Below are 72,089 nucleotides of genomic sequence, written 5' to 3'. Positions count from 1 at the left end.
GTTACAAAAATCTGAGTTTTCATGCCAAGAGTTCAAAACATATGGGCTTAAGTACCCATTCAAGAAGGTCATGCAAGAACAAACACAAAGACATGGTTTTCGTTCCAAACTCTTCGATCAAAATGAGACTTTGTTCAAGAACACATGAAAAACCATTTTCTCTTTCCAAACCAACTTCAAAACGATGCATGACATGCAAAACAGATCCGATCATGCAATGCAGCTAGATATTCAGCAAGAACAACCAAAGGAGATCAAGATTCTAACCTCAAAATTCGGATCTAACGGCTCATGCCACAAAGATCGAGCTTGGAAGACAACTCTCACTCAAGAACTCTTCTTCCTCCTTTCTAGAGCTTCTCTCTCTAAAACAAAGATTTGAGACAAGAAATGATTTGTTTCAAGGTCTGTCGGCTGCCTTAACAAACAGCTCGGACACGTGGCATTATCGGGTTGGTTCAGCTCCAAAAAGGTGATTGATAGACAAGACAAGTCTCTGACAAATCGTATGCAGCAAGCTCGGGTAAGACACATCGGCAAAGAGATGACATCGGCTCAAAACAAGGATCCAGCAACGGGATAGAAAAACATCGGCTAGGGAGGACGACACTTGACTAAGCTGTGCCACACCTTGGCCGGGGTGCACCACATCTCGGCCTAGGCCATACCTGCCTGCGGACAAGGTTCAAGTACGAAACATCTCGGCAAAGAATGCCCGAGGTGAAGATGGGGTTAAACAAGACCTCAAGATAGTTCTAAGTACAAAGGGTCAAAGGCGGACTAAGCCCAAGATGACCTCGGCTATACACACACACTAAGCAAGGAACAAAATCATGCAAACAACTATAGCGAACCAAGGCAATGTAAAACCTTCAAATTAACATAACAAGCAAGACCATGCAAGAATGTACACAAATATGGCAAGAGTAAGGTGAGGGTTGTTACATCCTACCCTCCTTAAAGAAGTTTGGTCCCCAAACTTAGATTACCTTGTTCCCAGAACAACTCCGGATAACGGGCTCTCATGTCCTCTTCCTTTTCCCACGTGGCTTCCGTGCCATAATGCTCCTTCCATTCGACCTTTACCATCGGTATCGACCTGTTCCTCAATTGTCTCACTTGTCGATCAACAATCCTCATTGGTTTCTCCTCGTAGCCCAAATCTTCATTAACTGTGATCTCGGAATGATCAATTACATGTAGTGGATCTCGGATGTACTTCCTCAACATCGAAACATGAAACACATTGTGGACTTGGCTCAAATCTGGCGGCAAAGCAAGTCTGTAGGCAACGGGGTTAATTCTCTCAAGAATTTCAAATGGCCCAATATAACGAGGTGCTAACTTACCTTTCTTTCCAAATCTGGAAACTCCTTTCATTGGTGAAACCTTCAGGAATACATGATTCCTAACTTCGAACTCTAACTCATTTCTCCTCTGATCGGCGTAGCTCTTTTGTCGGCTCTGGGCAGTTCTAATCCTCTGTTGGATAAGTTTAATCTTTTCCGTTGTCACTTGAATCAATTCGGGACCAAGCAGAGCTCTGTCTCCGACTTCGGTCCAACATATCGGCGATCTACATTTTCTTCCGTACAAGGCCTCATACGGCGCCATGCCAATGCTAGCTTGATAACTGTTATTGTAAGCGAATTCCACTAAGGGTAGATGTGTTCCCCAACTTCCTTGGAAGTCCAACACACAAAGTCTAAGCATATCTTCAAGCGTCTGAATTGTCCTCTCAGTCTGCCCATCTGTCTGGGGATGAAAGGCTGTACTAAATCTCAGCTCGGCTCCGAAGGCCCTCTGTAGACTCTGCCAAAATCTAGAAACAAATTTAGGATCTCGGTCTGAAACAATTGACATCGGCACTCCATGAAGTCTGACAATCTCGTTCACATATAGCAAGGCAAGTTGATTGGCGTTGAAAGTAGTCTTAACGGGTAGAAAGTGCGCTGACTTAGTTAACCTATCCACAACAACCCAAATTGAATCCATACCCTTTGGTGTCTTCGGCAATCCAATCGCAAAATCCATGGAGATGTGCTCCCATTTCCACTCAGGAATCGGCAAAGGTTGAAGAAGTCCTGCTGGTCTTTGATGTTCTGCTTTCACTTGCTGACAATGTAAACACTGGGACACGAATTCGGCTATTTCTCTCTTCATATTTGGCCACCAGAAGGTCTGCTTCACATCTTGATACATTTTGGTGTTCCCTGGATGGACAGCAAACTTGGAACCATGAGCTTCCTGCAAAATCTTTTTCTTCAGCTCTGGGATGTCGGCCACACATAACCTTCCTTCAAACTTGAGTACTTGGTTTTCGATGGTATACCCTGGTCTCGGCTTCGTGTCAATCTCCTCGGCAATTTTCTTGAGGAAGCTATCCTCCATCTGTCTTGTCTTTACTTCATTAACAATAGTCGGCTCTGCTGATATCACGGTTAAACACGCCAAATTTCCATCTGACTTCCTGCTCAAAGCGTCGGCTACACTGTTAGCTTTTCCGGGGTGATATTGAATCTGCATATCGTAGTCTTTCAACAGCTCAAGCCACCGTCTCTGCCTCAAATTCAATTCTTTCTGAGTGAATAGGTACTTTAAGCTCTTATGATCTGTAAAAACCTGACAAGTAGCTCCATACAAGTAGTGACGCCAAATCTTTAAAGCAAATACTACGGCCGCCAATTCTAAGTCATGGGTAGGGTAGTTTTTCTCATGAGGTTTCAACTGACGAGATGCATAAGCTATAACCTTACCCTTTTGCATTAATACACAACCCAAACCCTTACGTGATGCATCACTATAGACGTGAAACTCTTCGTTACCTGATGGTAGTACTAGTACCGGTGCTGTAATTAACCTCGTCTTCAGTTCCTGGAAGGCTGACTCCCGATCTTTAGTCCATTCATACAGTGTTCCCTTCTTAGTCAGTTGCGTTAACGGAATTGCAATCCTTGAGAAATCTTTCACAAACTTTCTGTAGTAACCTGCCAAACCCAGAAAACTACGAATCTCGGACACATTAGTCGGCCTCGGCCAATTTACTACGGCTTCAACTTTGCTAGGATCTACTGAGATACCCTCCTCATTAATCACATGACCCAAAAATGAGATGGTAGAAAGCCAAAACTCACACTTGTTAAACTTCGAATACAATTTCCGTTCTCTCAAAATCTGTAAGGCAAGTCTCAAATGGTTTTCATGTTCATCATTACTCTTGGAATAGATCAATATATCATCAATGAAAACAACTACAAATTCATCTAAATACGGTTTGAAGATTCTGTTCATTAAATCCATAAATGCAGCCGGGGCATTAGTCACTCCAAAAGGCATTACTAAAAACTCGTAGTGGCCATATCTTGTTCGAAAAGCAGTCTTCTCAACATCTTCGGCTTTAACTTTAAGCTGATGGTAACCGGACCGGAGGTCGATCTTAGAAAAGACTCGTGCTCCTTGTAACTGATCAAGCAAATCATCAATCCTAGGTAACGGGTACTTGTTCTTAATGGTGACTTTATTGAGTTCTCTATAATCAATACAAAGACGGAGTGTGCCATCCTTCTTCTTAACAAATAAAACAGGTGCTCCCCATGGTGAAGTGCTCGGCCTAATAAATCCCTTATCTAACAACTCTTGCAATTGCAGTTTCAATTCTCTAAGTTCAGCGGGGGCCATCCTATAAGGTGGTTTGGAGATCGGCTGCGTTCCCGATATAATATCGACAGTAAATTCTATTTCTCTATCGGTCAAGTGGCCAGGCAATTCATCCGGAAAGACGTCGGGAAAATCCCTAACAATCGGGATGTCGGCTAAGTTAACATTTCCATTCTGATCACTCAGTATACTGCACAAGTAACCTCGACACCCTTTCTGAATTAACTTACAGGCCTTAATGGACGAAATCAAGTATGGTGGGGGCACTACCCCTTTTCCCTGGAAAATAACCTCGGCTAGGGTTGGGGGTCTCAAGGTGACACTTTTCGAAACACAATTAATAGATGCATTGTTCGCGACTAACCAATCCATTCCCAGTATAATATCAAAATGAGCTATGTCTAGAGGCATCAGATCTACTAACAGTTCAACATTTTCAATCACAATAATACATGCTCTGTAAATGGATGCAACAATCATAGATTTCCCAGATGGAGTAGATACAAACAACACATAGTCAAGGGGCTCTAGTTCTCTATTAATTTTCTCGGCAAACTTAGTAGATATAAACGAATGGGTAGAACCCGAATCAATCAATACATAGGCGTCTTGGGAGCAAATTAGTAAAATACCTGACACCACTGCCTCAGCATTCTGAGTGTCTCCTGGTACTAATGCAAACACTCTGCCCTGTCTCATCTGTCCTCTCCCAGCATTTCCCTTCTGAACGGAACCCGAGGTATTTTCTCCTTTCTTGTTGTTATCAGCCTTTGTCTTGGGGCAATCCCTCACATAATGGCCCACCTCGCCACATTCATAACAGGCTCCAGACGTTCGTCGACAGATCCCGAAATGCTGTTTCCCACAATCCGAACACATCGGTTTAGTACTCCCTTCCTGCCTTAGGTTACTAGTACTGCCCATGTTTGTTCTCTTCTTGGTGCCCAGCTGTCCTCGGCGATTGTCATAATTCTGCCTCTTTCGCTGGTTTTCTCCCGAGCTCTGGTATCGGTTCAGATTAGCCTCGGCCTGAATGGCTTTGTCCAACACTTCGGCATAAGTCGGCATATCCAGCAAGTTGACCCGGTCTTGAATCGGTCCACGAAGCCCACACTCGAACTTCCTGGCCTTCATATATTCATCGTTGGTCATGTGGGGTACAAATCTTACCAATTCAGTGAAAGCGCGGTCATATTCCGCCACTGTTTTGTTGCCTTGCGTCAGAGTATGAAACTCGGTAGCCTTGCGGTTTCGAACGCTTAGGGGAAAATGTTTCTTGTAGAACAACTCTAAGAATCGGGTCCAGGTCAAATCCGGATTGCTCCCTCTAACCGTCATCCACCACCTACGGGCGTCATCATCTAATGTGAATGCTGCCAACGTCACTTTCTGTGCGTCGGTGCTAGGGAAGATCTCGAATAACTTTTCCATTTCCAACACCCATGCTTCAGCCTTCATCGGCTCTATACCCCCAGAGAACCTTGGCGGTCTCATTTTCTTGAACTCCCTGATCAAAGCTATTGTGCCATCCCCATATAAGGCTGGTTGCGGGGGAACCTGTGGCACGGGAGGAGGTGGAGGTGGAGCTACATTTCGGCCGTTGGTCTGCTCGGCCTGAGTCGACGTAGCACTAGCGAACTGTTGCCTGGTTTGCCTCAACTCGCGGGCCAAACCCTCAACTAATCTTTCCAATCTGTCCATTCTGTCTTCGGGCTGATCTCGGCCAAGCGGTGGTCTACCTCTCCTCATGATGCTATGAGTATGCAAGGTATGACTTTAAAACAATTAAGCAGATAACCACATAGGTAAGCAACAAATAAACACATCAAGACAATACACATTTCGTTCAAATAACAAATACCATGATGCAACCTTAACATCTTTCTAAGGGAAATCCTATGCTCTTTAGGACTCAAAGTGTGTGAACAGCGTATACCGAGGAACTTGTGCTCTGATACCAATCTGTCACGACCCCAAACCGCCCCTAGTAGTTTGGTGCCGTGATGGCCAGTAATCCGTAATTACTGAAGGCCAACTTTTCAAACTTAACACAATCAGAGTATGAATATAGGGGGCTCACAAATGCGGAAGCAATAAATCAATATACCAGTGGTCCATAAGAGCTGTGCGTAGATCAAAGCAATGCCAAACATTCCAATTAACTTCACAACTTAAATACAACAAGGTAAAATTACATGTTACATCTTGATCAAAAGGCTTCTCGAGCCGACATATACAAAATACAACTAGTACAAGTCAAGAAGCATGATTTTCAAGATTTGCCGACATGCAAAACAGGGCATCGCCGACGTAAATACAAAAGTAAAGCCGACATAAGCACGAATCCAAAACAAGCATCCAAACGATCTAGGCGTTGCCGCCGTCCTGCTCATCACCTACATATGTATATAGAGGGGTGAGTACAAAACTCAGTGAATGGTACTAAAAATAAAGGTTTTACATGAATAAAGCCGAGGTCCTTCAAAACGAAACACATCAAACTTAGCAAGGCAAGGGATGAACCGTATTCATCAGACAAGTATCGTAACATCGGCAAAGCAAGGGATGAACCGTATTCATCATACCAGTATCGTGACATCGGCAAAGCAAGGGATGAACCGTATTCATCAGTCAAGTATCGTAACATCGGCAAAGCAAGGGATGAACCGTATTCATCATACCAGTATCGTGACATCGGCAAAGCAAGGGATGAACCGTATTCATCAGTCAAGTATCGTAACATCGGCAAAGCAAGGGATGAACCGTATTCATCAGACAAGTATCGTAAGCTGTACGATCCGTAATCGTTTGGTCAAAAGTATTGCGAAAGTTTAAAGTCCTCCAATACAAGGGACTTGTGTTACTTAGGCCCGTAGCCCGATTTAACAAGGACCGTATCCTTTACACATAGTACTGCGAAAGTTTAGAGTCCTCCAGCACAAGGGACTTGTGTTAATTAGGCCCGTAGCCCGATTTAACAAGGACCGTATCCTTTCCAAAGATGGTATCAAAACGAGGAGTATACTTGGCACATCAAAACGAGAGCTATTTATTCATGCTAACAAAATACTTTGTCAAACAAGGCAACAAGATTTATCAAACAAGTATAACATAGCTTTATCAATAATACCACTCACCTAGTTCTTCAGGTGTAGGCTCAAGCAAATATCAAGGACCTACAATCACATGGCAAGTCACATTCTCAAAGCAAGCTCCAAATACATGCAAATGATCTCGGCATTCTTGCCAGATCCAAGTCAAAGACAAAGCAAAACAAGCTGGGAGTTTAATCACTGCTCCCGCTCATAAAAACACACCGGGTACTGACCAGGACTAAGCCGAGGTCCCGTTAAACAAAGTCAGGAAAACCTGGGTTTCCTTTGAAGAATATGAAGAACATGATCATTTGAAAGATGGATGCAAGTTCACAACTTGTTACAAAAATCTGAGTTTTCATGCCAAGAGTTCAAAACATATGGGCTTAAGTACCCATTCAAGAAGGTCATGCAAGAACAAACACAAAGACATAGTTTTCGTTCCAAACTCTTCGATCAAAATGAGACTTTGTTCAAGAACACATGAAAAACCATTTTCTCTTTCTAAACCAACTTCAAAACGATGCATGACATGCAAAACAGATCCGATCATGCAATGCAGCTAGATATTCAGCAAGAACAACCAAAGGAGATCAAGATTCTAACCTCAAAATTCGGATCTAACGGCTCAAGCCACAAAGATCGAGCTTGGAAGACAACTCTCACTCAAGAACTCTTCTTCCTCCTTTCTAGAGCTTCTCTCTCTAAAACAAAGATTTGAGACAAGAAATGATTTGTTTCAAGGTCTGTCGGCTGCCTTAACAAACAGCTCGGACACGTGGCATTATCGGGTTGGTTCAGCTCCAAAAAGGTGATTGATAGACAAGACAAGTCTCTGACAAATCGTATGCAGCAAGCTCGGGTAAGACACATCGGCAAAGAGATGACATCGGCTCAAAACAAGGATCCAGCAACGGGATAGAAAAACATCGGCTAGGGAGGACGACACTTGACTAAGCTGTGCCACACCTTGGCCGGGGTGCGCCACATCTCGGCCTAGGCCATACCTGCCTGCGGACAAGGTTCAAGTACGAAACATCTTGGCAAAGAATGCCCGAGGTGAAGATGGGGTTAAACAAGACCTCAAGATAGTTCTAAGTACAAAGGGTCAAAGGCGGACTAAGCCCAAGATGACCTCGGCTATACACACACACTAAGCAAGGAACAAAATCATGCAAACAACTATAGCGAACCAAGGCAATGTAAAACCTTCAAATTAACATAACAAGCAAGACCATGCAAGAATGTACACAAATATGGCAAGAGTAAGGTGAGGGTTGTTACAAATTAGAACTCCATCAATTTCACACAAAGGATCGACACTAATAAGAAGTCCCTCCGTCAATTCGACTCTTGGTATTACAGAACTCTCCAAAGAAACTTTAATTACATCCTACAATAATGATAATACCATTAAAAATAGGCAATGATTGTACACATTGAGCTATAATCTATAACAATAATCGAATAAACACAAAAAGAGTTTGTAAAGAAGAAGTTTTCATCGAGTTCTGTCTTCTCCTACAAGTCATGTGTGCCAAGTATGTTGCGCGTGTCAAGTTTCGTTGACATCCGAACCCGTTTGAGCATTTTAGTGTGTCAACCGGTTTAGAGTTATTAAGTAACAAGTTTTTATATGTGACCTAAAGTATACATAGTATATGATACTTTCCAAAATTGACATCAAGTATCAAATACATAAAGGAATCCCTTCTAAACTTACCTGTGCTTGATAGCTTACCAACATCAAATAACCCCCTAGCTATCCAAACTTAATTATAATAATAACACATAAATGACATCATGTAATGGAGAGGGATCCCAATCCCCTACAAAATAATGTACACTTGCAACCATCTCATGTATTACAGTTCTTTCGATTCATATTCCAAAATATAGTCTAATTGAAAAACACTAAAACAAGAAGCAAGAATGAATCAATATAGCACTATAGGGCAGATCATCAAGATGTCATTTGACTCAACAAGTTACTCAAACTTCTCGAAGTCCCAATTCCCAAGCTAAAAATTGTCAAAAAAAAAAAAAAAATAGGCCCGTCATAGTACATCAAAAAAAAGTCAGCCAGTTCAGCTCATAAATTTATGGCACATAGTTTCATTTTTTTCAGCTTCTTATTTCACACAATGATCATAAGTTAGGATTGATCCAAGCTTGAGCAATATGTTTGGGTCATATAGTATAGCGGAAGGCATTCACATTTTTCGATCTTCTAAAATTGGTAAACCGAAAAAATGTCTCCTAGAGAAAAAAAGACCTGATGCAGCAGCTCCCACCGGCAATCACAAAGAGCTTTCCGTCACTACAATGTCAAAAATGTACAAATAGTTTGAGTTCTGGGGTGGCCTAATGCATTAGACCACAAGATTCTAAACCTCGGCCAGTCACCGTGCCTCAGAATCTGAAAGCAGGCAGGATAATCATCAATGTACAAACATCAACTGTTAGTGATAACTGTGTCAAAGTGGTACTATGAGCTATAAATAGTGATAAATTAAGTATTAACCTTAGTTGTGCATGAAGCAGGGGCATATAAACATTTCTAAGATTGGGAGTGCTTATGTGAGCATGTATATATTTTATATATGAAATATATACTAACAAAAAAGTCAGTTTAGTTGTAATATGTACTAAATACGCATTTTACATATCTTCATACACTTATATATTTTTATACACTTTTCATATATTTCAATACATTTTTTACACATCTACCAACATTAAACATCGCTCAAGGGCAGTGGTTAGCATTTCCTATAAAAAAAAAAATACCGACTAAAAGTTAAGGCCAAATGAGTCAGCCAATTAATTTTAAGCCACAATTCAAACTGCGTCAAGTTGGGCTTCCAACTAGCAAAAGAATTATCAGAAAGCTGTGAACCAGAGGAGGAAACAGATTCAATTTTAAAGAAAACGGGTGATCTCTTTGATTTCTAAAGTTTGGGAGGTGGGGTTGGAGGACATGGGCTGGCAATATTAGAACTTTAGAAGATTTGATATCCAAAACTTAGCAATACCCTTACAGGAAGATTCATCATCCTCGTTCTCTGAAACATTGCTCTCGCAGTAAGATTTAATGTCCAAAATTTTACACTGCTCTTGCAGTGCATTTTAATGTTTGTGTTTCTTTCAGTTTGGGGGGAATAGTTGGAGGATGTGGGCTAGCAATCGTAGGATATTCTAATATTTGAAGTCAAAAACTTACAACTGCCCTTGTGGGAAGATAGATCATCCTTGTTCTCTGAAACATTTTGTTCCAAAAACAGTCGAACTGTTCTCCAATAGCGATCTCCACCAGACAGCCATGTGTCCATATGCATGCCATTAGGAAAATCCACAAAGATGCATCAACTGTTATGTGCAGCAGCTTTAGCATATAGCATTTGCATGTGCGGTGGAGGAACCATTTCATCTTGCAATCCAGTGAGGAAAAGGTTTGGTTGTTTGATCTGCAGACAAAAAGGAAAACAATGGTGTGATGCACAAATCACATGAGCAGACGCAAAGGCAGAAAAAGGTAAACGAAGGAGCAAAAGACCATTAAACTCGAACATGTCACTTCTAGGGTGTGTTTGGATCTTAGATTTGAGGAAGGACTTGTGGAAGGAAAAGAAACAGGGAAAAGCTATGGAAAAAAGTTGAAAGTACAACTAAATTTTTCTCTCTTTTTTAGTTGGGTAAGGAAAATGAAAAGAAAATGAACACGTATTTGTTTAAAAAAAATCCTTTTGTACCTACAAAAATGAGAATGCATAAGTAATTCCATTTCCCTTCACTTTCTTTCCCTTGATAAATCCAAATCCAACAGACTTAGAGACACCAGTGAGGTAAATTTTCAACATAGCAATAGGAATCTCAATATCAAAGCAAAATTGAAAGTGCAAGGGTCATGCAAAATTTGGCTATTCAAGAACACTAAACTATTACTGATACTGAACAAAATAAGATAATAAAATAAAAGAATAAGACGTCATTAACTTTAACAGAAAATTACAAAAATTTCTGAAAGGCAACATACATGCAATAACAAGACATATGTTAAGCTTATAAGTCCCAGTTTTACTTTAGGTCTTGCCAACGAGTGCCCTAAGGGCATTGATTAACAAAGCTTAAAATAGTTATACATTTTTTGTAGGAATGTAGGTAGTGGTTATCATCAATTTGATAGAAAAGATAAAGAATGTACAATCAATTTAAACTCCTTAAAAAGTGCCCTTAGGGTACACATTAACAAAATCCTTTATTTTTATTCACTTTCAAACTTAACATTGATGTGAGTCCATGCCAATCATAGATTAGTATAATTAAAGTTTAGAGAACAAAAAAAATTTCTTCACAAGAAGACAAGAATTTAGTAGTCATTCCTCATTCAGGTACACCATTAGGTGTCCATGCAACACAGCTTAAAAGTCTTACACAAGTAAAATCTAAAGCTCTACCAACTAGTTGCTTACCTGGCCAATTAAATCAATCGTACTACATGGAGAACGAACAACAGAATTAAGAACCTTGGGACCATTTGAGCTACTACTTCCAATAAACCATTTCAGAAAGCGTAGAAGAACTCCAGCCATGTCCAAAATAGATGTGACAGTGTTCTCCAGTATCAGTCCGGCAACCTGTAAAATTAGAGAACCAAACAATCAAGTGCATAAAAGATGGGCATTCAGTAGATGGATTTTTACGATCATAAAAATAGATTTAGTTCATTGAAACAGACAAAACAGCATGAATAAAGACAAAAATTATATGGCAGAAAAATAAAGATGTGATAGAACCTTTTTTTTTTTTTTTTTTTTTTTATCAGCAAAAAGAATCTTTATTGATGGAATCATATAAAAGATAGAGTACATCAATAAAGAGGAGCTCGGAGCTACATTAAGCTCGGAGCTCCAGTTGGAGAGAATCCAACACAGAGAGAAAACCAAAAAAAAAACAGAAGCAGTATACACTACAGAACCAACAGAGCAAACAGCAGTATACAATAGAGAAGGCAGCCACCAAACATATTTCCAGCCGGTTGCACACCACTCAGCACCCAAAACTGAAACAAAAGCCAAACTAAACCAGCAAACAGACCATTGAAAATGCAACTGAGTGGTCTATCGGCAGAACACCGCAGAACTTCACTGAGATGAATCAGCAGGTCTATCAGCGGAACACTCTGAGAGCCACCTAAACAGCAGAGGAATTTTTCTACAGATCAATATGTAACATTGGTTACTATATCTGAATTCAACGTTAAAGTGCCTATATAGTAAGTGAAGCACAAAGCAAACTTTCATCAACCCAACCAACACTAGAACTTAGAAACTACACTGCAGAACTAATATCAAACACATTCTAACTGCAGAAAACAGAGGCAAAGCTTCAACACACACAGCAGAAAACATACTGCACAGATGTGATAGAACCTTTGATATAAGAAAATACGTAAATATAAAGCTAAATGTTACTGGTGCCTCGCCAGAACACACCATTCAGTATTCATACAGATCAATAGAGTAATTCTCACGGGACAAAAAAAAAAAATAGAGTACAGCTTCTTAATCAACTAAGAACTAGGAGAAACTGAAACAAAATGCGTTCATCACATTCCTTTTGGCATGATCAATGTAGATATTAATGCAATAGAGAAGTAACGAATAATAAGATATTTGAATAAACTCATGACAGGATGGAAGCATGGAGTTGCCAATCTAGAGTTTTAGAAAAAGGCATTATCATTTAACAACAAAAAAAACCTTATTAGTATCCATGTTCAACATTTGGAGGATCTGCTCAGCCAAGTTCAACCTCTTAATCTGTAGGTTCTGCGCTTGTATCTCACCGAGTCTTGGAGTGCACCTTCACCCAGCCCCAAAGAAATAAAAAAATAAAAATACAAGGCATGAAACAATAAATTTTATCCACACAAGCATCTGGTATGAACATGCCAAAAGCAGACCGCCCAAGAAAAAAATACCAAGATTTTGCACTCTGAAATCAATATACCTGTTACTTAATAACAAGATTTTACACCAACAAATTCTTGAATTGATGAGCAGGGAGAAACAAACGATGGAAGGGCAGAGGAGGGCAGAGGAGAGCAAAGGAAGGCTATACCTGGATGCCGGAGGGAGAACCAGAGAGACGCTGTTGTTGGCGCTGCTAGAGAGACGGTGTTGCCGCTTCTACAGACGCTGTTGTTGCCGCTGCTACAGACGCTGTTGTTGCCGCTACAAGAGAGACAAAACGACGACTGGGTGAGAGGGAGGGTATGCGTGAGCAAGAGCGAGAGGAAAGAAGAGGGTTGGTTACCTAGACGCTGCTGTTGCCGGTGCAAGAGAGATAGGGTGACGACTGGGTGAGAAGGAGGAAGAGAGCAGTGAGATTAGGGCTTTTTTTTTTTTTTTTGATCTGAAGAGATAACAGAGAATTTGGGAATATCGGCAAAAGAGGGAGAGTGGGAGAGGGGGCTTTGCGCGAAATTAGGAATTACTATTTGCGACGATATTAAGGCCGTCGCAAATGAAAGAGAAAAAAGCAAAATTTTGCGACGGATTGGCAAAAGAGCGCCGCAAAACAGGAAAAAAAAATTAAAACCAGAAAAATTTTGTCACGTTTAACTTACCGTCGCATATAACCTTATTTTTTGCCACGGTCTAACTTTTTCCGTCGCAAAAACTATAATTTCCATGACGACACTTAAACCATCGCAAAAAAACAAGCTTTTGCGACGGCACTTAAACCATCGCAAATTGTTCCGTATCAAATGCTCCTGTTTCTAGTAGTGCATATTGAATAGTACCCGTATCTTGTATCCGTATCTATATCCGTATCTATGTTTCTTAAGGTGGCAGATATAGGTGTGGAAGGGAGAGGGGGAGAAGGGTGGAAGAAGGGCTGGTGGTGGTAGTGCAGAGGTGATGAGGGGCGGGGTGGAGGTGGAGGGTAGAGTATGGAGGAGGGGCTTGGGGTGGCAGCAGGGTGTTGAAGGTGGGTTATGCAATTTTTTTGCTCTTTCTTTCTTTTATGTGTATGCTAATGCTAATGCTGTGTTTGGTTGAGGGATTTGAGGATGGATTTGGAAAGGGAAATGAAAAATGTAGGTGAAATGTGAAAAAAAATATACCTATATGTCACATAGTTTCACACACTTTTTCCCTTTCTCTTTCCAAATCTTTTCCCAAATCCCCCAACCAAACACAACGTAAAGAAAAATCATCCATGGGGTTATTTTGATTCTTTTTTGGTGCTGCTGCCGTGAGTTACGAAAATATCATTAGCTACTAAATCAAACTTTGATGAATAAGAACTAAGTCTATGCCTAGTGGTAAATTGCGCCCCATTTCTCTCCTATTGTTTCTAATATTAGCTTTTTAGCAATTTTTTGGTTTGACAGTTTGACCAATTTTTCCTCTAACTTAATTAGTCAATGTTGCTAAACAGCTGTTGTGTGCTATGCTAAGCTTCAAAAGTATACACAGGTTTCTTCTGTTATGAATCTGGATTCTTACTCAAGCTCTAGCTTCCTTTGCCAGTGTCACTTTTAATGCGATTAGTTTGGATTCCATGGTGGACTAAGCAGTACGTATCCCATGTTGGACTTCATCTCATCATTGTTCAGGTTCTAGTTAGGTAATCTGGGTTCCAGTTTTCCGCCATTGAACTCTGATTTTCTGGACTTCCATGGGACAAAGTGGGTGTTTGTAAAGTGGATTTTTTTAGTTGTAAAATATTATTAGAGAATAAATTTTTTGTGTTTAGAAAAATTGTTGAATTTTTTTGTGATTGGATATGATATTTGTGAGAGAAAAAGTAAAATAATTATGGAATTTGATGTGATATTTTGTTTGTATTTATTTTTTTTGATTTTGTAAAATATTTATCTTATAGTGAAAGAAATAAAAATAAAATTCAAAAACAAGTTTCCAAACACCCCTAAATACATATTCACTGTAGTTAGATAATCTGAAATGGAGCTAGGAGGCCTAAGGTAGTGTTCTCTAAAATATTTCACCACTGCCATCTAATAATCTCATTTACATAAAATAAAAAAATAAAAAATAAAAAGGGGGGGGTGGAGGGGGTGGTTTATCGCTACCCCGTGCACTGGGTATGATATTTTAGGATATGATATTTTATATGACACAGACTCGGGTACGGACGGATATTGGAGGTGAGAATTAGATATTTCGAAATTAAAAATTAAAAATTTAAGATATATGAATATATATTTAAATTTGAATACGGATTCGAGAATACATTTAATAATTTTTTTGTAAAAAAATTACTTATTATATAAAGATAAGTTATATTATATAAATATTAAATAAAAATTATTTTAAATATAAAATAAATTATATTATGATAAAATAAGTTAGGTTTATTTTATATATAAAAATTATATTATTTATGATATATATATTAATATTAGTACATAATATAATTACATAATATAATTTATATAAGGTTAGTTTAGGAAGTGGGTTGGTTTTTTAATTTTTTAGCTTTTTGATTTTTTTTTGCTAGTTTAGTTTGGATTAAAAAGTTTAATTTAGAAAGAATTTTTTAACTTTCTAATTTTTTTTTAAAAAAAGAGTATAATAATTATGAATTTGGTATAATATTTTATTTTTTGTAATTAAAATAATCATCATTATCTTTTTTTTTTAAAAAAAAAACTCCCTTTAACTCTTCCAAGACGAAACAATAATATAATCATAACAATGATTCATCCCACTAAAAATATCACCACTAATAGCACTAATGCATTAAAAAATTAAAAAAATAAAATAAAAAATACAACTCCAAAACTAAAACATCACATCATTAATAGTGAGACCCACTACCACCTAATCAGTGGGAGCACTAATTAGTGCTCCCAAGCATTTTTCTATAATTTATATTATTGAGAGAGAGACAGAGAGAGGAGAGAGATCGTGAGAGGAGAGGAGAGGAAGAGAGATCGAGAGACGAGAGAGAAGACAGAGAAGGAGATCGAGCATCCAGCAAAAGTCGAAGCTGTCGAGGCAGCGACCAGAGGGGTCGAAGTCGGCGACCGATGTCTTCGCCGTTTCGAAAGGCGACCAGGTTCTCTCTTGCTCTCTCTTTCATTTCTTTTTGCTGTCTGTAAAGAGCCGTGTTCGAGAGAGAAGAGGCAAATCTGACACAGACGCCGCACCCGTGTCGTGTTGTGTCGACGCGGATAGTTCGCCCCAAAGTGCGGAGTCCATGTAACGCATTTAATTACATCAAATATATCAAGTGTGGGTTACTTTGTTTGCTTATTGTAAATTTTAACAGGTTTTATTTAGGTTTATTTTTTTTCCCTAACGATATCTTGACTGTATATATCTGTGTACATAGGTACACGTACAAGTATTATATATATATAGATAAAATGTGAAGCAGGGTATTGTTGTTAATTTTCTTGGACTTATGCATATGAATTGAAGATTTGCTTTCTTTCTCTCTCTCTCTCTCTCTTAACACACAACACACACACAACTGCACATGTGATTTCTTTGCTGATGTTCAATTGAATTTATGATCCTCGCCATCTTTTTGTTTCAAGATATAGTTCATATGTATTCTTTTGATTCTTTTAAATTTAATATTCATGGAGGAAAGTTGTTGGAGGCAATTCCTTTAGTATAGTTCCTTATCCTTGCACACGAGTCTAATAATTTTGTGTTAAATCATAGCAGTGGATTTAAACCAGTACACCAGAATATTCTGCTACAGTTACATTGAAGCTAAAGTTTCTACAAAACAGGAAACAACGAACCTGTTTACTGTCTGTCTCTATGATTTTAAGAATGTTGGTTTTTATGTGTTATGTTGATTGCAGCATGGGGGAGCTAGAAGTTGAAAAGCATGCTAACTACATTTTATCAGTAGAAAAGGTGTGCTTACTGCAATTTTTCTTTAATTTGATGTTTTCGTTTTTCGATTTGTAGCTAACTTGTTTCCTCATATCCATTCAAATTTTGGAAAATTTTCTTTCAGAAGAAGGATGATTTTGAATCTGTGGTGATGGAGCATCTACGAATCAATGGAGCGTATTGGGGGCTGACCACTCTGGATCTTTTGGGAAAAATTGATGAAGTGAACTCTGAGGAGGTTGTTTCATGGGTCATGAAGTGCCAACATGAATCTGGTATGTGATAATGATATCATAGTTTATCTCATTCCAAATGTGAATTACTCCCATTTTTTTATTGATTAAATATGGACACGGTGTGAATTGTGATGTACCCCGTACAGATCGATTTTTGAAAATCGAATTCTAATTACTTAACAATTGGAACTTATCTTCAAGGTATATGTTGCTTTAGAGCATATGATGATATATTTGTTCATATAGGTGGATTTGGTGGTAATATTGGACATGACCCACATCTACTGTATACCCTCAGTGCCATTCAAGTTTTAGCACTTTTTGACAAGACAAATATACTTGACATTGATAAGGTGTCAAACTGTATCCTTCAGCACGTGGTTTGGAGGGCTTTGAAATTTTGTGACATGTTGATCTATTTTTTGACTACTTTGCGATGAGATATCCAAGTCTGCTTTCATCCAGATTCCAAATTTGGTTGATATATTCAACTGTGTTTCAAATATTATTCTTTCAGTTTTCTTATACAGCTACTGTCACACTTTGGATTCACAGGATCCAAGCCCGTGAGTAAAGAAGTAGAATAAAATGGATAATCAATGGGATAGCTGAATCATAAAGGAATTTAAAGGAACAAATGGAATTCAAAGGAGAAATAATACATTAGAACAAAATGGAACCCATAATCAAACTCCATTCTAATACATACATTCAATGATTCAATAACTAACATGCATTCTATATTCAAAGCTATATGAGTCTTTCGAATATACAACATGCCGCGAAAATAATCTTTCACTGTGTTTAAATGGCCCATAGGTTACTACAGCAAAATAGGGTCTAGCCCTTACAAATAAGTCACCCAGCCATACAAAACAAGGCCTTAGGCCATCAACAATAAGAGAGCTCATAGCCACATCCAAAGTTCTACACAAACTCATGGTCCTGGTAAACACTTGAAAAGAGTTAAACAAGAAGTGATGAACATATAGTCCAGTAAAGAATGCTTCTACTCTAACTATATGATTTCGCAATGCATATGATCATGATGTTGTACATTATACATAACAAGATTTGAAACATAATTTCATTTCAAAACAGTCATTTATACTTTCACAAGTTCCATTTGAAATGCAAGTTTCCAATTTGCAAAACATGTCCAGTTAATTAAGATGAATTCCTAGGCTGTGGATCTGCTAGTGGTCTATCACAAGATCTACCTAAACACCTTCACTTTATCGGTTGCTAGCTGGAAGGAAATTAGTACCTACTCTGCATGGATTTCTTGTCTTTCACGTTGGAGTCTCAACCCAACTTAACAATCTCATCAATCTCTATACACTACCTCGAATTCACTGTTATCTAGAAATCCGTTTCATTCTCAAATCCATCTTCTTTTTTTTTCAAAACATTCAATCCACGGTTCTCAAAACCAATTCATTTCCATGAATACAATTCCAAGTTCTAATTCTCAATTTTCAATTCAACCAAGTCCAAATATTTCAAGCTTGCGAAACAATTCTTGACTTTTCATGACTTATAAAATTTTCATGAGTATATATGTCATGATCCAAGAGGCGCGAAATGGGTGTTATTATGAGAAGATTCTACAATTTATAACATGATGGTGATAAACCACAATTTCATCAAATACTGCTCAAATGATAAATTAGGGTCTTGAAATAATTGGGGCTTTTCTTGTGGGTGAAATAATTGGGGCTTTCAATTTAACACCATGTACAATGATATATTCTCAAAATAATGCAATGAGGAGGAAAACATCAATTATTCTCAGCCATCATTTAGAAACCCTAACTTGTTAGATGGATGCATGAGAAAATGGTTATCATTTTGTATAAACAAACTATCACAAAAGTGAAGAGAAACCAAACCTTAGCTTGAGGAAAATGAGTGAAAACCAGCTCCAATCGGATGACTAGAAAGAGCTTGATGAGTAGAGAACTTTGGTTCTTGGACTCTTGGCAAAATGCCCCTCCAAGGACTTCAAATCAAGGAGTGAATGTAGAGAGACATGGGAGTAAGAGAGGGTGTTGTAAATCATAAATGAGAAAAAGAGGAAGTCTCATAAAGTTATAAAGCAGTAACTAAGCAAAATGCAGCTTTTAAACAAGCAAAAGCGTGACCTGAAGAGTGGCCGGACGTCTGCCCAGTTGACTGGCCTGCCTAGAAATTCTCAACTTGCTGCCCCTGAATCAGAAATTTAAATCAGTTTGACAATTCCCAGCACAATAAACATAACATTATGAATACAATACAACAGGTATTACCAAATAATGTAGTCGTTACAAATACTACCTTAGTAGTTCAGATATGGAATGGTAACTGAAAATAAAAAGGCTACTCCGTAAATGTTCCAACATTGACTGGACTGATTATTAAAAAATGTAATTGATGGTAAAAAGACCATCTCTATAATTTTTTTTTTTTGTTATACTTGATCTTTAATCAGACATCGCTGGGCTGCAGAATGATGATGGATCCTTTTCAGGTGACATGTGGGGTGAAGTTGATACACGGTATTAGATTTCCCCAACTGACTTGTATTTTCTGCATCCTCTGTTTATCTTGAAGTTGTTAGTTATTCATGTGGAGACATTATAGCCAGAACTATTCTTTCTATAGGTTCTCTTATATTGCAATTTGTTCTCTTGCCCTGTTGCATCATTTGAATAAAATTAATGTGGACAAAGCTGTGAAGTACATTGTCAGTTGCAAGAATCTGGATGGTGGATTTGGCTGCACACCTGGTGCAGAATCTCATGCAGGACAAAGTACGCCGTGCATATTATGCTTTGTGTTTTAATATATGATTCTTGTTTCTGATTACTACTGAGTTAATCAAGCTGGTGAATCATCCCGACTGTGAGTTTGTCTCATTTATAAACCTATTGAGGTTAGAATGTTCTTCGATTTTATATGTGCGAGTTCTTGATTATTTTTCAAACTGATTTTCACATTTGTAATTTTGTCTGGTTTGTTTGACAGTTCATTTATTGTCATAAATTAGCATTAAAGTAAGGATTGTGGAATTGAACTGGTTGTGGGATTGAGCTGAAAAGAGTAGAATAGTCGGAACACAAGTAATTATGTGATTTTTGTCTTTCTTTTTGCTGGCTTAAAGCAAATTGCACTTGAGAACACCTTCTGTACTCAGTATTTATAGCTAACTCAGGAGCCACAAAGGGACCTACAGTCTGGAAAATACTCTGCCTACTAGATAGCACAACTTTAGCAATGGCTGTAAGAAATTGCTTGAATTTATAATGTACTGATTCTGCTTCTAGATTACACTTTTTGCTATTCTTCAAATAGGCATTCTTTCCTTCGTTGCACGAAATGGGAGCGAGAGCGGGGCCATTTAGAAGAGTTGTAGGTTGAAAGCACTTATATATTTTTATTTTTAATATTTTTAATGCATATATTCATGAATGGATAGAAGTAGTACCGATAGAAGATAAGTTGAGGGAGAATAGATTGAGATAGTTTGGTTTGGTTATATATAACGAAGATCAACAGAACAGTAGTGAAAAGATGCAATACAGTGACGATAGATAGACTTGTTAGGGAAAGGGACAAATCTAGAATGACGTGGGCTAGTGTAATAAATAGAGATATGAATCTCCTCAATTTGACTAACCAAATGGCTGTTGATAGAGTCGAGTGGAGAAAAAAAATTCATGTAGCCGACCTCATTTGATGGAACTTAATGTTTTGTTTTGTTTGGTTTGGTTTAAAATTTTTTAATTGACATATATATGTTATAAATGAGATTTAATTTTTTTTATAATATTTAATTAATTAAATACAGCATAAAAAATATTTTTTTAAAAATGAATAGCAAATAAATATTCATTTTAAATATAAAAAAATTAATCAGTTAGGTGGAATTTAAAAGTAATGAAATTATAATATAATCTGTAAATAAGTTAGTTAGGTGGAATTTATATGTATTTGTGCAGTGGACGTCCAGCAAGACAGATTTCATTAATTGTAAAAAGAGAAGTTAAATGAAAAGATATTAATTTATAATATATATTATATAAAGGAAAATTAATAAATTTAAGTTTTAGACTTTTCAGTCTGTTATTACGAACGAAGAAAAAGTTGTGTGTGTGTGTGAGAGAGAGAGAGAGAGAGGGAGAGGGAGAGGGAGTCTGGCAGCGATCGAGAGAGGGGAGGGGGGGTGGGGATTTTTCATTCAACAATCGAAGAAGATGAAGATCAAAGAGCTTGCGAAGCAAATACATGGAAGAAGCTCCACTTTCGTAGCCCTAATCGCAAGACTAGATCAGGTTTTTCTTTTCCTCGCTTCTCTCTCAATAGAAACGGGATTCCCTCTCAATAGAAATGCAATTCTTACACGTTTCTCTCTAAGAAGCGCAGAATCGCGTTCTTAGAAAGAAATGTAACTTTTTGGTGCAATTCCTGCTACTATGATTCTTCCAATAAGAATTCTGAGAGACAAACTTATTACTATGAACTAAGTTAGAAGCACGCAGCTGTAATTAAAACTAAAGTCTCCTGTGTGGGACTCTCAAAGGAAAGAGAGTTCTTAGGAAAAGATCCTTTGGCTAATGATGGTGGAAGCCATTTCCTCTAAACTTGCTTCTATTGCACTCTTTTATTTATTTCCTATAGCTTGCTTTTATTGCAGTTCACTTGCTTTTTTATCTTTAGTGTTGTAAGAATTGGATTATTTGTTTGGGAGGGTAAACCAAAGAGCACCATTAGTGGAGTAAATTGTCAAAAAGGCATTTCTTTTTTTATCTGTAACGCCCCAAAATAATTCAACATGTACTACCATATTAATGAACATTGACTAATCTATGACAATAATCCTTCCACCATCTCATATATAATAAATGGATTTATACAAAAGTTCCACTTGCAATATACATTCAAGCGAATTAAAAGAACACACGAATCTATAGAATATGAAACATCTAAAACTCAAAACAAATAAATGCCCTTAGGGGCTTACATCTTCCAAGGTAATAGGCCGGTTACACAAAATGGTCTCTCGGACACAAACACATTAGCCCTTGGCTCACAGAAGATTACAACAAAATAAGAGCTATGTACTCTTTACAATTATCCGCGCCCTCAACTTGGCGGTATCACGTTGTCCTTACCTGCACCAAAGTCCCATAGGGGTGAGTATAAAACCCAGTAGAGAATTCCCACAAAATATATATAGTTATGCAATTCTCAATGTAAATGTAAATGTCAATGCCATGCAATGCCCTTTTTAAAGAAAACTTTATTTCATGCTCTTCTCAAAGATTTTCATTTTTTAATAAAAGCTTGCAATCTCAACACATTTCAAATCTTCCAGTTTTAAACGATAGGAGCGGTAAATACGACACTGGTAATCCTTAGACTGGTGTCTGCAAGTAGACTCTACGAGTACTACCAAATTGTCATTTTTACCGGTATTAACCGGAAGGATCAACACCTATCCGCGCGGTTTTCTGGTCTTTTACCATGGACACTCAGGCCAACTTAACAAGTTCAACTACATCCTCTATCTGGACTTACCACGTATTTACCCCATACCACATTTCCATGATTCATATCACAACGTTATTTTCTTTCATGTAATAAATATCTTCAATCAGAATTTACAATGCAAAAATAATAATTGAATGAATAGGCAATGCAATAATTTTCTATAACCCCATAACATTTCTCCATTCAAGTAACATGACAACAGTATTGAACAAATACATTTCTCTTTTCCTTTCTTCAATGTTATTTCACAAAATAACATATATGCCTTCGACTCATAGCAATTCCCACAATCCATGGCACAAACCAATTTCCCATTCCTCAATCATGCATGTTCATCTATTATATAATAACTTCATAATTAATTTCTCATTGTCAAAGTCTCTACAATAATGCCAATAATCACATTTTCCATTACCTCTTTTTATTACTCTTTCCCAAGATAACCATATATTATCTAAACTTAGCCACAATATCACCTTTCACGATTCTTAGCAATAGAATCTCGTCAAGACTACATGTAATGTTTTTCAAACATTAATTCTCACAATCCATAATGTACAACAATTATCATTTTCCACTTAAGTGTTTCCATGCTTCAACATTAGTTTAAAAAAAGTCCTTCACTCTTTTATATCAAGAAAAATTATCATTTCTTTATATCACATGGTGAAATCCACACTCATTTACTTATTTACACACAAGAAAAAGAATTTCATAGTTTTTCTTATGTTTTGAAAAAGAACCCCCCAATTTTTAGGGTTCTTTCTCGAACCCAAAACACCTCCCATTTTCATGTGAAAGCTCATCAAAATCATTTTTCTGATATAATAGGTAAAAGGCTTTAAGGATCAATTTAGAACATTTTAAAGTTTAAACCCTCATTTTGAAGATTCTCATCATTTTGAAACAAAAACTAAAATTTCATAAAGGAACTAGGGTAAACATCAAATCAACATCAAACTTTGCAAAACATGTATATATAACTCAAGAATGTCCCTACTTCAAGCTTGATGAAGAGGGAGATGATGAAACCCTAGTTTGGATGAAAGATCCTTCAACTTTCCACAACACCAAGAGGAGCTCTACTTTGATCTTCAAAGTTAGAAGAAAAAGATGGTGATCTTGACTCAAGATTTGCAAGAACCAAAGTGTTTTTGTGTTTTGGTGAGGATGTCTAGAGAGGAGGAGGAGAGAATAGGGTTTAGAGAGAGAGGGAGAGACCAAAAAATGAGATACAATTCGGCCAAAAAGGGAAATAAAAATAGAGCCTCGGATCTGAACTTTTCCCGCACGTGTGGAGCCTACTCCCGCACGTACGACAAGTGCCTCCTGCACATGCGGCCATCACTCCCCCATGTGCAGCACCTCCTCGCACCTCCTCACGCACGTGCTTTTTTGGCAGAATGCATCCCACTAAAAAAGCCCTCTTCCCGCACGTGCGGCTTGGCCTCCTGCACGTGCAGCCCCCATTCCACACATGTGGCCTAGGGCCCCGCACGTGCGGCCCTGGCCCAGCAGACCAAAATTCTCAGGTTCGGCCTCCCGAGCACCCCAGACTCGACCGCCCCCTTTCCGGAATGGGTGAAGTTCAATCACCGAACAAAACAAGAATAAGGACTTTATTTGGAACGAATTTTTCGACATTTTCAAGCTCAACGAGAGCAAAAGAACGGAGTGAAGGAGAAGAAGAAGAAAAAGAAGAAAACAAAGGCCCGATCATCACATTATCCTTTGTAGTGCACCTGAAAATACTTCTCTGTGAATTGCCTACTTTAGCAATCTCAACATGAAATCATTTACATGTTGAACAATTCTCAGATTACTTTTAATTTTAACTTTGTCATGGTTGCACAGTTGGCGGTTACTTCTTTTGGCCACTCTTACAAGAAATAGTGAGACATGTAAACAATCCTCACTGGGAGCCACCCTTCACCAAAAAAATATGCCTTGAGGACCTATGAGACCAATTTTTCCCTCTTGAAAAGCTACAAGTCTTGCATGAAGCGTTCTGGTTGCATCAGCCATAATCTGCAATAAAGCTAAAATAGAAAGCTCTTTTATTGGGAAAAACCAGTTGGCAATCATTCAAGAAATTGGAAATTCTGAAGGAAGCCCAAATATTCTGACAAGAGTTGGCCAACATGATGAGCATGTAATGTTATCAATATGCTACATGAGTTAGAATCTGCAATACTTGTCAGTGGGTTTGTTGAAACTTATGATTTGTGTGCTTATGCTTAGGCTGCCTAAGAGATTTTATTGTTGAATTTTCATGTTTGTTGCAGAATGAGGCAATGATCTAAAGAGCAAATCGATATCAGATAAAAATAAGTAAATGTAAGAAACAAATGGACAGTAGAAAAAACGATTCCAATAAGACATGATCTTTTGAGTGAAACAAATGGACAGTAGATAAAAACGATTCCAAGAAGACATGATCTTTTGAGTGATTATGCAATCAGTCTATTAAGTGTATTGGAAATTTCTCTATGAAGAGTAAACAACTCTTTAAGATGTTCATTGAGCTAATAGTACTTGATATATCTTATGGTTTGTATAAATGTTTGAATTCTGAAATTAGACTAAAAAATTACACTGGTGGTATGGCCATTGTAACTGCAGTTTTTTGTTGTGTGGGTGCTCTTGCAATAACCGGTTCTCTACATCATATTGATAAGAACCTCCTTGGGTGGTGGTTATGTGAGCGACAAGTTAAATCTGGAGGTCTAAATGGGCGTCCTGAGAAGCTTCCTGATGTAGGTTATTCTTTTGAGAAATGTTATGTATCCCAAATATTCTACCAAATATTCTATCAAACCTCTCACATGGAGTGGGACTCACACAAATCCACATGTTTGTGGGTCCCACACCCATGTAAGATGTTTGGCAAAGTATTTGGGGTCCCTATCATAACTCTATTCTTTTTGAACTGAAGATTTTTCTTTGAATATTTCTGTAATTTTTATTACTAGAGCTTCTACTTCACTGTAGGTCTGCTACTCATGGTGGGTCCTTTCTAGCTTGATCATCATTGACAGAGTTCATTGGATTGACAAGGAAAAGCTTGTTAAATATATCTTGGACTGTCAGGTTAGAATCTAAATATTCCACTTTCAGTCTGGAAAATTCCACAATGATGACCAGTCAATTTCTTCTCATGTCACAATTCCATATCATTTGCGGTTTTACCTTTAGATCATATGTTGAAAAATGCAGGATAAGGAGAAGGGAGGTATTTCAGATAGGCCAGATGATGCTGTTGATGTCTTTCATACATATTTTGGAGTTGCTGGTATGTAACATTTGGGTCTCTTTCTTTTGTATTTTATTCCATTTTAATATTATATGTTTTTTTTGAGGGGTTGGAAGGAGGGTATTCTCGTTCTCACAAGTAGGGTCGTTCACGGTTCATAGTTAACCCGCTGCCCGAACCGACTATATCTGGTGGAAGATTTGGTTACCCGCATTTGACCAAAATAAGATTCGAAATTGACCGAGTCAGCTGACCGTTGGCTTCTTTGAAACCATCCGTTCATGGTTTTTTTGGTTCAAATCGGTCGTTTTGGGTGGGTGATTCGGGTATTTGAACAGTCCTACTCTCAAGTATGTTGTACATGATGAAATTCTGTTGTAGTTATAATAGAAATTAATGTCCAAAGTTTGAAAAGGTGTTATTGTGGCTCTCCTTGAGACAAAGTGATGTAGAACGCTATATATAAAGAGAAGAGAAGAAGAGGACCACCACCCTAATACAAAAGGTTATAACTGATAGATGCTGAAATGTACCAATTCAGGGCCCCTAAAATACATTTGTTAGTCCCTGAATTATTGTTACTTGATAGTTGTAATGAGTTTGTATATGTGGAGGTCATTTAGGCTTGTGAGATGAAATTAACCTTAAATTGAAGTATTTGAAACCCAAGACACAAGGTCTAACCCAATTTTAAAGGCTCGGAAGATGTAAATAATTTGAATCAAGCAATAACCTTATACTAAATGTCAATGATCCCAAAATTGAATAATACAATGCAAACCCTAGAATTTATAAGTCTAAGGAAAACTAATCAAAATAGGAAGTTAAATCCTTGTTATTTGCAAAGTTAATCCTAATAAAATAAGAAATTAAATATTGCTAATATCGTAATTAACTATAAATATAAATATTAAAACATAAAATGATGAATAAGAATTTGGCCTCGAGTTCGCTCTGAAACATTGAACTCTTCCATACCAGCGAATTGCCTGATCTTTGTTTCAGTGCAATGAATCCCTATGATTAAGCTGTTGAGGAGGTTCACCAAACATGAACTGAATGCATGGAGGAAATCTTCAACACCAATAAAATCAATTCCTTCGAAGTTGAACAAGTAATCAATTGGTGGTGTATGAATAGGATTTAAGAAGTTTGAGTGCAACTTGAGGTTCAAATCTTTTGGTATGAGCGTTGTCTGTGTGAAAGCGGCTTCTTAAACATCTTAATTTTCTTACGAAAAAATTTCACTGTCCTCATGTTGGAATGGCTTGATCAACAATTTCCGCATGAACTTCACAAGCACTTCGAGGAATGTTTGAAATATTTCCTAAAACATGGGCCAACAATTTATTCAAAATTGGTTGTATTTGATGCTTCCCATTCTATCTTTCACTTACAACATTAATCTATTTCTTGTTACTCTTGAGAAAATATTTCAATTTTTTAATATAATTAGGAATTATTCATCATGATGTCAAGGACAAGACAAAGGGAATTAAGAAGGAAGAGATTTGTTAAATATTTATTTTTTGTCATTTATTTAAGTGCAGTTGGGTCTATTTGAAGAACAATGGCTGGACTTGGGTGAAATAGGTTTGGTTAGTGCTATTTTGGGTTTGGGCCTAGTTTAAATTGGGTAATAGTTTAAAGCTAGGTTTGGGTTTGATTATGGGCTGAAGTATTGATGTAGAGAAGTGGCAGCGTAATACTAAAGTCTATAAACAGCGTGGCAAAGATGCTTCTAAGGCTTAAGTTTTGATTTGGCATGTGTTGGATGATGCCGGGCCCACTTGGGAACTAGAATAAATTAATTTGAGTCTTTCCTCTATTTATATTTATGTTTTAGGGTCAAGAGTATTTTTGTAATTTGCAGAATTTCTAGAGCGGGTCTCAATAAAGGGTCATGGGTTGACCCATGGGTCTTGGTATGGGCTTAATATGTTTATGAGTGTCATTTGATATTAAATAGGTTTTAGAAGTCAAAGATTTTGTAGTAATTTTAGTAGTTTTCTATTTTGGTCATAGTTGGTTAAGGAAGTCTTCTAGTCTTATATAAAGCAATCTATTGCTTCTAATAAAATAACAATCAGAATTTATATAATTTTTAGAGCTATGAGCCTCTTTAGGGTTTGTGTGATGCAACCCAACCCTATGTGTGGTGCCTAAGAGATTCTAGGAGTGATTCTTAGTTCTTTTCATCTTTTTCTCTTTTCCTATTGCCTCTGTTCACAGATTACTACTTCCAGCCCATAAACAGTCTTTCTTCTGTCACAAATTATTGTTTCCTTCAGCCCAAACCATTCATAACTAAACCCTAACTTCCCCTAGCTTTATTTCACTAAACCTAACCCTAGGTTAGCTTAAAACTTGCTTCAAATCTGCGTGTGCTGCATCAAGTATTGGGCTGGTTTTATTTTTGGCTAATTTTTTTCTGAGGCTGCTGGATCTCTGTTTTTTTTTTTTTTTTTTTTTTTGTGGGCTGAACTGGTTTGTATTTTGTGTTGGGTTGGGTCGATGCTGGGTTGGTTGGGCCTGAGGGAGTAGTTTGTGATTGGGCTTAAATAAAGGATTAAGTGGGGTTGGTCTGAACTGGGTGTTTGGGCTCATTGGCTAAATCAATTGGCCAGTTGGGGAATTGGGCTGATTTTTTTATTGGGCTTGGGTTGGGGTGTATGGGTAGCTGTTTGGATTTGTGGGGTGTTTGGCTGCTAGCGTTGGGCTTGAGTAATAAAGGGCTAGTTGGGTTTTGCGCTAAAAGTGGATTTTAATAGTTTGGGTTCCATTATAAGATGGGCTGGTTGAGTGGACCTGGTCAAAAAGATAATGGGTTGGGCTTAGGATTATTTGAGTGGGAGTGTTTTCGGGTCAGGTTTAAGGGTTAAGAGTAACCTGTTGTCTTGGTCATCTTCTTTTTAATTGATGGATCAACGAGATGATGGAGAAAACTCACCGATGATGGCAAGGAGGCTGGACGCAACGATGATCCATGGTGAGGGTCGACGGCAATGGAGATTTGTGAAGAGATCGAGGCTGACTAGATCTGCAATCACCAAATCAATACAGCGTTCACTCTTATGTGGCAGTGAAATGGATGGAGTGAATGACGATGATGGTGGAAGAACCTACGGTCGATGAGAAGACTGCAATGATAATGATTCAAGGAACAATGTCGAAATAGGACGATGGATATGATGACTTTGATTTTAGCATTGATGGGACTATAGTGGGTCGCTGCTGGAGATGGTGGTAGTTGGCAGCTGCAATGCGGGGAAGCTTGTGAATGATGAACCTAAAAAAAATGAGTGCTTCTAGAAAGAGAAGAGAATGGTGATAAGATCTTAGGCTCTATTACCAAAATGATGTAGAACTCTATAGAGAAAGAAAAGAGAGGAGGAGAGGGCCACAACCCTAACACAACCGGTTACAACCTTATATTCAATATCAATAGTCCCTATACGGACTAAGACCATGCAAACCTTATTATTTATAAGTCAAAGAAAACCTAATCAAATGGGAAATCAAATTCTATTAATATTTGAAAACTTAATCCTAATAAAATAAGAAATTAAATATTGCTAATATCCTAAATAATTATAAATAAATATAATATTAAAACATAAAATTACAAGATAAATAAAATCTTGGAGCCAACATTAACACTCTATTTGGATCATGAGATGAGAAAAGAAAGTAAATGATTAGAGTTTCTTTGATTGGTGATAAAAAAAAAAAAAAAAAAAAGAAGAAGAAATTATTGTGGTTTCTCACATTCTTGTTTGGATGGACAATCACTAAAAAAAGATACATGTGTCTTTTTATTTTGTGTTTTGTATTTAGAGGGGTAGTTTAGATATTATCAATTTTTTTAAAAAGAATAATTTTGGTTTCTCACCAAGTCTCACAACTTTTGGTAGTTTGGTGTGAATTGTTTTTTTCGTTATTTCTCTTCCTTTCTCATCATTACTCACCTCATTAATCATCCAAACAAGTTATGAGAAACCTCATTCTCGCCGTTTCTTTTATTTTCTCACCAAACCCCTCAATCCAAACGAAGTGTAAGTGCACACATACCACATCAATAGGCTAACACAAAATGCATTGAGGCTTTGATTTTTAAGTGATACTTTTGAAAGGCTTGCGCGCCACACTAAGGTTTGTGCCTCAGGTGCGCCTTGTATGCTTTTACCCATAAGCATGTGAGAGTATGCATATGGAGAGCATGTCTTGGGCTGTTGTTAAACTTAGTCTCATAGATATTATGTCATCATTAACACATGATATCAATATCCAATAACATGTTACCATGTAACCCACAATGTATATGTGGCAATTACTAAATTTTTATGAAAAATGTAGTTACATCTAAGAAGTGGGGTTCACCCTCCATACGTAGTTCTAGTGTTATCAGAGGCGAGCCTAAGCGCTCGCCTAAGCGCTGAGCGAGGCGAGGCTTTAGCGCTTCACGCACACTGAGGCGAGGCGAAATGGTGAGGCGATGGAGAAGCGCCTGAAGCGAGGCTTAGGCAATGAAGCGGGAGGCGAAACGAAGCGACGCTTCACCAGATTTTTGCCTGATTTCAGTTCGAATCATCTGGGCCCTTCATCGACTTCGTTCAAATCATCTGGGCCCTAGATCGACTTCGTTCGTCGACATTGAAAGGCATACCGAAGTCGTTCCTTCTTCATCTGGTGAGTTCCTTCTTCTTCCTTTCTTCTTCTTCTTCCTTTCTCGTTTCTTCCCTTCGACTTCACTGTCGGGCCAATCCCCCCCCCTTCTTACCCCCTGTTTTTCCTTTGTTCCAGTCGTTCTTTCTTCCTTCTTACCCCCTATTCTTCCTTTGTTCCAATCGTTCCTTCTTCTTCACTAAAGAATACTGTCGAACCCTGTGTTAAAATTAATTCAATTATTTTTTAAAATTAATTTTTAATTCGCAAAAATTAATTTGCAAAAATTAATTTTTGAAATTAATTCAATTATTTTAAAATTTAGTTTTTTTTCAATTAATTCAATTATTTTTTTGCTGTGTTAAAATTTCAATTAATTCAATTAATTTCCTGGTTATTTTAATTTCTTGGTTATTCAATTCATTATTTTAATTCAATTAATTCAATTAATTTGTTTAATTCAATTAATTTGTTTATTTTAATTCAATTAATTTCAACTATTTTAATTTCTTTATGTTCTTTAATGTTGTTAAAATATGTTCTTTAATTTCTTTATGCTGAAACATTGAATTGCTTGTTGGATAGAATTAATGGTTCTTGAAAATATTTATATTTTTGTCTATACCATTTATTTTAAAAAAATATCCTTTCTGGTTGCCACGATTCGATGAAGCCCTCGCCTCGCGCTTAGGCGTTAGGAGACCTTGTCGCCTCGGTTCGCTTTTCGCCTTAAAAAACACTGCGTAGTTCTACTATTGCTTAGTAATACCACGTATCAATGATGATGTGGTAACCCAATGATATTGAATTTTTACCCATGAGAGATAAAACGCCTCGCGTTACACATTGACCTTTTAAAACTTTGTTCATGTCTTAATCTTAGATGGCATTGCGAGTTGGTCGACCATGGTGTCGATGGATAGCTGGCCTTAGTAAGAGTTGACAACACTGCCTGACAATGCTCGTGTGACAACCCCAGATAGATATGGTCCAGGCAATTAATTAGAGGCACATGGAAATAAGCAAAATATACTACATTTTCATTAAAATCTAAGGGCTTGGGGACTACAAACAACTCAAAAGAAAAGGAGACAAGACAATAGTGTTCAAGTTACTGCCCCTCGAAACACCAGAGTTGACTCACTAGACTGACTAGAGTCTGACATAGACTCCATAGACTTAGTGGAATTAGACTCTGACTCATTAACTGATTCAGGTTCCATGAAGCAATTTTTTCTCAAATTCACAATTTTGGCACTGGCCTTCCACGACATGCACGATAAGCTTGGTGCAATTGACAGAAGTTCCTTCCCCAATCATAAAGATCTTTGCACCATTTCTAAAGTTCAATCGCTTGGCCTTCACTTCGTAGTCAGTCAATAAGTTAACCAGTGCTACCTTGCAAGCCTGATTCCAGCTCGCATCTAAGTCTCTGACACCTTGATTTGTCATCGTAAAAGTCTATTGGTCTCAACCCTAATGCATTAGTTGTTTGCACTAGATAGATATTAACGGCAAATCCTATGTTGATGAGGACTACGAGCACCAATTTGTCACGGTATTTCAAACAACACATATAGTTGTTTCTTATGGTTGGCTCCCTTTGTAGGCAGATATTTGTCTGAAAATGAGATCACTGGGGTATTTTTAGTTGGCGTAGGTATGGACACGAGTTGGTCAGGTATAATGTCGATGGATAGCTTGGCCTTAGTTCCCCTTCTTATGTTTGGGGGGCTTTACAGCTCTACTTTGCAAGTGGAGATCTTTTTCAAACAGAAACTTAGATATTATACTACATAGTGTGCTGCGTTCTGTCTTATATTTTGGGTGGAATTGAGCATTTTCAATTCATAAATCAATGAATAAATTGCCATTTAAGTTTTTATGTTCTTTTGTTATTATTATGGCGCTCAGGCGATAAGTTCAAACTTAGATTTTCTTTGCCTAAAGATCCATGTGCTAAAATATTATGTCCATGAGAACAACCTCTTGCAAAATGACCAAAGTACCCACTCAACACGTTATCTATTCAAAACTAATTCTCAATCCTCTCTCTCTCTCTCTCTCAAACCCCTCCTCTATCCTCCTGATTTATCCCACCACCGCCGTCGTAATGCGTCCCTTCAACACCAATGAAGAGATCGTTGCCTCTCTTGCCTCCGCCATCTAAAAAAAGCTTGTCTTCGATCTCATCTGCTCCACCTGTCTCACCACTAACGTTTGGGAAATCTTCTACAGCGATCTCAAGTTCTTTGATCCCGACATCACCACCGATGCCGTCTCCATCATCGCCGTCATCTCCTCACCACCACCATCGTCGAACATATAGAAGCGACAAGAGGGTGAGATCACAGAAGTGAGGACTGGAACGAGCTTTGGAAACAGAGGATACGAGTCAAAGCCTCTCTCTCTAACTTTCTCTCTAGAAAACCATAGCAGCAGATGATGACTGAAATCTACATGCGGTGGTCCAAGGCTGCACCACCACTTACAATGTGACTTCAAGAAGCAATGGGTGTAAAGATACCCCAACCCAAGACAAGAGGTGAAAACATCTTCAATGGTTCAACATTTTAGCAAACATTTTCAACAAATCATGCATTGGTGCATAAGGAGAGTCTTGGTTCAATAGATAAGAGAGAAAGTGGATCCGGGAAAAATTTTCAACAAATCATGGAATATGCTTTGTTAATTTCAACAAATAAAGAAAAATTAAGTTTAGCAAATTTTAACAGATAGATTTTTTGATAATTTCAACAGATCATATGGAAATATGCTCTGTAAATTTCAACAAATAAAAAAAATAAGTTTGGTAAATTTTAACAACTAGATTTTTGAACAAATAATTTCAACAGATAAGTTAAAAAAATTCAACAGATAAAAAAATATTTAAGTAGATAGTCAAAAAAATTAAATAGATAGGTTGAGCGATAAAATTGGAAACAAAATGTCCTAAATAATAAAATGTACTTTTTGCCCCAATATTTTACAAATGTGTACTTCTCGCCAAGAAAAAAATATTCATGGCACCTAATACCTTATACCCTCCCTAGATTGGACTTTTCAATAATTTTCTCTTTCTACTATTATTATTATTATTATGATGATGACGATGATGACGATGTCATCGTCTTTTTCTATGTCTTTTGTCGTTTTGTTTTCCAAAGTGTGCTTTTGGTTGAGTGGAATTGAGGGTGCAAATGTATATCCTATTCACATCCTGCTTGATTCTCGTGTTGGGCACATGCTATTAGTAAAAAGAATCCCATTCATAGATATCCAACCCACGAAGAGGGGTAGCATTCTCATTCTCATAGGAATCAATCAATGTTCAAATGTAGAAGAAAGTTAAAGCTACATATATGTTGAGCCAATAATTGACTACAAGTAAAGTTAATTATTGAGATATATGGATATATAAAATAATAATAAAATTTAGTAATACTTGATTTATAGCATCATTGAGTTAAAAATTGAATAACGTACTTAAAAAATGAAGTTATGTTAAAGATTATTTGCTAAAAACTGATGTAACATAGTTATTTAAGGTTACATGAAAATAATCATGAATGCATTAATTTTAGAGGAACTTTAATTGTATTATTAGAACACTAAAATAACTAAATTAATTTTTAGAAATTAATTACTGAATATGCTATTGCTTGGTTTTCTAAATATCCATTCAGTTCGCTGGCATTTATTCTATAATATTATTATATTGGCACTGACTTCATATGGCTCATAAGCTCATAAGTTATGTTATGTACTCAAGTATGTACTCAAGTTATGTTATGTTATGTGTTTAGGCGTTAAATGAAAATTCCCAAATTTATGGACATTGAGACAAGTCATGGTAGTTCTCAGTTCTTTCTTCCTTCCCGTAGGTATGCTGATGTTTTCGTTCAACGCATAAGCATGGTATTTCACCTATTTTGATGCAAAAACGTTACGGAAATAACATATTAATGAAGATATATACAATTATATGGTAAACTTAAATTTTCAAACATGCCTGTTGGGTGCATGTCTAACTAGAGTTGTTGGACAAAATCTGACACGAATACTCCCCATGTTTATTAGTGTTTGTAGAAATTTAATGTATAAAGAGAAATAGAGAGAATTAATTATGTATAGAGAAATAGAGAGAATTGTATTATTGATTGATCTATATTGATATTTTCTGTCTATTACAAATGGTTCCTTATATAGATGTAGGTGTAGGTGTAGTGGGTTAGGTTTAGTGGAGTAGGTGAGGTGGTAGTGGTGTAGTGGGTTAGGTTTAGTGGAGTAGGTGAGGTGGTAGTGGTGGTAGGTTTATTGATAAATTTTAACAGCCCCCCGCAAACTCAAGGAGGATAGAAACTAACCAACTTGAGTTTGGAGAGAGGAACAAAACAAGAAAATATATAAAAATAAAAGAGGATAGGAGACACTGTATGGTCGTGTCAGACCATTGGTGAAGACACTGGATGGTGGTGTCATAACGTTGTAGAGGACACTGTATGGGGGTGTCATAACGTTGTAGAGGACACTGTATGGGGGTGTCATAACGTTGTAGAGGACACTGTATGGTGGTGTCATAACGGTGTAGAGGACACTGGATGGCGGTGTCAGACCGATGTAGAAGACAGTTTATGGGGTCATGTCGGACCGTTGTAGCAGACAATGCTGTGACAGTTGTTGTGACAGTTTATAGAGTCTTGTCGGACCCTTGTAGAAACTAACCGGAATCAATGTCGGGACAGTTTATAGAGTCTTGTCGGATCCATGAAGGAGCTAACCGGAATCAATGTCGGGACAGTTTACAGAGTCTTGTCGGACCCTTAAAAAGTCGCACCCTCAAAAGGTGTGCCCAATTTTTCAAAAAAGCGTGCCATCAAAAGGCGTGCCCAATCCATAAAAAGGCGTGCCATCAAAAGGCGTGCCATCAAAAGGCGCGCCCAAGTTGTCGGCGAGCACCGAGAGGCGTATGATGCGCGTGTCTGCCTCTTCGTCAGGGTCTTTATAAACTGAGGCAGAGGCTGAGGCTTGGAAGCAGAGACAAAAAACCTGCTAGAAAAACTCTGAAAAACTCTTCGTTTTCTGAGAGAGATTTCTGAGAGAGATACGCTGTAACACTCTGTTTTCTGTGAGAGATTCCTGAGAGAGACACTCTGTAACACTCTGTTGTCCAGAAAATGGCTTCATCTTTCCGTGGTCTGCTCACTCTCTTTCCAGACCTTAACGAGTCCACAAGAGAAATAACTGGTGCGGTGGCCAGTGAACCTCAACCAAACACCTCTGTGTTTGCTCCGTTGAACTTTCCGATGCGGTCGGTGGAGCAAAAAATGGCGGTGCAAACTGATATTGAGGCCAATCAGTATACTCTGAAGTCATGCGTGGAAACCATGACTGCGGTCACAAATTTGTCGCACCGGCTGCAGAGCAGGACAAATGAGGTGCAACAGTTAAACTCCCAGCTGGCTCTGCTCCAACGCATGTATAAGGATGCGCGAGCAGAGATAAGTGTGCTAAAGGCAGAAAACAAGGAGCTGAAGCGGAAGGCCACCGTGATGTTCCGATTCGGAGGGCCACCATATGCTGCAGTGGAGGAGCAGGGAGTAATGATCATGCCCAGTGGAGTGGGAAACACGGAGGAAACACCGGCAAGGGCCGCCCAGGACGGAGGCAAGAAGAAAAGACCGGCGGCAGAGTAGAGAAGAAAAAAATCCCACCTGTGAATGTGGTTGTTTGTTTGTTTGTTTGTTTTTTTTTTTTTTTTTTTTTTGTGTAAAATTGTGATCGGGGTTGATCCCTGAGATGAATAAAATATGGTTTGGTGTGCAAAGCTAGATGGTATGAATGGAATTGGAAAAAGATTAAAAATAGGGTGAAAGAAAAATAAAGAAAGAAATAATAAAAATATATTTGAAATCAAAAATGAAAGATGGGGGAAATAAGGAAAGTGGTTTGGAGAAAATAAATAAAAATAATGGAGTTTGAAATCAAACGGAGGAGAGATGATGTTTTTTTTTATTTTTTTTATTTTTTATTTTATTTTTTATTTTTTTATTTATTTATTTATTTTTTTTATTATTATTTTTTTTTATAATAAAAAAAGAGATATATATATATATAAAAAAAATAAAGAAAGTGGGGAAAGTGGCGGTGGATGCAAAGTGGGTTGGAAAGTGAAAAGATGAGAGAGAGAAGGCATGTGGGTGGTTGTCCATTGTGGAGGACAAACATAGTGGGTTATATTATATTCAGAAAGTTGTCCATTGTGAATGATGGTTTTGATGATGGTGATGGAGGAGTGAGTGTGGAGAGTGAAGGGTATTGAAGAAGAGTGAGGAACGATGGGTCTGTGAGACATATGCTTGTGAGAGAAAAGGAACCTGAAAGAAAGAAGAGATGGGTGTTGTAGCTCTGGCAGAGGGATTGGTCTTAGTGAGATCAGACAAGAAACTCGAATTTGATGAAGACGAAGCAACAGGAACATCCAAAGGCCTCAAATCGGTCTTGAAGTCCCTAATTTCTTCAAGCAAAGGAGCCAAATCAGAATAGATCTGTACAGTCCCTCTTGAAGGCACCTCCAAAACCGGCAGCAGACAACCGTAGCATGTCGCGAACAAGGCGGAGACGTATTGAGCACGGCCAGAGCGGAGAGCTTGACCGAGGGTTCCAATCGATTTCTGGAGATCTGGAAGCAGAGAGAGACCTTCGGAGAAGCCGTGGCCTTGGTGATCGATGGCGTAAGTGGCGAAGCCGGACTTGGCGAAGAGGACGGAGGTGAGCTGAATGAGCCAGCTCGACTCGCCGGTGAACCCGTGGACGACGGCGACTATTCCGATGATCTTCCCCTTGACGCTTTGAAGGAGAAGGACGGCTCAAACAAGTCTGCGATATCGAAATATATCGAATCCAAGTACGGTGACTTGCCAGCGGGGCACACAACTGTGTGAACAGCTTCATTCCTCTGGAATTGGTGATGTACCTCTCTCTCTCATCCTGGCATTACCATAAGGGATGAGCTTGGAAAATGGAAGACATGAACACGACTGGACATTCAGCACTCCACATGTCAACCTTGGCATCATATTGCTGAAATTGCAGAATTTCTGGGGCCATATACAGTGGAGACCCGCAAACTGTCTCTGCGTGATCATTAGGATGTAAAATTCTTGAGAGACCAAAATCAGCAATCTTTAGCACTGCATCACTGTGAGGGCTTGAAAGCAAAATGTTCTCTGGTTTCAAAGTGAAGGTATGTGTTGTGTAGAAAATAAGCGGAATAGGTTGAGGTCCAGCGGGCGGTCAAGGCAAGGTTGCCGCCCGCCGGAAGGCAAAGAACACCAAGATCTTTAACCTATAGCTCTGATACCATGTAGAAATTTAATGTATAAAGAGAAATAGAGAGAATTAATTATGTATAGAGAAATAGAGAGAATTGTATTATTGATTGATCTATATTGATATTTTCTGTCTATTACAAATGGTTCCTTATATAGATGTAGGTGTAGGTGTAGTGGGTTAGGTTTAGTGGAGTAGGTGAGGTGGTAGTGGTGTAGTGGGTTAGGTTTAGTGGAGTAGGTGAGGTGGTAGTGGTGGTAGGTTTATTGATAAATTTTAACAGTGTTCATGTAACATAATTAATGAGTGATATCTCAACCATGATTCTAAATAGCAGTATCGGAATACAAATTAGTATCGATTGCGGTGTAATGATATCGGGAGTAGTGAGCATTATGTATTGGGAATTGGGCATTGAGGTTGTGAAATTTTAAAAAACATTCACAACCTTCTAAAACTCAAGGATACTAATTTTTGACTTTCTAAATTCTATTTGGTCACATTTACATCAATTGTTTTACCCCCTTTACATCCATTAACAACAAAACCGTTAACAAATATTGAGGATTTTATTGAAATCCCACATTGCTGGGCTATTACAGCCTTGAAGCATTCCTCAAACTATAAAAGATTAGCTTCCTTCTATCTTTCAAAAGCAAAACTTTCTATCCCACATCGGTGGGAGAAATAAGAAGGAAGTTTGCCACTAAGTATAAAAACGAAGCCCCAGATCTCCACACCAAGACAGGTTGCACGCAGCTTGGGTTGAGCCACGCAACCAGCTAAATAGTTGGAAGTTTGACAGCTCTTTTTGGCAAACCAGACTGATTTGCTGATTACTCAGCTTGTTTATCTGTTATTGGCCGGTTCGCATTGTGAACCGGCGAATTCACCTATGATTTTGGTTTTCAATACAAACCGTCCGGTTCGCTGTGAACCAGCTGGTATTTGGAACCATGATCCTCAACCCATATCAAATGAAATTTCCAAAAGCTTAGTCAAAATCTAATCCCATTGTCTCAAAGTGTGGTTGAGCCGTCTATTGTAATTTTTTAAGACCTAATCCCATGCTTGGCCAAACATTTCAATAATTGATTTCTCAATATTGTTGCATTTCAAACTAGGCCTTGATAACCAAATGCACCCATATTGTTTGGCGAGATAGGTGGGCTTCTCTCTCTCTCTCTCTCTCTCTCTCACACACACACACACACACACAACATGAAAATATGTAAAGAATGTGAGACACGACATGTAGGGTAATGGTAGATGCACAAAGTATATAGTTTAATATTTTTATTGCATGGCATATATAAGAATATAATTATAGGTTATGTGCTAGACATGTGCTTTTGAAGTGTATGAAGTGGGCCCAAGTCTATTTTTTTTCAAATAGGAGGACATGTTTGAGGCTGTGTCTGACACATGTCGGAAAGTGTTGGACAATTGTTGTGTCATGTCAGTATCTGCCACATCACGCTACGCCACCTTAGAAGTGTATGTGCTTCTTAGGCTAGCCTAATGGGCTTCTCTTCTCTATTTTTAGTTCCATCTAATTTATGTGGGCTATGCTGAGAAGAATCCATCTGACTTAAATCTGTGTAGTACTTGTGTTAGACTCTTGACAATGTGGTTATATGGGATGTGTCCAACATGTCTAGTTGGACATGCACTTAACAAATATATATCACTAGTAGAGCTTTATGATGAAGCCATACATAAGAATCTTACTCTATGCATAGAAATTTTTCTGTTTTATTTTTGCGCAAAGAAAAGAACTTCGTTAATCTTTAAAAACAATTCTATGTTAGTTTGTAAACATAGAGTTGTTCAAATTTTTTGCATGTCATAATTTACTGTACTTTCCTTGTTTGGTTTATTTTCAGGTCTTTCACTTCTTGAATATCCAGGATTGAAAGCTATAGATCCTGCTTATGCTTTGCCAGTTGATGTTGTAAATAGGATTTTCTTTGGCAGATGACCTAGTTGGACTATTTATATCAATATACTGACAGTGCTTAAATTGTTTAAATAGGATTTACGTTGGCAGATGACCTAGTTGATAGATTATTTATATCAATATACTGACTGCTTAAATTGTTTATTATTATTATTATTATTATTATTATTTGTGTTAAAATTGCGAAAACATTTTACATGAAAATATTGCCCAAGCTTAGTTGATTTTTCACTGCCCTTGAATTGGGAGTTCAACTTCTAGCCCCCTTGGCTAAAGGAGATTGCACTCAGTAATTTATAAATGCATGGCAACTAGCCCAGGGAATGCATATAGAGGATGCCGTCGGATTGTGAGGGGATGATGTTTTGTCAGATAGATGGGGACGACATCAGTAGCTACAGACAATCCGGTGCACATAAAATGTGAAAGTGAACAATGTTTACCCTAATATTTTGCGACATTGTAATGGATGTATTCACTTGCATCAGATGGAAAGTTTGGCAGGGAAGAAGTTGAATATGTTGCTCTGCTCAAGTTTTATGCTCATGTTAGTATTCTTACATAATACATGAAGTTCTCGTTAAAGAAAACTTGAGAGAGAACAAGATGAATGCAACTTACCTAAACCCCCCCCCCCCCCCCCCCCCCCCCCCCCGGGTCAATAGAGATGTCACCAGCAAGTTGATGCTTACCCCAACTGTTTTTGTAGCATTGAAATAGATATATTCACTTAAGATGGAAAGTTTGGCATGGAGGAAGCATAATTTGTTACTCTCGTAACTTCGTGCCCTATTTGTTGCAGTGAGCTCAATGGTGAGAAAGGCTATTCGATCTCAATCTCATGCCGCCATCCAGTTGTCATTGAAGGAGGGGTGATTAGGTGATGTGGTATTTTTCATAGCACTCTCTCATTGTAGTATTGGTTTTCATTTTTCTGTAGTTCCTCGCAATCTCTCTACCAAAGTCTTCACTGTTTATTACCTTTTCTATGTGATTGGAGTTCGCAGGCTAAGATTTCAATTATGAAGAATGCAGTGGGTTCAAAGAAGAAGAGGTGGTGGAAGGCGAGTGATTGGAGTTTCTAGGCTAGGATATTTGTTATGGTGTATGGGTTGGGTTCAAAGGAAGAGGTGGTGGCAAGGGGATGAAAGATGTTAGCCGTGAGACATGAGAATAGGTGGTGGGAGGGATAAGGACATGTTTAGTTCTCAATGGAAGAAATGAGTACGTAATTACTCAATTAAAATAGGGAGAATTAAACAAAAATGAAATGTTGGATAATTGTTGAATTAAAATAGGGAGGATTACACAAAAGTGGAATGTGGGATAGCTAATTATGAAAGGGTGGGGAATCGATTGTAATTATACTAGAGGTGGAAAGTTGTATATCATGTGCAAAATTTATGGTTGTGTGTGGTACAGTTTTTCAATTATAATTTAACCTCTTCACGTAAACAAAGTGTTTGGATGGGGTTTTTGAAAATTAATTACAACACACATTTCAAAATATATTTCTATTTTACGTTTGGTAGAGCTTATTTCAAAACAAACTTTTAATGCAAAACTCTCACTTTTTCACACAGTTTTTGAATTTTTTGTGTCTACAGGACATTCTCCCGGATGTCCGGCCGGTTGAGCACTACAATGGTTTTCTTTTTCTTTTCTTTTTTTTTTAATTTTTTTTTTTTTTTTTTGATAACTCATTCATATATACATACGTGCTATTGTAGACTAATTTTCTATTGAAAGCGAATATAAAAATTTGGGTAAAATTGAATTTTGTGTTAAACTGTGTGGATGCTAACAAAATAATATTTCAATTTTTGTTTGACTCTCATATAGATGACACCTGATAAATTTTTTTGCCATTTATTTGAAAATAACAATACAATAAATAGCAAATAATTTGTGACAATAATTATTAAAAATATTAAAATATTTTACTTGAAAAATACTTAAAAAAATTAGTACCAAATATACAATCAAAAGTTATTTTAATTTAGTAATTGAATATTTATTTTGAGAAACAAAATATTGCCTTTGTAATATTTTCAATTAAAAAAATTGATTAATGTTATTTTCTGTTAATAATTAATTTTTTTAATTGAATTTTAAAAAGAGTTCACTTATTGATTAGAATTTTGAATAGTGTTTTTGGTTATGAGTTACAATAATTTGAATTAAGTTTTGAAAACGTTTTCCGAAACTCATAATCAAACAAATTTTCTTATTTCACATGTTACATCAAACAATAAAAACTCAATTCAACACTTAACTTAAAACTTAATTCAAAACTCGTTTCAAAACTCATAACTAAATAAATTTTTTACACTCAAATCATAATTTCAAAACTCACAAACTCAAAATACAATTCTATTCTCAAATCATATTTAGAAAACTTTCCCAAACGCTACCTAATTTTTTTACATTTTTTGCTCCTTAGCCTCTCTCTCTCTCTCTCTCTCTCTCTCTCACACACACACACACACACACACACACACACACACACACACACATCTCTTCACTCTTTTTTTCCGCTGCATTCTCTAGATGCCTACCATCCTTCCCAGCTGCTAACCACCACCCTCTCCCATCCAACACTGTCACTGCCAACCCCATCATCTGTGCCTTTCTTACCCTTACCATTGCCCACCTTTTAGTAACTCCATTTGTTGACACTAACGCCTATTTCCGTTGCTACTATTGTCACACTCAGTTGTCGTTTACCGCTATCCAACTTAACTTCAATACTAGCCCTATCCTCACCATTTACTACTTCCCTAGCCTTCTAGCCCCTCCCCACATAATTCTCTCTGCCCATCTGCATTCCCCTTCCCTAACAATCGACAACTCATTCCCTCACCAAATCCATTCACTACTAACTTCATCCCCACCTTTTGTTGCCTTCTCAGTCCCTCTCCCGCCCTCCACTAACTCCATATGCTAAACGCCAAACTCTTTTCCCGCTACCAATATCATTAACCCAATTCCCTCTTCCACCTCAGCCTCCTCTCACCACATAATGTTTTTAGGCATCAACAAGGCATTCCTCCAAGGACATCCACCACCAATACTGTTGCCTATGCAAAGCTAGCTGATGTAGGACAATGTTGTTAGAACTTTAACACTGTGTTTGGATTGAGTGATTTGGAGAGAAAAGAAAAGAAATAAAGAGAAATGTATTTCTCTTCCTTGTTTGGTTATCTTAAGTGGAGAGAAATGGAGAGAAACTCATTTCTGTCATAACCCTTATTTTCAATCTTCCCAAAAGTGGAGAGATTGGGAGAGAAAAGAAATCCACAAATGTTTATATTTTTATAATACTAATTTTACCCCTATAAAAATAAAAGAAATAAAATGATTGAAAATATAAAAAGGTTATTTTGGTAATATAACATAAAATAATTTCTTTTCTTTTCTCTTAATGAAATCTAACCAAACAAGAAGGAGAGAAATCACAATCATTTCTTTTCTTTTATTTCTTACTTATCCAAACAAAAAGGAGAGAAATTACAATCATTTCTTTCTTTTCTTTTCTCTTATTACTTAAGTAATCATTTCTTTTCTTTTCTCTCCTAAGTTACCAAACATAGCGTAAAGCTGAACTTCAATAGATTTTTATTGTGATTTCAAGCTGAAAAGTAATGGAAATTTTAGGACCTCTACTAGTGTATGGAAGAATTAGGGCAAAGGCTTAAGGTAATAAGAATATTGATTTTTGGGGCTGTTTTGGATGTTGTGAACGGTATTTGAGCTATGGAAGTGTTGAAATTTAAGAAAGAAAGGAGTAGAAGAATATAGTTTTGTAGGAATCACCCTTGCGCATATTAGATATCTCATTTAGAGTTTCATTGCATCATACAATTCATAAAAAAAGTTTCAAAATCTCTTAAAATTATTTAAAATATCAATTCTATTAAATTAGAAACATTAGATCACTTTGTATTAGGGGTGAGCATGGTTCGGATTCGTCTAGATTGAGGTAAAATCAGGACCAATTCTTTATCTACAGTTCTTGAAAAATTAGAACCAATCTAGTCCGTTTAAATCTTAGAACCAATCCGAACCATTCTATTTAAACACGGATTGGATTGGTTTAGGATTGCAGATTCACATAATTAAATAACAAAAAAAATATACAAAACATTTTAATTTCATAAAAATATAGACATAGCATCATATTAGTTCCATAATAGCAATATGTCTTTCTATAAGAGCGACATGCTGTTCTAGAATTTAAATAACCATAAGAAAATTGGTTCCACCATAAATATTTAGACCATTACAAATTAAAACTAAAAACCAACAAACAAAAGCAATAAAAGAAGATACTGTGCGGGTTTAGGTTTGAATTTAGGTTTTGTATGAAATAAGAGAAGATACTATGATGGAGAGTGTATAATATAAATATAGGTTATTTGTATACGGTCCAAATCGGTTCCAATCTGGAATCATGGGGTTCAATCCAGAATTGATCCGTGGACTATCGATTTTTTATTTTTCAATCTGGGACCGAACCACGGATTCAAAAAACCAATCTAAACATACCGGATTGGGCTGGACCAGATCGGATCGGATTGGATTACAGATTTCACGGATTTCTTACTCAGTCATACTTTATATAGACTACAAAGACTTTATATTCTAATTAGAACAAAAAAAAAAAAAAAAAAAAAACCTATTAAAAATAATTTGACTTTCAAAATCAATTTAAGACCGAATAAGAAATATAAATAAAAACTAATTAACTTGACCCACCAGATAACCCACGGATCCTACAGCCCGAGTCATTAAATATAAAATTTACCACAATACCTCTGATATAAAAATTCTACAAAAAAAAAAAAAAAAAAATCATAAAATAAGACTATAATAATACTAGAAATATGCTTATATATAGCTTCTATTGATTTTTTTTTTTTTAAATCATGCCAATTTTCAAATATTTTTCCTTATTTGAATTTATTCTTCTTTGATCTTTTTATACTCTGCGTCACTAGCCTAGCAGAAGTACTAATGAATGAGATGAGATGAGATATGATGCCTATCCATATAGATAAATAGATAAATATATGTCTGCAATAGTAACTTCATGGGTTGGGGCTGGGAAGTATGTAGTTTGTCTCGCCCCCAACCAAACGTCAGGCAAGACTCGTGCAAATTGCCAAATGCATGATTTCTACGTACTCGTCGTTTCTTTGCTTCTCATCATTTTACCTTATTTGCATTGAAGCGTTACACATGTTGTGGTGAGCATATAAATGCCGACCATGCCACACAAGATGTAAATATAAACAACCCAATTGTTAAATATTGAGGGTGCATAGCTGGTCATTGATTCACCTTTTCCAGCGAATTTCCTTAAGGTGAAAAATGAAGCAACATGCATGTAAGATTAACTAAGAAATTGAATCTGACCAATCAGACCAAATGAATTTTCTTTTTTTTATTACTTTTTGGCCATATCCTATCCAGTCCTATGATTTCACTTTACCCCTGCGGTTTTCTCTATGTACACATAAACTTCTCTCTTTTTGAAAAAATAATACATTACTTTCTATAGTTTATGGACTAAAACCACATTTACTTTTTTATCCAAATTAACGTGTTGTGAGAGCCACACATCTTGATTTTGAGCAATCAAGATGAAGGTAAATTTGCACAACTTTTCATGGGTAAACTTAGTGAAAATAAAGGACACCAAAGACAAAAAAATTGATGCTACCAAAATTACTCCATTCAATGTGTAATTGGAAAACAATAATCTTAAAATTCCTCTTGAAATTTTTTAACCTAGTGTTGCACAATGGGACCATGGTTTATTGGGTTTTTTCATAGATACAAATGCATCATTCTTTTATGTGAAAGTGCTGGCCGGTAAAAATACATCATTCTTATAGAGACTTTGGTCAATTTTTCATCTCCTTTATTTTTGCTTTCGCGCTCACTTCTCAATGTTATATCTTTCCTGCTATTGCAAGTTAGTTGCATAGATCTCTAGCTCATTGTTGCACGGCTTGTCTTGATTCTAGGTCTTAGCATTGTGCCAGACATGGAGTGTTCCATTGCATATCACATCAAGAAGATTGGAGAAAGGAGTCTTCCATTCTAGGTCGTAACTTTATTTTCCGCTCATTACACCTACATTTTTTTCCCCCTCTTCTCCATTCATTTTCTTCTTCCTTTCACCATCTTCGGCTGCATTGCGACCATCTCCGACCAGCACCCCTTGCTTTTCCCTATTGGTGACACAATCTAACCATCACATTATCTACGACACATTTCAGCAACAACACCCATATTCCAAAATGATTGTTTGATATATATATATATATATATATTTAATTCATAAGCATCCCAACATACTCCATCAAGTATTCCCATTTGATTTTTTTTTTTCTTTTTTTGATTTTGTTTTACGTTCCCATTGATCCAAATTTTATGAACAATTTGGTACTACCAAACACATGACCTTTGTCTAGTTTTGAGCTGTCAAATATGCAAGGTGTGTCCGGTTATGAGATGTTGAATATGATGGGTCTATATGGTTTGACAATGGATGTGAGGATGTTTCAATTTTGTTCAGTAGTGGTTGTCTGCACAATTTGGTTTTGTTCAGCAATAGGGCTCTGGCCTATTTGATTTTGTTTAGTACTAGTGCACCGAATAAAAGTTGAACAATCATTTCCAAATTTGATTCAAAAATGTAAAAATAAAAAAAAATAACTCATCATTTCACTTTTCTGCTGGTCATTCAACAACGTTTATTTATTCATTGCCTTCTTTTATTATCAAAACACTTTGATTACAGTACAAGAAAAGTGGGTTTATGAGACGGAACTATTTGCGACGGCACACTTGCCGTCTCAAAAAGTCACTTTTTGCGACGGCAGAAAATGCCGTCTCAAAAAGCTGAGTATTCGCGACAGCACCATTTGTTGTCTCAAAAGAGCAGACCATTTGCGACGGCACTATTTGCCGTCTCAAAAAAATGAGAGTATTTGCGACGGTAAATAGTGCCGTCGCAAATGCTCTGATTTTTTGAGACGGCAAATAGTGCCGTCGCAAATGCTCTGCTCTTTTGAGACGGCAAATGGTGCCGTCGCAAATACTCTGCTTTTTTGAGACGGCATTTTCTGCCGTCGCAAAAAGTGACTTTCATGTTTTTTTTTTTAATTTTTAGTGAATGTTTTTAAAATTTTAAATATTTTTTTAAGATGCACCTTACTTAGATGTATTTAAAAAATAAAAAAATTACGAACAAATATTTTTAAAAATGAATAAATACATAAAAATACAAAAAAAAATTATTGAATTATTGTATTTTTTTTGTGTGTATTTTTGGTATTTAATGAATTTTTAAAAGATTTTTTTTTACGACTTTTTTAATTTTTAGGTGTATTTATGTTAAATGTATCTAAAAATTAAAAAAATACTTAAAATATTAAAAAAATCAATAAAAACAATATAACACGGAAAACAAGAAAGTATAATTTTCTCAAAAGAGTTTTTTGAAAACTCTAACCTAGCATAGTGATTGTGGTTTTGAGATGGCTTCATATATATACAGTCACAAAATGGTTTGAATAAATTCAACGGTATTTTTCTGTCGCAAAAAAAAAAAAAAAAAAAAAAAAAAAAAAAAAAAAAACAATGTCATCTTACTCTTTTGATATAACATTTCTCTTTTCATTCATTTTTTCATCTTCCTGTCTCTTTGTCTCTATCTCTCTCTCTTCTCTTTATCTCTTTCACTCATCACTCTTCTTTCTCTGTCTGTCTGTTTCTCTCTCTCATTTTCTCTCTGTGTTTCTTGCCTATCTTTCTTCTCTCTATCTCTCTCATCTATTTTCTCTCTTTGTCACTCTCGCTCATCTCTCTATCTCTCTCATTTCTTTTTTTTTTCTCTCTCATCTCTTTTCACTCTATTTCTCTCTTTTTCTGTCTATCTCTCGCTTATCTCTTGTTTCTCTCTTTTTTTCTATCTCTCTCTCTATCTCTCTCTCTCTTTCTCTCTGTATCTCTTTTTCTGTCTATCTCTCTCTCTCTCTCCCTGTCTCTCTCTCACTCATCACTCTTCTCTCTCTCTGTCTACTTGTCTATTTGTCTATTTATCCCTCACTATGTTCGCCTTGCTCACTCTCTTACTCCCATCTTTTCTATTTATCGAGCTCTTTCTCGATTTATCGATCCACTATAAGAAAATACACTTTTAGCAACCACTTTGTCTCTCTCTCTCTCTCTCTCTCGCTCATCACTCTATCTCTGTCTCTGTCTCTCTCTATCTCTCTTCTTTATCTGTCTCTCACAAAATTAAAATATTTTTAAAATATTTAAAAAATTGATTTGAATTAAGTTTTGAAAAGAGTTTTGAACTATGTGTTTGATTATGAGTTTTGAAAAGTAATGATTATATTTTGAATTAAGTTTTGAAAAATGGATGTAGAATTATGATTTGAAAGCTCAAAGCAAACAACCATACTTAAATCAATGGGTGGAACTATGACCGCTACCACTACCACTCTCTCTGTCTCTTTTTTTTTCTATGTCTCTCTCACTAATCTCTTTTCACTTTCTTTCTCTATCTTTTAGTTTATCTCTTGCTCATCTCTTGTTTCTCTCTCTTTTTATGTCTATCTTTCTCTCTCCGTCTCTCTCTCTCTCTCACTCACCACTCTTCTCTCTTTCTGTCTGCCTGTCTGTCTGTCTGTCTGTCTGTCTATCTCTCTCCCCCCACTGTGTTCGCCATGCTCACTCTCTCCCTCATCTCTTCTTTATTTATTGAGCTCCCTTTCGATTTATCGATCCACTACAAGAAAATACACTTTTAGCGACCACTTTGTCTCTTTCTTTCTCATCACTCTATCTCTGTCTCTTTCTCTGTCTCTTTATCTCTTTTCTCTATTCGTCTCTCACTCATCTCTCTCTCACCCATATTCTCTACCACATTTACCACTACTGCAAATGCCATTCAACTACCACCATTCTTCTATTTCTCTCTTTCACCCATCACTCTTCTTTCTCCGTCTGTTTGTCTATCTGTCTGTGTGTCTTTCGTTCATCTTTCTTCTCTCTATCCCTCCCATTTGTCTTCCCTCTCTGTCTTTCTCGCTCATCTCTCTTCTCTCTATCTCTCTCATCTCTCTTCTCTCTCTGTCTCTCTCGCTCATTTCTCCTTTTTCTCTCTTTCTGTCTTTCTCTCGTCCATCTCTCTGCTCTCTATCTTTCTATTTTTCTATTCTCTCTCTCATTCATCTTTTTTCGCTCTTTTTCTCTATTTTTGTATCGCTCATCTCTTGTTTCCCTCTCTTTTTCTGTCTCTCTCTCTATCTCTTTCTCTCTTTGTCTATTTGTTTCTCTTTCTCTCATTCTCTCTCTCTCACTCATCACTCTTAATAGAAAATATTTTTCATTAAAATATTATCCTTACTTCTACCAAATAAAAAATAATAATAATAATTTTTCATTCATTAAATATTCATTTATGATGAAAATGAAAATTATTATTATTATTTTTTATTATTTAAATATTCATTTATGATGAAAATTATTATTATTTAAATATATGTTTTTTCCCAATCCTGCCCGCTCGGTTCCCCCATTTTTTTCCATTCCCGCGGCCCCCAAAATCCCCAATCTCTTAGAACCCTAATCGTCTCCTCACTCTCTCAGTCTCATCTCAAGTTCAACTCATCACTGTCTCTCTCTCTCACTCTCTCATTTCGTTGTTCTTTATATCTGCACCGATCACTCTCTGACTCTCTCGTTGTTCATCTCATCGCACCGCCGATCTACTCACAGGTAAACTCTCTCTTTCAATCTGTCTCTCTCTCTCTCTCTTGCCCCGATCGTTGTTTTTTTTTGTTTTATATATATATACATATATATATCAGATATCTCTCTGATCTGATCTGTCTCCCTCACTCTCTCATCTCATCAGTCTCACACTCTGGTTTTGCATCTCTGCACCGATCAACTCACAGGTAAGCCTCTTTCTCTCTCTCTCCCTGATCTCTCATCTCTACACCGATCGAACAGATCTGTTCTGTTTGTTTGTTTTGGACCAACAGATCTGTTCTGTTTGTTTTGGAATCTTCTTGTTGGTTTTGTTTTGGAATCTGATCTGTTTTATTTATTTTATTCTGCATCGATCACTCTCTGTGTGTTTGTTCTTAAGGAATTTGTTGAATCTGTGTGTATGTATGTTAATCAGATTCATGTTGATTTTGTTGAATTTGTTCTTAAGAAATTTGTGTATGTATGTATGTATGTTAAGAAATTTGTTTGAATTTGTTCTTAAGAATTTTTGTTGAATCTGTGTATGTATGCATGTATGTTAAGAAATTTGTTCTTAGTTGTGTTGAATATGTGTATGTAGATGGGTTGAGGATTGAGACTATGACAAAATTGTTATTTGCAACAGGTGTTACTATTCTTCATGAATCTTTATGCTTAATCATCACATTTTATGCATTTGAATTACAATTTATTTGCTGAGATGAGATAGCACGTGATTGAGGAACTCTAGTAGAATCATCTGAGTCAATTTTATTTTTAACTTGTTGAGTTCAGGTGTCAAATAGCAGTCCATCAAGAGTGCTATGGAGTAAACAATGTTCAGGATTTTACATCATGGGTTTGCAGAGCATGCGAAACTCCTAATGTTGAGAAGGAGTGTTGACTCTGCCCTGTTAAAGGCATTCCCATTGATATCCTTATTTATGCGTTAAATACCCAGTTTCATTTTCTGTTTTTTGATTCTTATAGATTTGAATGCTGCTTCTGCAGGGGGAGCTTTGAAGCCAACTGATGTTGACTCCCTGTGGGTCCATGTCACATGTGCTTGGTTCTGGCCTGAAGTTGCTTTTGTAGATGCTGAGAAGATGGAGCCTGCAGTTGGACTTCTTAGAATTCCATCACATTGTTTTGTAAAGGTATGAGTCTTATTTAAAATCATTGTAGAAATGGTGTTTCTAACTGACACAGTGACGCAGCCGACACTACAATGATAAAATTTTGTCAGCAGTGCTTCAAGGCTGGAATATAATTTAGTGTTATACAATTATTAGATTTTTTTAAAATTTTTTTTATTATCTTTGAATGAATTATTATTCATAAATATGACAAAAAAAATATATAAAATTATATATCCGCGTGGTGTCCTTTTTTTCCAAAAAAGTTACGATGTTAAAGTGTTGTGCTTCTTATACCAGGAAAACATGCGGTTTTAGTGGGTTTGAAATAGTTTGGATGTGAATCATGAACTAGAATGCAAATCGACAGATTGAGTTTTAATCCATGATTAATCTGTGGATCAATTAATTTCAGTTTGAAAATTCCCCCAGCCACTCATGGATTAGCCAATAATTGAATAACACACAAACTACTAGTGTACCATGCTCACCTAGTATCCTCCATCACCTTGCTGGCTCGTTGTGTCTCCGTGTATAATAATAAAACAACAACGCTTTTTGAAGGATTTGAATTTGAACCTGTCACTTTTATGAATTAAGAGAAGCTTCTACTGCACCACTTGACTCCATTTTTTGTTATTTGATTAAGTATCTTGATATTGTTGAACTTACAAAACATTAAGTACTGAATCAGCTAGTAAAAGCATCTAGATATTTAGTATAAAAATTATATGACTAAAAAATTATGCAAATAATTACTAATATAATCTTAATTATATTAAAATATAACAATACTTAAATAAATTATTTTTTAAAAAAATAATATGATATATAAAATTATATAATATAGATGCTGTCATGGTGCTCTCGATCTTTGACGAATTAGTTACTTGGGCATGGACACACTAGCATGATAATTTTGAAAAAATAGAAGACATGGCATGTGAGGGACACATGCAAAAGATATATTTGTATTATTTTTCATATATATGATTTTCATTCAAAGATGATAAACATTAATTTTTTAGGTTTAAAGTATGAGGGATTAATATGTATAAATTTATGTTGTATCCAAATTTATTTTTTCAAACTTATTATGTGTGTGTCCACCTAGGTGTCTAAAGTGTGCCTGGGTCAATTTTTTGAAAAAAATAGTAGGACACAGAGTGTTTGACGAGTGTCAGTGTGTGACAGGCACTCCAACTTCTTGGAAGTATATATGCTTCTGATTTTAGAGTATATGTTAGATGATATATGTATAATTGCTATTTAGTGGAACAAGTTGCCCTTAATGTTATGTCTTTGGTTTTTTCACCTCCTCTACATGAATCCACACAAAAAATGGCAATTGTACATCTAGGATCCACCATATTTAGAAAAGAAATGGACCCACTATTATTTTTTTGAATATGATGGCTCATGCATGTACAGTGTTTGTTGTGTGAATCTACATAGGAGGCTGAAAAAAAAAAACTGTGAAATACATCTGGTGATATGCCCTCATGTTTCTTACCTTCTATTCTAAACGTGATACATTTGTTTGAACTACAGCCATGTGTTATTTGCAAGCAGACTCGTGGTTCTTGCACTCAGTGTTACAAGTGTGCCACTTCTTTTCATTCAATGTGCGCATTGAGAGCAGGATATCGCATGGAAGTAAGTTTGCTATGTTTCTTTTTCTATTATGAACAAATAATTTTGAGAAACTACACTATTTTTATAGGCTACTTAAGCTATCGAAATTATTATTTGGAGTTCAGAATGGTTTACAATAAATTTACAACACGTCTGTATTCATATGCATTTTATGATGATTATCTCATTACAGTTCGTGAGTTGGAATAAATAAACGGAATACCTTGTCTATGGTGTTTAATAGAAATCTGTTTTCATATTTGTATGACCATCAGATCATTGCATCTTATTCTGTTCATCTTTGTAATTATATAGTAGTTAATTTTTTATGTTTTTCTGTAATTAAAATATTAACACCATTATATTGTCATTAATTTTTTTTATTTTGTTATTTTCAAATATTTCCTGAGTAGCAGTTTGCTTCTTGTGGAATGCGGGCGTGTAAAGATTATAACTTTTATTTTTGTAACCCACGGAAGAATCAAGACGAAAACTTTTGGTTTTGATTTACGTTATTTAGATTTGTGAACAATATTATATATGTATTATGCGACATTATGTAATGGGATAATTTTTATTGTTATGAATTTCTATTTATGTATTGTTATGAATGAAACAACATTATGAATTTTCATTATGTGCTAACTTTTGTTTATGTATGTATTTATATTATTATGTAATTATTGGGTTTTTTTTAGTTATTTTTCATTTAATACAGATTATTTTCATATTTTTATTAATTTTAATACAGTTTTTTTTTTTTTTGGAGACGGCAACACACACCGTCTCAAAAAGAAAATTGAACCAGGATTTTTTGTGACGGCACCTTTACTGTCGCAAAAGATAGGGAATTGGTTGACAAGTAAGGCCTTTAGCGACGGTGTTATTACCGTCGCCAATAGTCCTTTAGCGACGGCTCAGGTGCTGTCTCAAATAAACTTTTACCGACAGTATTTTTTGCCGTCGCAAAAACCCCTTTTAGCGACGGCAACACAATACCGTCTCAAAAAAATTCAGATTTTCACGCGTTATTTGAGACAGAATTTTTTCGTCGCAAAAAAGGCATTTTGCCGTCGCAAAAAAAAGGCGACGGTGTCATGCCATCGCTAAAACCTTTTTGCAACCCCCTTTGTTGTGACCCCCCACTTACTGTCACACCCAGAACTCGCCCCTAAAAGTTTGGGCATGACCACTTCAGAAAAACGGACATAAAACCTGATAAATATAATCTACGGGGCCTGAACGGAAGCATTTAATAGTATATAATAGCAAACAAGAATAATAATAATTATAACAATACATCCATTGAGCTACCACTACCATGCCAGGATCACAAACAGAACATAATGCAGTTAAATATACAATGACGTGCACCTGAAGATAGCTATGTACATATACATATACGCCGATCTTAACAGACATTTAGGGTACAAATTAAAGCTAGCAAAACTCCATAACTTGAACAATCAACATCTAAGGGCTTAGATACTAAGGGTTTGACAACTGGGTAACAAAAGCCACAAGTGAAGGTTGATCTCCAGGTTGAGTGCCTACAGAAACAAACATAAAAATAGAGTGAGTCAAGCTCAGTGAATAATAATACATAACAATTCAATGCTCAGCGTGAATTATAATCCATATCCGTGTGTTTATCAATAAAGAGAACATATGGTTTATTTGTTTCTGTATGCATTGCTAAGTATCTTTTTCAGAAAACTTGTCATATCTTGAACATTCGGGGTTCCATAGTGCATCTGGGCATTTTGGGGAAAATTATCCGGCAAGCATATCATATTATAAACATATCATAAGTTCATAGCATTTTTCTCATTTCAGAAATTACTTATCATATGAAACATTTCGTAACTCCAAATATGGATTTCATCAAAGTCATTTATATTTTAAGTATCTTTTACGGAACGGCCTTGAGCCTAATCTTAAACACAATGGCTTTAAGCCCTTAACAGAACGGCTTGAAATCCTTAACAAAATGGCATGAAGCTCTTATCAAAACGACATAAAGCCCTTGAAACACATTGGCATAAAAGCCCTTGGAACATGAAACATATGGCATAAAAAGCCCTTGAAAGATGGCATATAGCCCTTGAAAAGTTGGCATGAAGCCCTTGGAATGGCATAAAGCCCTTGTAATGGCATAAAGCCCTTGTAACTTGTGATGGCATAAAGCCCTTATAATGGCATAAAGCCCTTGTAACTTGTGATGGCATAAAGCCCATGTAACTTGTAATGGCATAAAGCCCATGAAACTTGTAATGGCATAAGCCCATGTAACTTGTAATGGCATAAAGCCCATGTAACTTGTAATGGCATAAAGCCCATGTAACTTGTAATGGCATAAAGCCCATGAAACTTGTAATGGCATAAGTCCATGTAACTTGTAATGGCATAAAGCCCATATAACTTGTAATGGCATAAAGCCCATGTAACTTGTAATGGCATAAGCCCATGTAACTTGTAATGAGGATGATTTTAGTCTTCTTAAAGTATCAGTATGCAATAATGCACATAAGTTTCCCATGGCCTGATTACAAATTAATACAGGTGTCTCGCGAACAACTGGATAATAATAATCATAACAATTATTAACTGAGGCCACATAATAATATTGAACATTGCATGCGTGTCATAGGTTCTTGATGACCTCGGGTCCATAAGTAACACAATAGAATAATCTCAGTTTCATACAGATACTTGGCTTAAAGATGAACATAATTCTATTTATTCATTAAGAAACGACGTAGTTTGCTTATAGATAATAGAGAATTATTATTCGCTATTGATAGAACGAAGTCATTCCAAAGTCATACCGATATATGCCAATCTTTCAACGTTCACATTGACTTTCACTCATCATAATTGTTCATGTAACATGTTCGTGTAACACTTACAAGAAACAGAGCGTTAGTGATAATAATCATCAATAATAAAGAAAATGTACATCTTCGTACTATTACTCACAGTGCATTGGTGGAGCATTTATTCCTCCCGAAGCGTGTCCTACACACATATGAAGTCACACATTAATTCTTTAAATCATTTCCCCTAATTTCCTTTCTCAATTTAACATGATTTATAATGCCCATAACAAGGTTCATTCCTAAATTTTTAACATTATTGCAAAACATCTCAGAAATCCAATTAAACTTGTACACGTATAACTCAACCCACCAATTCCATGATTCTATTTCCAATTCGAGCAAAATCATTCTTTATCATCACAAATTCATCTAGGGTTTCAAGAACATAAAGTTTTCCATAAAAAAAATTCATACTTCTCATACCATGACCTTACATCCCAATTCTCTCCCTGATTATACATCTAGGGATCATACTCCATCACTTTAACCCATCAATTGAACCTTCAATGTTTCAAACTCAAAATTCCCAAAATCTCATAATTTCCTCTATATGCTCAAAATGAAAATTTATACATTTATACAATGAAAATACCTCAAATCTAACCATGGATGTAAGTATTGAAGAGAAATAGAACCCCTACCTCAATAATCAAGAAAAAGAGTGAGCTTGGAAAGAAGCCTTCGCAAATCCAAGTTCCAATCGGGTAAAAACATTAATCCTCCCTTGTTCTTCATCCTTGATGCCAAAAACCATGGTGGATCGTGATCAAAGTAAAGGAATTCAAGGGTTTGGGGGCTAGGGTTTCGGACATGGAAGAGAGGAAGGAAGAGGAAAGAAGAAAAACATCTAAAATGATCCAAAATCCCGTTTTTAAAGCTGCTGGTCCGAAAAACCCGCTCGAGCGCACATCTTTACGCTCGAGCGTACATGCATTCAGCACAGATATCAAAATTTCAAATAGGCATAACTCTCCCATTCGGACTCCGTTTTAAGTCGTTCTTGTGCTCAAATTGAAGCCCCGAAAATAAGCTTTCCAATGGTTCCAACCTCACATCCAAATTCAAAGTGTGGAAAAAGAAAAGGGCAAAAGAGTGACGGCTGATCGTAGACAAAATATTCAAACTAAAGTTTTTGATCCAATCTTACTCTACCATCATATTACCACCACAATCAAGACCCCAAAATAAAATAACGAGGTTCCAAATACACTACTACAATGTCAAGGGAAATCTTACTTCTCACGCTCGAGCGTCGCTTCAACCGCTCGAGCGCGCACAGACCAATAAAGCAGTCCGCTCGAGCGTCAACTTCTCCGCTCGAGCGGAGATTCACAACTCCCAGAATCTCAGGCCGTCTGCAAAATTGCTGAGAACTCCAAAAGTCCGCTCGAGCGTAAACTCCTCCGCTCGAGCAAAGCAATTTTTTTGTAGTGTTAATACTTTTGTAAGGACTTGTGAAATAGAAAAAATGAAATGAGAAAGAAAGAAAAGAAAATAGGATTTAAGGTGGAATGAGTGTAAAGAGATATTTAATTTTTATTTTCTTATTTTTTTTATTTTTACACTTAAGGGTAATTTTGTACATTGGTAAAATTGGAATGAAAAAAACATTTAAAATGAAGGCTGTAATGAATTAAAATCATTGTGCAAGTAGAATTACCTTTCAAATCATCCAATCCAAACTAGTTGTTATCTAAAAAAAAAACCGATTGTTTTTGAACCCCTTTATGATTGAAACTGAAATTACGAAAGCAACCTCAACCCCAAGCTGAAGGTAAACCCATCCCTCGTTTTAACGAGCTAAAAAGGCAGGTCTGATTAAGAAAACATAGATACGGTTGTTTGGATCCTCCAGGGTGATCCTCCAAAGTGCGTCATGTCCCACTAACGGAAGCAAGGGCTGAGATGACTTTGATGAGGGAGACCAAAAATTTTTTTTAATGAGTTTCAATTGCTTCAAACGCGACTAAGAAATGGGGAGAGAGATAAAGGAGAAAAAGAGAAGGGGCTAAAGAAGGAGAAGCTCACTACGTCGTGCTGTCCTGTCGTCACCGCTAATGAAGGGAGAGGAGGGGCTAAGCAAGAAGTTCGCCGCCTCACTGCCACCGACAAAAGTTCTTCCAAAACAAAATAACCCACATTTGACTCATTGACTTTTCATTTTACGAAACCGAAATCGACGTCAACTTTCTATTCACTCATAAACGGTTTTGACGATTCGTCTTCACTATGTGACTTGCCATGCAACAAGGAACACGTCTCCACTTAGACCCACCTTGAACGACGTATGGGCCCCACTAATTTGGGCTCAAAGATGGCCCAAAATAAGCCTATAAAATCAAAATTTCCAACAATCCCCCACATGAATGGAATTGACAAAGAGAAAATGCAACAACATGATGTTCCTAAAGAGAGTACAGAAATCGGAGATATTCTGCAAATGATAGATAGCTTTTGACTTTAAACCTTCCCTTGTGAGACACTATCAGATTTATTAGCTAATCAATAAACATGATGTGTTGAACTGTTCAGCCATTTATGTAAACCAAGACAATAGAACTCACACAACATATTTCTAGACATAGTTTGGTTCTCATGATTGTGTTCATTTTGGCCCTAAACAACCTGGTACTTCATAAGTACTCTAGAGAATTGTAGCCCTTACAAAACTCATAGAACCGGCCCAGTTCACACTCATATAGGCTATTCATATGAAAAGTATTCTACTATACTCCACTAAGTATTCCTAGATATAAGAATCATTAAAAGCATTGTTTATCCTAACACGCTGCAGACATCACTATTTCATCATAGAAATGGGTAGGAGTTCAACTCCCCAGTGATCCTTGTGAATCATACACAACTTAGTTGTCCCTTTGAACCTAGATCTTAGGATCTCTAGTTTACTAGGTTAGGTTGCTGCTATGGTAACTCTTATTAAATAGGCTTAAGTCCCATTCTCCTTAATGAATTTTCAACTAACTCTCTTGCTAACCCTTTGGTTAGTGGATCCGTTATGCTGTCTTTAGACTTCACATATTCATTGGAAATAATTCTATTAGAGAGTAATTGTCTCACGGTGTTATGTCGACGACGAATGTGTCGTGACTTACTGTTATATATATGACTCTGTACTCTATCTATTGTCGATTGACTATCACAATGTATGCATATAGCAAGCACATGTTTCAACCACATTGAAATATCTTCAAGGAAGTGACGAAGTCATTTTGCTTATTCTCTAGCTTTATCTAATGCTATAAACTCCGATTCCATAGTAGACCTAGTAATGCAAGTCTGTTTGGAAGATTTTCAAGATACAGCCGTACCACCAAGAGTAAAGACATATCCACTAGTGAATTTTGAGTCTCTAGTATCTGATATCCAGTTTGCATCACAATATCCTTCAAGTACCGCTGGATATCTAGTATTGTTTAGCCCAATGTTACGAGTAAATCTGAGATATCTTAGAACCCTTATAATATCTTTCCACTGTTTTACTCTTGGATTACTTGTATAGCTACTTAATTTACTTACTGCATAAGCTATATTTGGGCAAGTGTAGTTCATTAAGTACATTAAGTTTCCAATAATTTGGGCATACTCTAATTGAGAAATACTTTCCTATACATTCTTAGAAAGAAACAAATTAACATCCACGGGTGTTCTGGTAAGATAATTATCATCTTTGCTAAATTTGTCAAGTATTTTCTTAATGTAATGTGACTGTGACAAAGCATATCTTTCTAATGTTTTGATAATTTTCATACCAAGAATTACATTAGCAATCCCTATGTCCTTCATGTCAAAATGTTCATTCAACATTTTCTTGGTAGTTTTAATCATGTCATTATTATTACCTATGATGAGTATATCATCAATATAAAGGCATACTATAACATAATCTTTATTTGTGTTTTTAACATAAACACATTTGTCACATTCATTAATTTTAAATCCATTTGACATCATTGCCTTATCAAATTTCTCATGCCATTGCTTTGGCACTTGTTTTAAACCATACAATAATTTAGCCAATTTACACACTTTCTTTTCTTTTCCTAGAATAGAAAATCCTTCTGATTGTTCCATGCAGATTTCTTCATTTAACTCACCATTTAAAAAAGTTATTTTCACATTCATTTGATGAATTTCTAGATTGTATAAAGATGCAATGGCAATTAGCATTTTAATGGATTTTATTCTAGTAACTGGTGAGTATGTGTTAAAGTAATCAAAACCTTCTTTTTATCTATATCCTTTAACAACAAGTCTTGCCTTGTATTTCTCAATTGATCCATCTACTTTCATTTTCCTCTTGAAAATCCACTTGCATCCAAGAGGTTTACAACCTGGTGGTAAATCTACCAATTTCCATGTGTGATTTTGCAAAAGATAGATTCAACTTCACTATTTATAGTATCTTTCCACAAAGGAGCCTCAGGACTGGACATAGCTTTATTAAAAGTTAAAGACTCATTTTTAACCAAAATGTTAGAAAATCTAGATCAAAAGATTTTGAGATTCTAGCATGTTTACTACGCCTAGGTTCTTCTTCTTCATTTTAATCTATCTCTTGCTCTTGTACTTGATCTTTTTCTTGATCATGACTAGTAATAACATCATAAGATCTTTGGTTAGTACTAGTCTCTGTCCAGTTTTATTAGGAAACACATGTTCAATGTATTCTAAGATTCAATAATAGTATTTACATGCATTTTTGAGTGTTCTGACTTATGAATCAAAAATGCATTACTATTCTTGGCATAACCGATGAATATGCAATCAACGGTTTTCGGATCTATCTTAGTCTTTTTAGGACTATGAATAGCCACTTTAACCAAACACCCCCACGCTTTTAAGTATTTGTAGGATGGTACTCTCTCATGCCACATTTCATAAGGTGTTTGATTTACTTTCTTTCGGGGTACTTTATTAAGAATATAATTAACAGAAAGTATTGCTTCCCCCCACAAGTTTTGAGGTAATCCAAAATTTATTAATGTAGCATTCATCATTTCTTTTAAAGTCTTATTTTTCTTTTCAACAATTCCATTTTGCTGAAGTGAGTAAGGAGCGGTGGTTTCATGAATTATTTTATCTTCTTTACAAAAATACCAAAAGGTTATTCATATTCACCACCTCTATCACTTCTTAGAATTTTAATTTTCTTGTCAACCTGATTTTCAACTTCATTTTTATATTGAATGAAAGTTTCCATAGTTTCATCATTGGTTCAAATTAAACAAACGTAACTATATCTAGTATAGTCATCTATGAAAATGATAAAATATTTTTTCCCACCTCTAGTTTGAATTGATTTAAAATCACAAATGTCACTATGGATTAATTCAAGTGATTTAGTGTTTCTTTCAATTGAATGAAAATGAGTTTTAGTTAATTTTGCCTCAACACAAATTTCATATTTATGACTTGGATCAATTTCAAATTTAGGTAAACATCTCATATTAATTAAGCTACGCAAAGATCCATAATTAACATATCCTAGTCTATCATGCTACAAATTTGAAGACTTAAACAAGTAAGAAGAAGATATATTTTTATTAATCATAAAATATACAATAGTCATTACATTTATTTTGAAAAGGCCATCATTCATATAACCTTTTCCTACATACATCCCGTTTTTGGTAAGAACAAATTTGTCAATCTCAAAAACTAGCCTAAACCCGTTCTGGCTCAACAAAGATCTAGAAACAAGATTCTTGCGGATGTTCGGTACAGGCAACACATTGTTGAGGGTGAGTTCATTTCCAAATGTCATCTTCAAAATAACTTTTCCTTGTCCTTCAACTTTAGAAGTCGAGGAGCTGCCCATGAACAGTTGTTCTCCATTGTCCACCACAGAATAAGAGGAGAACATCCTTTTGATGGCACAAATGTGACGAGTAGAACCAGTATCTACCCACCATTCTTTGAGATTTCCGACAATGTTGACCTCAGAGACAATGGTCGAAAGGTTTATGTCATCAATACCATTGGAGATTCGGTCCACTTCGGTAACATTGGTTTGAGCAGGTTTCTAACTTGAACTTTTTTTCTTTTGCACTTACTGCGACAATCTTTGGCCCACTGTCCTTTTTTCTCACAGATGTAGCATTCGCCATTAAACTTGAATTTCTTGGTTTCCCCTCCCTTAGAGCCTTGTGAGGAACTTTCTCTGGTAAATTTTCATTTTTTTGCTTTTAGTGCATGTTCCACTACATTAACCTTTGACTCCATAGGATGCTTTCCAACCCTCTTCTTACAACCCTCTTCTCATAAGTTTGGTTGTCTTACTTAATCCTCAAATGCTCAATCAATTCCTCTAAAGTCATTTTTTTGCGCTTGTGTTTGAGATAGTTCTTGAATTCTTTTTATCCTTGTGGTAATTTTTCTATTAGGGCAGCAACTTGGAAGGACTCACTTAGTGACATGCCTTCAGCATGGATGCCATACAGAATGAGTTGGAGATCCTGAACATGGCTGATCACAGTTTTTGAATCAACCATTACAAAATCCAAAAATTTGCCCACCACGAATTTTTTCGAGCCAGCATCTTCTGTTTTGTATTTTTTTCTCCAACGACTCCCATAATTCCTTTGTCGTCTTAATAGGGCTATAAACGTTGTATAATGTATTATCAAGCCCATTCAATATATAGTTACGGCAAAGGAAATCCGCATGCTTCTAAGCATTGACCTCAGCAGCTACTTGTTGGTTAGTTTTCTAACCACCCAAACTCGCCCCTATAGGGTTAGCGTCGTAATCAGCCAGTAATCTGAGATTACCACAAGTCTTCATTTACAAATCAAATAATTGAGGCTAGTGGAAGCTAATAGACAAGAAAATAAATGTCCAACAAGCTGTGTAGGCTTAAATGGAACAAAATGAACTATTTTATATACCCATATATACATCAATCCATGGCAAGGTTGTATATCAAAACATAAACAAAAAAGGGATTACAATTCCATCATCCACAGAAACATAAGAAGCAAAACCAAAACCATGCATGACATGTGATTAAATCCCAAAAATATGATCTTCGGGCCACTCCAAAGCCTCCACACATGACCGATGGAAACCTCGCGGTGACGCACAAAAGTTGTCTTGACAAAACGGAGGCTAGGTTGACACCACTAAGTCCCCTCGTGTACCTGATCACCTACATACATCTATAAAACAATATGCTAGAGCCCAGTGAATAACAACAGTGTAAAGAGGTTATGAATGATGTCCTTATTGTAATTCAAATTGAGTAATTATAGCAGTAACATAAAATTAGAATCATGTGCTGAACAGATGCATATTTCCTACAAAAAGCACAGTAGTTATACGTGGTACATCCAATAGCAGAACAATACAGATGGTCATGAAGACTGAACAAACGTATATGATGGCCATCAATACAGTAAACAGAAGTTCCAAGAATTGGAACTGATAGAGATCTCTATAACAATAACAGTAAACAGATGCTAAAGATGTTACGAATACAGTTCAGGAAAACAGGACAATCATTCATTTGAACAGAATCATCATTTCGTAAAACAGAGTATAATATAAGTCAGAAATATTCATAATTGAACATATCTTTACAAGGTCATTACTCACAGTCAGCTCCTCCAATTATGTGGCTGGAACGCAGCGTTTGACCTATACAGACATATGTAAGCATAGCAAGCTCAATTCACAGTTCAATCCCTTAGTTGGTTCTTCAATTGATTCAACTCTATCATTACTTGTTTGTTCGATTAGCCTTAATTGTTCTTTATACTCTTTTATGCATGAAATGCATATGAACATAAAATACAGGCTAAAACCATATTAACAGAGGCCTGGAAGATGGAAAAATGAAGCAGAAAAATGAAACTAAGCCAGCCTGAAAACCGCACGTGCAGTGTGCCTTGGCCGCATGTGCGGTAGTGGAACTCCCACCGCACGTATGGCAGCACGTGCAATTATTTCAAAATCAAGCCACGAATAGGGCAGGCTTGGCTGCATGTGCAGGGCCTCGGGCCGCACATACAGTCTGGGTTCTTCTCTAGTCCAAAATTCTGCTCTAAATTTGGGACTGAATTTTCCAAAATCCAACTTCAAATTCATGAAAATCAAAACCCAAAACTCACAAAAACATGTTGAATAACCAAGTTCTAACTTCAAATTAAACCATGTCTTCAAAACAAACCCATTTGTATTGAAAAAGAAAATATCAAAACTTTGAATTTAAAGCAAAATCAAGAACTATGGAAATGTAAAAATCACGCAAGAAACAAGGAATTGAACAAGAATGATGCTAGGTATGTCAAAATCTTTAACTACTTCCTTGAATTTCTCCCTTTAGGGTTCTTGACATGAACTACACCATTCAATCCCTAATTTACCACTTAGATACTACAAATTCAAGAGTTAACAATTTAGATTCAAGAATTTAGAGAAGAGTTCTTACCTTAAAGGGTTAGTTTGCTGAAGCTTTGTTCAATTCCCTCTCTTCTCCTTTTCTTCTTCTTCTTCTCTCCTCTTTCTCTTATGAGTCTCTAGGATTCTCTCCCTCTCTCTCAGATATTTTTGACCCAACACATCTACAAGTCTTTCATCTTTTATTTCTTTTAATGTTGAGGCTAATATATCACATTGAATTAAATTACACCGCTTACGCACTTAATTAAACATCACACACTACTTTAAGTCAAACAACCTTAATTATACCATAGTGGATTAGGCTCTAATTTCCTATCCTAACATTTAATTTCAACCCCCATGGTTTAATGATTCAGACAGGTCTATTTCATATACTAACACATCTATCAATCAAAACATAATTCAAATAGCACATGGCACAGAATTAATACACACATATAAGCATATAAGGCATATAAGTCACATGTACACACATAATTAAGGTAAGCCACATAATTAACAGTTAATTAAGAAGGCGGGTGTTACAGGTTTCATCCTTTTTCAGAACAAGAGCATCTTCACGATGGAAATGCACCAGATTTAATGTCGTAAGATAGAATAACATTTTTTGCTGCTATCTTTTAAAGTCAGTTCCTAGGAACTTTTCTGGCTTTTTCCCATGATTCACCGAGACTGTCACAACAACAAGATGGATATGGGCAGTCGCAACACCGATTGAATTAGAGGTTTGAGCAGTTTTGGTAGCCATTGAATTCTAAATTATAAAACAGAATTATAAAATTTTATACTACATAGAAAATTAAACCAAAAAACACAGAATATAATTCTGTAAAAAATAAAAGAAACAAAGTTGTAATTTTTATTTCAAAGTAATTTGAAAATAAACTTTTATTTAATCAAATTAACTCCACACAGAATATTATTTCTGAAAATTTCTGACAACTTTACACATAAAATAATTTCTATAACAAAAATAAAAAGAAATTTTGAAAGGAAACAAACGAAAAATTCTATATAAACAGAATAATTCGAATCTATCTTAAGATTGTTGGAACAATCTTCTATGTAAAAAAATAAAACAGAAACAAAGTAAATAAATTACTGACAAGAAAGAACAGCAAAATACGTTCAAGTCAAGTGTGTGACACTCTGTTTTTAAGACAGATTTATCGCCGCACAGGTGCTTATGGATTGTCGGCATCTATCTCCTAAGATACAATGATCACTCACATAGATTGTAGTAACACTACAAACAATCTGTTCTGCCGAACCAAAACCTGATTTCTGAAACTCTCTTAAACCTTTAAGAACTAGTATGAAGAATAATACATCGCAGAAGGAAAACGGAAAAGGAAAAAATGGAATGAATTGAATTTGTTGGAGGGTCCTGTATTTATAGGCCAAGAGGTGTCTGTTCAGAAGGGCAGAAAACCCTTCGAACAGGTGTGAAACCTGGAATCGTTGAAAATTGAACAGAGCCGTCCGAGAAGGCACTGTTCCGGGAAGCAAAAATTCCAGTTCGAATTTTGGAGCAAAAGTTTGAATTAATCAGTTAGGATTTCAAATTTTCTCGCAAGAATTTGAAAAACTTCAAATGGATTTTGTCAAAAAAAATTAAGCTAGGACCCGACCTGACTCAACCCACAACTCGTACCCGTGCCCGGTCTAGCCCGATGCTACAGAACGGCGACGCGTGCTCATGTGTGGTGGATTTGGGTCATACCCACTTTGTCCATAACTCTCCTCCTTACAAAACTTGGGATACCCCTAGGGGCCCATCTCAAGTATGCCAAACTAAAGCTTATATACTATATAAGGTCTCTTATTGTTTGCATATGGGACACCCAAAATAAGATAACCCACATTTGACTCTTCAACTTGTCATTTCACGAAACCGAAAATGACGTCAACTTCCTATTCACTCATAAACAGTTTTGACGATCTGTCTTCACCATGTGACTTGCCATGTGGCAAGAACAACATCATCGCTTGGACCCACCTCAAATGATGTGTGGGCCCCACTTAAATTTGGGCTCAAAAATGGTCCAAAATAAGCCTATAAAACCAAAATTTTCAACAACGCTTAATATTGATCGTTTGATCAACAATGGTACCGAGGCTGAAAAGGGTTTGATTCTTGTATTCTTAACTTTAACATTCCCAAAAATCATAATTTTGATTTGGGGGTTTATAACTTCATAGGCGGTGTAGACACCCCATTTTTTACGGCCCTTCAAGACTTGGATGTTCTTGCAGGTACATCCAATGACGAGTCTGATTACTCGTTGAGCGCTCAAAGTCCTCAGCAGAACACCACAGGTTTGAGCCTTTTAAACCCTGTATCCATTTTGTCTCATTTTTGGACCATGACTTGGTCTCTCCCCCCTGCAGTCTTTGATGGCTTGTCGACCACCTATGAAGGCAGCCAGCTAGAGCTTCTGGTCTACTGGCCATCAATGATGCCTTCTGGCCATCAGTGATGGCCGGCCAGCCACCAGTGTTTTCTGTAGATGTTTTGTGCCAGTTATGCCACCTGTTTGCACAGATGCTTGCATCTGTCCACACAAGAAGGGCTGGATCTCCTTGTATAGAATTCATGTTTTCTATATATAGGGAGGCCCTCTCTTATGTTTTGAGGTTGGAAGATTTAAAACTCAAAAATTCTCTCTCTCTCTCTCTCTCTCTACATCTCTCTCTCTCTCTCTCTCTCTTGAAATTTTGTGCTTAGTTGTTAGCTACACTATACTTTTGCATATCAATCCTTAACCCAAAGTGATCACCTTTGAGCTGAGGTCCCATGAGGTCTTGATTGAGCTCTTAAAGGTGGTTTTGGCTTGCATTTGTGCCTAAAGTGGTGCTTGGCTTCAAGAGGTATAACACTTGTCTTTTAACTTGTTTTAATACACTTGTTTCTCTATTTCTTCCCACTGTTTTTGGGCCATTTTTGAGTCATAAAAACTCTGTCAAGATGGGCTGAAATTTGTGGTTTGAAGCCATTTTAAAGTAGGGGGTGGCTCACTCTTCTTTGTACCTTGTTTGTAAGGCTTCTTCACTTATGTTTCCCATCTTTAAACCATCTTTTTTTGAGCCTTTAAACACTAATTTTTAGAGTATTTTCAGTAGCAAAAAACATGTTTTGAAGTCCAAAATTGGAGGGGTTAGCTTCCCCTTCTTGTGTCTTGTTTGCTAGCCTAGTTAACTCCATGTGTTAGCATATTTTTCTAGCTTTTTGTAGCATTGTTTCAGCATGTTTTTGCCCTTGTTTTAGACTGCTTTAACTCTGTTTTGGGCTATTTGGGTCTGTTGGGCTTTGTTTTGCATGGTTGTAGTGTAATAGTTCTTACAAGTTTGGTGTTTTAGGTCATTAGGCACCTCTTGTTTGAGTTGGTTGCATGCTTTGGTGTTGTTTCGCACTTCATTTCATCCCTAATCACCTCTGCAACCTCCCTCCTTTCTTGGTTTTTCTTTTTGCTTCGAAAGTTGTTTCAAGTCACTTATGTGCCTAAGTGTGGAATTGAGATTTCATACTTAATGGTTTAATCCTTTTGGGGGTTCATTACCAATGGTATAAGACTTTTTTCATACCCAAAGCAACTTGTGTTTTGAGCCTTCTTTCCATTAGAGGACTCTAACTCACCTTTTGGACTTAATTGGATTAAGGAATAGTTAGTAAGTTAAAATGAGTAACTAATAAACTTGGGGCTAAAATTGAGCAAGATAATAACTTGTGTGTTGTGTGTTCAATTGGACATTAATTGAACACAAGGAAAATTGGGACATTTCGTACTCAAAGTGATGTAATGTCTAAAGTTTCCTAGGTCTCCATTGCCCTTGATCATGCATGATTGGGTGATGGTCCATGAGTGTCTTGTTTTGCATTCATTGAGCTTCCACACCTTGAATCACAAGCCATCATGCAATGAAATTGCTTAGATTGGTGGTTTGTGGTTTAGGTTTACAACTCCTTGGATTTGTCCATGAAAAGAAGGGGTGAATTGTGTAGATAATCCTTGGAAAAAAACCTTCTTTTTGCTTTGTTTGTACTATGTTGTAGCACGGTGATCCAGTGCATCAGTGGCCGGTAGGCCACCATCCATGGCTGGCAGTGCACTATTGATGGTCGGCAGGCCACCTTCTTGGCCAGCAAATGGCCGGCAGCATTCATCCATGGCCGGCTGGCCACTGATATAAACTTCAGTAGAATTTTGGTAAGGTGGAGTAAAAAGGTTCTGGAAATGTTCAACTCTGCAAACAGAGGCTTTCGAGAGCAAAACGGAGGTCTTTTCGGTTGAAAAGCGAGCATATGCATCTTCCACTTCCTGAGGTGGAGTAGTGGCAACATAGTTAGGAATGTTAATTGCTTAGTTTACTTGCATTTGTGTTGTAAATTAATTAGTTAGCTTACTAGTTAATTCATTGAAGTGTTATAATAATTAGTTAATTAGTTTAGATATTTGTTTCATTTGGTTTGTAATAATTAGCTCAATTAGATTAGCTTAATTGGCTTAGCCCTAATTAGTTGCTACTAGTTAGCTTTTATTCATTCAGACTCTCCTTCATGAGAGCAAAATGTAATAATGTGTATGTCTTCTAATCTCACGTCTTTCTCCCTTTTACTTAATCGCTTTTGATGATTAGATTAGAGACATGTCTCAAATTAGCATACCTTATGCTTGCACACATTCATCTTGTCTTGCATGCATCGAGGCTCGACGCATCATTCAAACTGCATTGTCATTTCAATTACTTCTTTGAATACGTGCTTAGACCGCATGTCTTGAATCGAATCATATGCCATATTAGTAGCTGAGCCTATTAATTGCATTTTTTGCATATGTTGCATTAGACATTTTGCATAGTAAAGAATTATGCATATTTTACAAACTTATGTTTTCTTAGCTTGGAGTACTAGGTGAGTTTTAATGCTTTAGCATATTTGCATGAGTGTGACTGTTGCCATGACTAGCATGCTTACCATGAGGCTAAGTGCTTATTCGATAAACTATTTGAATGCCTGTTGTAGACACCCCATTTTTGATGGCCCTTTAAGACTTGGATGTTCTTACAGGTACATCTGATGATGCGTTTGTTTGCTCGCCGAGCGCTCTAAGTCCAACGAAGAACGCCACAGGTTTGAGCATTTCAAACCCTATATCCATTTTCTCTCATCTTTGGACTATGCCTGGGTCTTTTCAGCCTGAAGTTTTTGATGGCTTGCTTGCCATCCTTGGAGGCTGCCGGCCACCACTTCTCCTTTGTTAGCCATTGATGTGCATTGCCTGCCATCAATGAGGCCTTGCTGGCTACCACTGATGGCCAGCCGGCCACCATTGTTTGCTGCAGATATTTTGTGATATTTTGTGCCAATTGTTTGCACACATTCATGCATCTTCCTACACGTGTGCGGCTGGATGTTTATGAGGGAAATTTGTGTTTTCTATATATAGGACCCCTCTCTCTCTCATGTGTAGGGGTTAGAAAAATTTGAGACATAAAATTTTTCTCTCTCTAGAATTCTTTTTCTCTTACAATTTTGTACCTAAGTGCTTGTTTTCTCTACACTTTTACATACACTACCTTAACCAAAGTTGCTAGTCTTTGAGCTGAGGCAACTTGGGACCTTCTTTAAGCTCTAAAAGGTGGTTTTAGCTTGGTTTTGTGCCTAAAATTGCCCTTTGCTGCAAGAGGGAGTTTACTTGCCTTATCAACTTTGTTTTGCAAGCATGTTTTACCATCTTTTCTTACTGTTTTGGGGCAGGTTTTGAACTCTAAAAAGCTCTGTTTTTGTGGCTTAAAAATGGTGGTTTGAGCGATCTTTAATTAAGGGGTGGTTCACCCTTCTTGTTTCTTTGTGTGTAAAGCTTTTGTGCCTTTATTCATTTCTTTAAAACCAAATTTTTTGAGCCTTTTAACCACTGAATTTCAAAGGTTTTTCAATGGTAAAAAAATCATTTTGAAGTCCAAAATTGGAGGAGTTAGCCTCCCCTCCTTGTGTCTTGTTTGCATGCCTAGTTAGCCTTATGTGTAAGCTTAATGTTTAGCTTTTTGTGGCTCAAGTCCAGCATGTTTTAAGCTCTATTTTGACTTGTTTTAGCTATGTTTTGGGCTGGTTAAGTCTTTTGAATCTTGTTTTGCATAGTTGTAGTGTAAGTTTCTTGCACTAGCTTGTTATTTTATGGATTTAAACATCATTGGTTTGAGTTGATTGCATATTTTAGTGCTTTTTCTACTTCATTTCAGCACTTATAATCTCTGCAATCTCCCTCATTTCATTACTTTTTGGTTTTGCTTTGAAAGTGGTTTTAAACCACTTGTTTGCCTAAGTGTGAAATGGAGGTGCTACACCTAATGGTTTAATCCCTTAGGGGGTTCATTACCAACAGTTTAATGCCTCTTTCATGCCCAAAGCAACTTGTGGTTTGAACCCTCCTTTCATTAGAGGACACTCACCAATGGACTTAATGGATTAAAGGATGATTTGGTAATTAAAATGAGTAAACAAAATTGACAAGTAAAATAGGCAAGATAAGCATCTCTTTGTGTTGCATTGCATGCGTTCAAATCAGACGTAAATTTAAACACGAGGCAAATAGAACATTTCATACTCACTAGTGATGAAATGTGTCATTTTCCTAGGTCTCCATTGCCCTTGATTATGCATGATGGGGTGATGGCCATTTAAGTCTTGTTTTTGCATTTATTGAACTTGCACAATTGGTTTCATAAGACATTATGCAATGAAATTGCTTGATTGGTGGTTTTGTGAACCAAATCTTGTCCCTCCTTTGATTTTCCCATGAAAATGAGAGACAAGGTGTGCAGACAGCCCTTGGAAAAACGCTATTTTTTGCTTTGTTTGTGCTCTGTTGCAACATGGTGATCCAATGCATCAGTGGCCGGCAGTGCACCATCCATGGCCGGTAATGCATCATTTCTGGCCGACAGGACATCTCACTGGCCGATAGATGGCCGGCAGCTTCCCTCCATGGCCGGCAGGCCACTGATGTAAACCTCAACAAAGATTTGGTAAGATGGAGCAGAAAGGTTCTAAAGTATGCATAACCTTGCAAACATGGACTTTCAAGAGCAAAACGGAGGTCTTTTCGGGCCAAAACTGAGCATATACATCTTCCATTTCCCAAGGTGGAGCAGTGGTAGCATAGTTTAATGTCTTACATGCTTAGTTCATGTACATTGGTGTTATTATTTAATTAATTAGTTTGCTAGCTAGTTAGTTAAAGTGTTGTAATAATTAGTAATTATATTAGCTAGTTATTCATTTGGTTTGTAATATTTAGTCTAATTAGCTTAATTAAATTAGCCTAATTAGATTAGCTTAGCTCTTATTCATTTGGACCCTCCTTCGCGAGGGCGTAACGTTGTAATAAATGTGCGTGCATGTGTGTATGTTTGCTTTCCAACCCCACGTCTTTCTCCCTTTTATTTAATCGCTTTCGATGGTTAGATTAGGGACATGTTTCACTTAGCATATTGCATGATTGCATCCATTCATCTTGTATTGCATGCATCGAGGCTCGGCGCATCATTCAAACTGCATTGCCATTTCAATATCTTATTTGAATGCGTGTTTAACCTCATGTTGTTCAAATCAATCCATATGCCATATTAGTAGCTGAGCCTATTAATTGCATTCTTTGCATGTGTTGCATTAGGCATCTTGTATAGTTAGGATCATGCATCTTTCTAACTAGTTTCTGTTTTGGCTTGGAGTACTAAGTAAGTTTTTACGCTTTAGCATACTTGCATAAGTGTGAATGTTGCCATGTTTCGCATGCTTGCCATAAGGCTTTGTGCTTAAATGCTAAACTGCATGAATGCCTGTGGATGAAGGCTTGTTGTTTGAATTGGAACAATTCAACAAATGTGAGTTTTAAGCCCACTATGTTTGGTGGCAAATCTGCAAACTTTAAACCCACTTGAGGTGACAAATTCAAACCATTTTCGCAAACAAGTATGAGTTGAAATTTTCCAAATTAAGTAAACTAGTCAATACTTGCTTGTACGCATCACATAGTAATATTAGCTAATAATCGAAATAAGAGCACATAATGTTTATAAAATATCATATCATGATTAGTAGAGGCCGATCTTTTGATCGGGCGAGCAGGGGTGCTCAATTCATGACCTTCCCCCTTCGTACCCAAGTTCCTGAGCTGAGGCAACTTTGGTGATGACGGACACGCGGCCTTTGGCTCGAGTCACGGTTTCCTAAATTTCTCAAAAATAAAAAATATTTAGGTGGCGACTCTGTATCTGGCAAAGCAGTCCAATTTTGGCATTATTTGATTTTAAATCAATTTGCCGGATTTGGACTCTTTGGTATTTATCAGTTTCACATTGCACTTGTGAGACTAGATTCAGAATTGCGGGAGTTCGCACTGTGGGCCTTTCTTTCAAACCTTCCGAAAGGGGGTGCAGAAAAAGACGAGTCCACAGTTTCTGGCGACGCTGCTAAGGATTTAAAGAACTTGACTCGAACTCATGATAAGCTGTTTTATCTATACTTATGTGTTTCTTTGCATTTGCATTTGCATTTGGATCGGCGCGCCTAAGTCACAGTGTTTGCCATCTGCTATTCTTGAGTGGTTTACCGGAGGCTTGCT

At 36.7% G+C, this 72,089-nt stretch overlaps 1 protein-coding gene and 1 long non-coding RNA gene across 22 annotated transcripts; both read left to right on the top strand.

Annotated features, from left to right (window-relative positions):
• The first annotated feature begins 15,615 nt into the window (after positions 1-15,615).
• On the top strand, positions 15,616-41,076 carry LOC114280309 (geranylgeranyl transferase type-2 subunit beta 1). 21 transcript variants are annotated; one of them, XR_003635522.2, is made up of 11 exons: positions 15,616-15,845; positions 16,606-16,660; positions 16,764-16,914; positions 17,122-17,238; positions 19,346-19,412; positions 19,519-19,667; positions 25,030-25,163; positions 25,399-25,497; positions 25,624-25,699; positions 34,132-34,209; positions 39,544-39,797. XR_003635522.2 is itself a non-coding variant. In XM_028222662.2 (11 exons), exons 1-10 carry the CDS (start codon positions 15,817-15,819, stop codon positions 40,491-40,493), a joined length of 951 nt encoding a protein of 316 aa, XP_028078463.2. In that variant the 5' UTR covers positions 15,616-15,816; the 3' UTR covers positions 40,494-40,497; positions 40,625-41,076. The 21 variants fall into 21 exon arrangements, 19 of the variants coding, with proteins under 19 accessions (XP_028078463.2, XP_028078461.2, XP_028078462.2 ...); XM_028222662.2 differs by lacking the exons at positions 34,132-34,209; positions 39,544-39,797 and adding exons at positions 40,420-40,497; positions 40,625-41,076; XM_028222660.2 differs by lacking the exons at positions 34,132-34,209; positions 39,544-39,797 and adding exons at positions 40,420-40,505; positions 40,625-41,076.
• Positions 41,077-47,052: 5,976 nt separating this feature from the next.
• Positions 47,053-52,802, top strand: LOC114280303 (uncharacterized). The gene is made up of 5 exons (XR_014362807.1): positions 47,053-49,418; positions 49,558-49,600; positions 50,406-50,551; positions 52,082-52,186; positions 52,582-52,802. It is a non-coding gene; the product is annotated as an uncharacterized LOC114280303 (long non-coding RNA).
• Positions 52,803-72,089: the final 19,287 nt, after the last annotated feature.

This window comes from Camellia sinensis, chromosome 2, assembly GCF_055761805.1.
Source record: "Camellia sinensis isolate YWXY chromosome 2, ASM5576180v1, whole genome shotgun sequence".
Lineage (NCBI taxonomy): Eukaryota > Viridiplantae > Streptophyta > Magnoliopsida > Ericales > Theaceae > Camellia > Camellia sinensis.
This window is presented reverse-complemented; position numbering and strand designations above follow the sequence as displayed.

Bases quoted from the DNA above. Each gene is read 5' to 3' on its own strand.
- LOC114280309 (XM_028222658.2), top strand. From the start codon at position 15,817: ATGTCTTCGCCGTTTCGAAAGGCGACCAG. The intron at 16,661-16,763 runs GTGTGCTTACTG...ATTTTCTTTCAG, and splicing joins ACATTTTATCAGTAGAAAAG to AAGAAGGATGATTTTGAATC. The intron at 17,239-19,345 runs GTATCCTTCAGC...ATCTTTAATCAG, and splicing joins CATTGATAAGGTGTCAAACT to ACATCGCTGGGCTGCAGAAT.